Source organism: Rhinatrema bivittatum, chromosome 3 (assembly GCF_901001135.1).
Source record: "Rhinatrema bivittatum chromosome 3, aRhiBiv1.1, whole genome shotgun sequence".
Taxonomy (NCBI): domain Eukaryota; kingdom Metazoa; phylum Chordata; class Amphibia; order Gymnophiona; family Rhinatrematidae; genus Rhinatrema; species Rhinatrema bivittatum.
In genome coordinates this window covers 140,411,939-140,484,027 of record NC_042617.1, presented here as the reverse complement: position 1 = coordinate 140,484,027, position 72,089 = coordinate 140,411,939, and the positions used below count along the sequence as shown (strand labels likewise).

At 45.2% G+C, this 72,089-nt stretch overlaps 1 long non-coding RNA gene across 2 annotated transcripts; it reads left to right on the top strand.

Annotated features, from left to right (window-relative positions):
* Window positions 1-21,092: 21,092 nt before the first annotated feature.
* LOC115087067 lies at window positions 21,093-26,677 on the top strand. 2 transcript variants are annotated; one of them, XR_003855418.1, is made up of 4 exons: window positions 21,093-21,161; window positions 22,166-22,350; window positions 24,791-24,907; window positions 25,223-26,677. It is a non-coding gene; the product is annotated as an uncharacterized LOC115087067 (long non-coding RNA). The 2 variants fall into 2 exon arrangements; XR_003855417.1 differs by lacking the exon at window positions 25,223-26,677 and having other exon boundaries at window positions 24,791-24,938.
* Window positions 26,678-72,089: the final 45,412 nt, after the last annotated feature.

Genomic DNA, 72,089 nt, shown 5'->3' with positions numbered 1-72,089 from the left:
TATTCTTTTTTCTTGAGAGTATATTTATGTATACTTTGTGAAAATTATAATAAAGTGCAAATTAAAAAAAATTGCATCAGCATAAGCCATCAAGGCCCATAGTGAGAGGGGTCAAGATGACCCACAACGCTTGCCAACCAAAGGAAAGACCATATCCAATTGTGAATATTGCGTAAAACCTGTTTTTGAGTCCCCGGGAAACATTTGGCCTCCCTTTCTTCCTTTTCTCCCTCCTCTTCCCTCTGTGGCCCTCTAAGACTGGAAGATATCAATATATTTACAATGTTTAATCTTCTTCCAGAGGGACCTGGGCACATCCTCCCACAGTTCCAAAAAAGTCACTAAAGCGGGAGTTCCCCTATCGCCACCCTTCTCCTTTGCTGCAGTATAGATCGAAGATGAGGCACCCGAGAATTAGATGAGGAAGTAGACGAGAAGAGTCAGACGAACTGGAACTGTTCCTCTTCTGCTTATGTTTAGTCATCACCCATTTCTTACCCAACTCCCCAGATTTGTCTCCAGCAGCGAGAGACACCCCCACACCTGGGGGATGCACAGCCTCTGAGGAAACTCTATTACCCCGCAGGCCGCCAGGGGCACCACAATTATGGGAGCGAGAGTGCGCTCCCTCCTGCCAGACCCACATCTGAAACCCCTTCTCTCAGGGCCCAGTTTCACGGAGGCACCCTCCTCCCCTCTGGAACCCCTCCCCCCCCTTTTCAGGGCCCAGCTGCACGGAGGAATCTTCCTCTCCCTCCCGGACTGTCGGTCAAGACCGTGCGCCAACCGGCGCACTTACCAGGCAAAGGCCCAGACAATCGTTGCCCTCGGAAGGGCTGTCCAACTCTTGATGGCTCCCCGCTGCAGCTGGAAGGAAATTGCTCATCTCCCCACCTTCTTTCACCGCCACAGCCACTTCTTTGGAATCCATCGCAGAACACTGACCACAATCAAGATACCGCAAACTGCCGAAAAACTCGCACCGCCAGGAATACCGCCACAACAGAAAACCTCTGCCTGCACCTCACAGCCCTAAACCCATGACTCCTTCCATTAGCTGGCTGGCAAAACCCTCCAGGAGCCAATCAGTTCCCGGTACCCCATGCAACATTCCTACACTAATAGACTGTAAAAAAAAAAAAGCCACACCAGCTCCCCCAACCCTCCTATCCCTTTTGCTGGTGATTTGCTCATGTAGTGAGCCTGGCATCATATTACCCTGGCACCATATTACCCTGGCATCATATTACCCTGAGCAAGGCCCACCTGCCCTCTCATTAAATTAAAAATTCTTTAAACCATCCATCTATTTTTAAAAGGAACCTCATATATAATAGAAATTTTCAGTTACAATGAACACTGAATGTCCAGTCATTTTATTTTGCATATTTTTAAATGAACTTAAATCATTAAGGGAGAAGATGTAAAAAAAATACTTCCTCTGCTAGAACCTACCTGATGTAAGATGTGAATGAAGTATGGTGAATAGTACCTCTAACCCAGAGCTTTCCAAACTGTGTGTCGCCTGCAGTGTGAAGGTGTGTCGCCCGGTCCACATAGCAGCAGGGCCGGCGGAAGCAGGGAACTACAGCAGGAAGATCAGCGGGGCTGAGGTGGAGTTTAAGGAAAGGGTCACGTTCACTCCTCTTCCTTCCTACCTGCACAGCCCCGGAAGAAAAGCATTGCCAGAGCCACGTGGGCAGGAAGGAGGAGGAGCATCTGCTGTGTACAGAAGAAGAGCAGCGTTAATGGGCTGCTGCATTTCCCACGTTGCGGTGGCCCGAGAAGAGGAGGGCCGCTGTGAGAATGAGAACCTGATTGTGTATTTATTTATTTATTTTTATTTATTTTTAGATTTTTATATACCGGTGTTCCTATATGAAATAAAGATCACATCGGTTTACATTGAAACAGAACATGAAAATTGCCAAAAGGCATTACATAGAACAAGGTTATGAAACTTGGAACAGTGAGGGAAGAAGACAGATGGAGAGAAAAGAAATAGAAAAAAAAAGATCCTGTAAAAGGAATTGGCAAAAAAACAAGAAAGGGAAGGTGGAAAAAAAAGCTTGTGACCAACCGATTAGAAAACTAAGATCAGACAGCAAAGGTAAAAAAAATTACTTTTTAGTGATTGGCACATGTTATCTTTGGAAATGTGCAAGAGTAGCACTTTCTCCATGCCGATCTCGCAATGTACGAGATCGGCATGGAGGAAGTGGAAGCCCGCAAATATTTAATACCGTGGGGCCTGCACAGAGGAGGCAGCAGAACGGGCTTCAGTGCCAGTAGCAGCAATCAGCACCTCCCCAAATATCCACATGGCAGCAGTGACAGCAGTAGCAGAGGAATGAGAGAGGCTCTGAGGTTGCTGGCAAAAGAAAGAGGGGGATCTGCCTTCAGTGTGTTCAAGTGCATGAATAGGAGTCTGCCCTGGGGGTGTATATGTGTGAATGAGTGCCTGCCTGAGGCTGTATCTGTGCATGAGAATGAATGGGTGTCTTCCTGGGGTCTGTCTGTGTGAGAATAGGTGCCTGGCAGCTGTGTTATGGTTATTGGTGTTTGGGTGGATCCTTGGACACTGTGGCAGCTGACCACGCCCACGGGGGGCAGTCCCATGAGGGACCACAGTGTCAGGCTAAACTCCAGACAGACAAACACAGATTTGAATCTTTTATTAAACAGTATATGGAACCACCAGAGGTGGCAGTAGTGAGAAGTGGTTGTAGAGCCCGGCTGGGCGCGTCTCTCACAGGACGCTGGAACAGTAGATCCTCTGTAGGCAGCACTGTAGTGGAAAGAGACTGAGAGTTATGAGCACACAGTAGAATTAGCATTCAGAGTCGCAAGTAGAATAGGAGAGCTCCGAGACAGGGAGAGCAGGCCCTCGAGGATCGAGTACCTGATCCCTTAAAGCAGAGATACTCGGTAGCGTTGTACTCACTAGCAGTAGCAGAGATTCTACCAGACGAGAGGTCTGGCACCAGAGCAGAGAGCAGGCCCTCGAGGAGTGAGTACCTGATTCCGGCGAAGCGGTACTGTAGAGAGAGATGTTTCTGTGCTCACAGATGGTGACTGTAGTTAGTTCTTCCAAGTAGAAGGAAGAAGTTGCAGGCAGCGACACAGGGAACATGGCCCTCGAGTGAGTACCAGTTTCCTGATAGCACCTGAAAGAAGCAGAGAGGCCCCCGAGGAGCGGGTACCCCGTTAGTGACCCCGAAGGGTAGTAAGAGTTCCAGTTAGAGCTGGAGTGGCAGAGTAGCTTAGGAACGGAGAGTGAATCCCATCCTTACGATTCCTGTTGCTAACTCAATGAGCTAGCAAATGCAGTAGGCAGATATACCCTGGAGTCATGACGTCAGAAGAGGGGGACGCCCCTGAGGTTCACGCCAACATGGAAATAAAGATGAGGGTGGTGTGCGCGCGCGCGTCCTAGAGGTACCTTGAAGGAGCATGGCGGGAGGCAGCACCAAAGCCGGTCCGGGGACACCGGAGAGGTCGGCAAACAGATGCCGTGGTGGTCATCAGTCCAAGGTGAGCGGGAGGAGCCGCAAGTAGAGAGAGGTAGGCGGGCAAAGCCGTCGAAGACCGACAGATGCAACAAGCTGCCTGGGGGTCAGTGTGGGTGTTATGTAATCCACAAAAATGTATGTATATATTTAAGGAAACATCCATAAATTGTCGAAATACGTTTTGTTAACCTTTAACCTCTGGTTTGCTAGTAGAGTGAATTACCGTGTCGTGAAATTATGCTTGTCTAAAAAGTATGTCACCAACATGAAAAGTTTGGAACGCTCTGCTCTAACCCATGAAGCAGTGTTAACAAAAAAATTGAAACAGTATCAAAGTGGTTCTGGTGGGGGAAGTATTTTTTTCACATCTTGTAACTTCATGGTTTTAAGTGTACTGGGAAATATATAAAACACAAGTCAGTGTTTCATTTCAACTGAAAAAGTCTGTAACATATGATGTTCCATTTAAACATAGACAATTGCTTTGAAGAATTTTGAATTTGACACTTGGGTATCATATTTTGGGATTTTAGAAACAGAAATGTGATGGCAGAAAAAGACCATGCAGCCTATCTAGTCTGCTCATCTATGCCAACTATTCAGTTTTGCAATCCCTGCCCCTCCTTCAGAGATCCTCTGTGTTTATCCCATGCTTTCTTCAATTTAGATAATGTCCTTGTGTCTACCACCTGCATGGGTGCATCCATTACCTGCTCTGTAAAGTAATATTTCCTTAAATTATGCCTGACTCTATCCCCTTTAACCCTCATCTCATGAGTCCTCATTCTAGAGCCTCCTTTCCTTTGAAAGAGATCTACTTCTTGTGCATGGAAACCTTGGAGGTATTTAAATGTCTCTATAATATCCCGCATTTCTTCAAGGGTATATATTTAAGTCTGTCCCCATATGCTAGAACAAAGACCACTGATCATTTTAGTAGCCATCATCTGGGTTGACTCCAACCGGTTTATATTCTTTTGAAGATGCTGAGGACTCACCTGGATCTTATGCAGAGTTAATATTACCTCTTTTTTTTCTGCTAACCATTCCTCTTCCTTTGCAGCCAAAGATGCATTTGGCTTTGGCAGTCACCTGATCCACCTGGTTGGCCACATTAAGATTATCTGATATGACGACCCCTAGATCCTGCTCTTCTTTTATGCTTACTAGAATTTCACACCCTATACTGATCGCTCTCTTGGGTTTTTGTAGCCCAAATGCATGTCTCTGCATTTTTTAGCATTAAATCATAGCTGCCAGACTCCAGGATTCCTTGAATTTTTCTAGATTCCTCCTCAGGTTTTTCACTTTCCTGTTGCAGATTTTGGCATCATCTGCAAAAAGACAAACCTTTCCTGACAATCCTGTGGTAATGTTGTTCATGAAAATGTTGAAAAGAATCAATCCAAAAACAAATCCCTGCAGCATACCAGTAATAATGCCTCTCTCCTCAGAGTGAACTCCATTTACCATTACCTTTTGTCCCCACCCACTCAATCAGTTTTGAAACCAGTCAGTTACTCTCGGTCCTACACCAAGAGCACTCAGTTTATAAGCTATGTGGAACCATATCAAAGGCCTTATTAAAAATCTAAGTATACTACATCTAGTGGTCTCCCTGATCCAACTCTTTGGTCAGATTCATCTAACTAGACCTACATCTGCTAAAACCATACTTCCTCGGAACGTGTAATGCATTGGATTCCAGAAAATGCACTATCCTCTGCTTTAGCAGTGATTCCATTAATTTACTCACCACAGAGGTCAGACTAACCAGCCTGAAGTTCCACCTGTCTCCTGTCCACCTGAACTACTCTCAACTCTAATGAAGCATTGAAATGGTCAGCCAGAACTTTCCTAAGTTCCCTTAATACCCTTGGATGAATCCTGTCCAGCCCAGCTGCTTTACTTTTAAGTTTAGCTAGCTCCTCACGAACACTCTTTTCTAAAAAAAAAAACCTGAATGTTTACCTCGCTTCCAATTCTGTTTCTGTTTGTTTTATGTGGGTTTTGCTCCTGGCCCTTCCACAGTGAACCCTGAGCAGAAATATTTGTTAAGCAATTTTGCTTTTTCTTTGTCAGCCTTTATCTAATCTTCCCCTTCACCTTTGAGTCTCACCAGTTGTGTACTTTCTCCTGTCTAAAAACTTCTTGTCCTCTCTTTTACCATATTTGTTATTTTTTCTTCTGTTTGCATGTTTGCAGTCATTACTTTCAAAGCTTTTCTTAGCTTCTCCAGATACTGTTGCCTTACTGCCATCTCTTATAGTTTATGAATGCTAATCTTTTTTTTCCTTATCTTTTCATCTACTTCTTTAGAAAACCACAGTGGCCTCTTTTTCCTCCTTCGTTTATTTAACTTTCCTAACAACAAAAAGGCCGATGCAATAGAGTGCGCTCGGCTGAGGTTACAGCTTTACACAGGCTTGGACGCACGTCCAAAATCCTCGGAGCAGGCGTTAATTCTTAAAGAGCCCTTAAAGTTATCAGAAATGCTTTTCTAATAACTTTAGGAGAACACAAAAAACAAAAATCAACTTTAGGAGAATGGGAAAAAAAATTAACTTTAGGAAAATGGGAAAAAAAATGTAAAAAAAAATGACACCAGTGGTCAGGTTAGGAAAATGGGCGTTCAATTAATGAACTTCCATTTTCCTAACCCGTGGCTGTGCACTGATTAGGAAAACGAATGCTCATAACATTGAGCATCCATTTTCCTAACCCACACTGACAGCCACCTCTTCTGGGCGTCCAATGCTGAGAAGAGTGATGACAATGATACAATGGATAGAACCGCTCCCTTATGGAGAAAGGCTAAACAGATTAGAGCTCTTTAGTCTGGAAAAGAGATGACTGAGAGGGGATATGACTGAAATGTATAAAATCAAGAGTGCGGTGATGCAGATAAATAGGGAACAGTTATTTATCCTTAAAACCAAAACTAAGACCAGGGGACACTTCATGAAAATAGAAACCGTAGGTTTAAAACAAATAATAGGAAGTATTTTTTTCACTCATCGTATAATCAAGCTATGGATTCAATTGCCAGAGGGTGTGGTCAAAACAACTAACATAGTGGGGTTCAAAAGAGGATTGGACAAGATCCTGAAGGAAAAGTCCATAAACGATTATTAGCCATTATTGGGAAAGCTGGTGCTTATTGTTAGTGTTTGTGGGTGCGTGGGCCCTTGGGCCGAGGTAAGAGATGGTACCACCCACGGGGAGAAGCCCCGTGAGCCTCACTGTCGGGAGGCAGAGTCTCAGCTGCTGGTGCGAAAGGCAGTTGGAACTGAAGAGAGAGAGAGAGAGTGGCAGTTCCCGTGGAGCGGGGAGTGCAGTAAAGAGTCTCACAGACACAGGGGTGTCATGGGTCTGTGAAGTGGGGAGGACCCAAGGAGGATCCCTCTGTAGAGATACCACAGCAATGGTCCGCAAGGCAGGGTACACCGATGAGGGTCCGCAGTAGAGATGATATGGTAGTGGTCTGCAGCACGGGGTACACCGATGATGGTTCTCAGTAGGGATGATACCGTAGTGGTCCGTAAGCGGAGTACTCATGGTGAAGATGCGATGGTTCCAGAGGAGACCCCGGGGAGCGGGGCAGGCAGCAGTTCAGGCGAAGGCCTTCCGAGACGCGGATAGACGGAGATGGAGAGAGAGCCCCCGAGGAGCGGGTACTCCAGACATCTCATGCTGAACAAGCAAGAGCTGGAATGGAAGTCCATGTAGAAGAAGCGGAATCAGCAATGAGGGAACTCGTTGCCAAGTCTTAGGCAGACAGGGCCAGCCGGCTTAAGTAGTCCATGGAGGATGACGTCATCCGAAGGGGCCGCCCCCGAAGTTCCCGCCATGATGTACATAAGACTGGCCCGGAGGGGTGCGCGGGTGCCTAAGGGACTCCGAGGGCAAGATGGCAGTCGTCAGCGTCCACGCCGTCCAGGGAGGTTCGGGAACAGAAATGAGCAGGCTGGTGATAACTGGCGGAGGCCGCGAGACTACCCCATGCAGTCAGTGTAGCAAAGAAAGAGGTAAGCAACAGCGGTCGCAACACTTATCCCTGAGAGTGAGATTCAAGAAATAGATCATCTTTTGGGGATCTGACAGATACTTGTGACTCAGACTGGCCACTGTCAGAAACAGAATGCTGGGCTCAATGGACCTTGATCTAACCCATCATGGTACTTATTATGTTCTTATATTCTTATGTTAAGTCTTCCATGTCTATTTCTTCTGCTGTGGTGCTGCTGTCTTATTGGTCACAGAGAGGGAAACCTGAAGCTGATGCCAAATGCTGGGAGCTGTAGTTGTGATTGACAGCCATTCAGCTCAGCAATGCTTTTAACTACTCTGCACTATTTAAAAATAATTATGATATTACAGTGCATCCCAGGGCTATCCAATAATAACTTACACTACTACATTTGTTAACAAGACCATCTCAACATGAAGTATTCCTTAAAATGCATTATAAATACTACTTATTTTAAAAATGAAATACTACCTAATAAAGCAATAATAGTAATTGACAGATTATATTGCATCAAATTAATTGCTAATTTAGTGAGGAATGAGCATTATGAAAAATTTTGGTCTGTGCCTGTTATGATTCCTGCCCTCGGAGTTTCCCCCGCGAGCAGGCCTCTTACCTTCTTGCAAGCAGCTGTGTTCCTGATGCGGCCCGGAGGCCGCTGACATCAAAGCCGCGCTACGTGGCAGTCAGGGCCTGACGCTGACGTCGTCCCCTGCAGCCTAGAGGCTGCAGCCGGCTCCTGCCTTGCGCAGGCAGCCTGTGCCGTCTGACGCGTTCTCTTCGCGGCCTAATGCCGCCACTGAATTTTCTCCGCGGATTGGAGCCACAACGCCATTGCTGGGGTCCTCACCGGATGGCAGGAAGCCGTCCCAGCTGTTGCCTGCACCTCCGTCACCATCTGCTTCGCGGCAGTTTGCCGCTGTGAGGTCCTTCTCCTTCGTGCGGCTGGGCGCCGCTATCCAAGGTCCTGCGTTCTCTCTCTGGGCCTTCCTAGGCACTGGCGCGTGGCTCTTCTAAGATATTTAAAGGGCCAGTGGCGGGAAATGCCCACGGCCCTATCGGAAGTCTCTTCAGCTCTACTTCCTGTCTCAGTCCTATAAAAGGGCTTCTCCAGCACTCTTGCTTTGCCTTGCATCGGAGTTCCCTGCTGCTGGAAGTCTTGTCTTCCAGCGCACTGTCAGGTCTTCATTCCTTGTTCTTCATTGGAGCTCCATGTCCTGAGTCTTCGTTGCTCCCTGAGTCTTCGTTGCTCCCTGAGTCTTCGTTGCTTCCTGTGGCTTCCTGTTTATGTTCCGAGGTTCCTAGTCCAGGCTTCCTGATGTTCCAGGCTTCCTGATGTTCCACTTTCTGATTTTCTGAGGTTCTGTTCCTCCTTCGCTTGTTCCGAGCCCTCTTGACCCTCCAGCTCCTTTGGTTCTCCAGATGACACCTTGTTGGGGTAAATCTGTCTCATCGGTTCCTGTTCTTGTCATTGGAGTTTCTTCTCGGCTGGATTCCCTTCCTGCGCTTGTCCCGCTCTCTGCGTGGTCCATGACCAGCCTCTCCAGGTTGTGTAGGGCGTGCAGTGGGACAGGGTGGTCCGTGACCAGCCCATTGGGTCCGCCCATGTCGGTGGGCTGTGTAGAGCGCCCTGAGAGATAGCGCTAATGTCTGAACCTTCCAAGTTCCTTGTCTCGTCCAGAGTCTTCCAAGCTTCTTGTCTCGTCTAGAGTCTTCTATGTCACAAGGCCTTCGTCTGCCCTCATCCTCAGTCTGGCCTGCTGCTTCTTGCCGATACCTAACAGCAGGTCCGAAAGGGCTGGGAACGGTTGGAGGACTGTTCAGTAAACCAACATTGTGTTGTTGGCCTTCCAGAAGCATGCAGGTCCGGTGGAGGGTCAGACCTTCAGTCTTCACCCATGCTTGGACACGTCTCGCCTACCTTGGTGCTGCCCTGGAGTCTTCTGGGGTCATGCCGAGGCCCAAGGGCACACAATGGGACCGCTCTCCTAGCGTTCCTAGAACAGTGCCATTTTAAAAAGTGGCCAGGCAAGTCAGTTTGTTACATAGAGCTCTATTTGAGGGTTTTTTTCTCACATACAAATGCTTAGTGTGGGCCTCTTTATTCAGGGACTGTATTTGAGATCATAGGTTCATTGGTGTACCAAATTTAGCCACAGGAACCTCTAGATTCAGGACTATGTTTCATCATACGATATGTGTATGCAGTTTGTATGGGACTTTGCAATATATGTGTGTGGAGAGCAGTAACTTCTATATTGGGCATGGAAACATATTTGCACCCTCTGCCCCCTTCCTGATCCTCTTTCCTTCCAACCCCTCTACTCTGATTCCACCCTTTTTTGCTCTCTCCCAGCTTGCTTCTCAGTTTCTTTAATAAGAAGAGAGTGACAGTCTTCTTGTCTTTTCATCTGCTGCCTGCCCACCCATGCATTTCAATCATTTTTTCCATCCCCAAAGGGCTATGCAACTTGGGCAACTACCCCTCTCTCCCACCACTAGTTACGGCTCCGTGTCTATGCAAATACTCAGCTAGCAGGTCAGTACTGTTATTATGCTCTTTTTCCAATTTAATAGTCTAATTATAGAGCATGCAATTCATTGGAATCCAGTTTGTCTCTGTTAATCTTGTTTATTTATTTAAAACATTTCTAGACTGCTTATCAACATTGCTAAGTGGTTTCCAATAATGCATTCATAAAATGTAACACAGATTAAAACATAAATAACATAAAATGGATAAAAACAAAAGACAGGAACCATTTAAAAACACATAAAACATGCATTTCCTTCCTGACTCCAAATGCTTGCAAAGTTGGATTAATTATTTTCTTCTGACACTGAGAATGTCATTGAGATTTATTTTTTAACTACAGTTTTAAAAATACAAATATGAAAGGAATCAGTTTATTATAATGCTGCAGATTTATTGGAACATTGATATCAGAATGCAGATCTGAAGACAAAGGTAACTCTGGAATGGATTTTCAGCATTTCAAGGGTTCTGTAGGGACTTCCTGGTTGAGAACACACATATGCATGTGATGTATGTATGTATATTCACACACACACACACACACACATATATATATAAAATCAACTATCATCATTGTGAATGTATCAGGTATCACTGGACTGCTATAGGATTACCCTGTAACCATTAAACTTAACTCAGTATAAATGATGACAGTCATACATTGTCACTTCATAATGACCTAACAACTTGAGACTCTTATATTTTTCTGGGTGTAGAGGGGAAACACTGCCAGAAGGTGGCAGTATATAACCATGAAATCTCTGTCAAACATAATTATTGGGCAAGCTTGCTTTATTTCTTATCCTTTTATGAGTCTAAAGCATCAGCACTCAAGCTGTATCATGGGTATAAGCAACTTCAGCTGTGAGTGGTCAGGAGAGCACAAGCACAAATTAATACAGATGGCAACATGAAGTGACCTGTACTTCAGAGAGTGTGAAAAGAAAATTGCACAATGTTGAGAAAAATACTGTGTTTTCACAAGCGCTCTCAGGTTCTAATTTTGGTAACACCTACATCTCATGTGCTTATAGATTAGAAATCCTTTGACTTGTCAAGGAAATAAACAGTTTTGCTTTTTCTTAATTACCCAACACACCTGTTTACTTAAGGTAAATGTTTCCTTTAGGTGAAGGCTAGAGACACCCCTGATTTTTGATTCACTTGGTATCAAAACCTGTCCACTCTATCCTGGATTTTAATTCTTACTCATTCCTGGCCTTTAGGCTCATAGACATCCTTTTCCCAGTTCCAAATTTGCCAGTGACATCACTATGAAAGAAATGTACCATGATGCTGGAAGGGAAGACAGTTTTAGGCAACCTATAGATTAGGGCTTTACAAAGCTATTCTGGGGACCCCATTGTCAGCTGAGTTTTCAGGATATCTATAATGGATATGCATGAGGTGAATTTGTATGTGCTGGGTCTCCAATGCATGCAGATTTATCTCATGCATATTCATTGTGGATATCCTGAAAACCCTCACCTGGCTGTGGCGAACCCAGGATAAGTCTGGGAAGCTCTTTAAGTAACCCTTCTGGAACCATAGATTAATGCTCTGGAAATCAGAGCTATGAGCCAGGCCCCAGCGCTGTCCAGCAGCTCAGGAGTAGAATCTGAAGCAAGAATCATGGAATAGCATGGCCAAGATTTTACAATTCCAAAACAATTCTGCATGTTGTCCACAGCATATATTATGGCCAGATAATGTGTTAGGGAATGTCAGTTTAGTGGACCCTTGGGCCGACCGCAGGAGACTGGGAAAGGTATTCAAAAGTCTCTAGTATACCACAGGCTGGGAGGCAGATGTTCAGGCTGGACGTGGAGGTGCCCTTCACCCTGGAAGCTGGTACTCCCCCGGGAGGAACCCGTAGGAGCCCAACCGCTGGGACTTAGGTGGCTTCACCCTTGGAAGCCGAAGCCCCCCCCCCCCCCCCCCCGGGAGGAGCCCGTAGGGGCCCGGCTGCTGGGACTTAGGCGGTAGTGGATCAGGACTGGGAACTGGATCCAGACTAGGACAGTAGGTCAGTACTGAAACAGAGCTCGGGTTCTGGAACCAGGCAGGAACTGTAGCAAGACTCGGGTACTGGAACTAGGCAGGTACTGTAGCAGGCAGGCAGGAACCAAGCAGGTACTGCAGCTGGCAAGCAGGAACCAAGCAGGCACTGTAGCTGGCAAGCAGGAACCAAGGAACCTACTGTAGCAGGTAAGCAGGAGCGGAGCGAGTTCCAAAGGCAGCTCACTCCAGGGCACGGAACAACAGGGAACCGGATGATAGGCCCGTTGCAAGGCAAAGACTGGGTGGCCGCGGCTGGCTTATCGAGGCCACGGTGTCTGATGTCAGGAATTGGGCGGAGTCACCAATGGCGGGAAATGGCCTAGAAAAGCACCCAAGTGGTGCGCGCGTGCGCACGCGCACACGCCTAGAAACAGGGTGTCCATGGAAGGCTTCCCAGCAGCGCGGCCCTCGCCTGTATACCGCCGAACAGGACAGGAACTAGGCCAGTGAAAGTGGGAACAGGTCCAGAAACACGGAGGTAAGGGTCTGGTTGCAGCACTCGCGGCCAGAACTGCAACAGTACCTCCCCTCTTACTCCCCCTCTTAGCCGGTGAGGTTTACTCAGGTGGTCCAGATGGAACTGCCGTAATAAGTCCTTGTCAAGGATGTTACGGGCCGGTTCCCAAGAATTATCCTCGGGTCCGCAACCCTCCCAGGCAAGCAGGTACTCCCATCGGTGTTGGTGAAATGGGACATCCAAGACCTCACGTACTTGATACGTAACCTCGTCTGGTACTGAAGGGTCCGAAGGTTCAGGAGCCCGGGAGTGGTACCTGGATAAAACAAGAGGCTTCAGCAATGACACATGGAACACGTCGTGTATGATCATGGAGGAGGGTAGGCGTAGTCGGTACGAGACTGCTCCCACTCGTTTGGCGACTTGAAAAGGCCCACAGAATCTTGGAGCTAGTCTTCAAGACGGAATACGTAGCTGTAGATTTTTGGTACTTAGCCAGACACGGTCTCCTGGGAGGAAGATAGGTGCTGGCTGACGATGCCTATCCGCCCATTTCTTGGAGGACTGGGTGGCTTTACGGATCTTTCCCTGGATAGACGTCCACAAGGAAAGAAGCTGGCGGGCTGAAAGTTGCACTGCCGGGAGTGCACTAGGTTCAGGTGAAGGCAAGGGCGGTCGAAGTTGCTTCCTGATGAGTGGCTTCTGCACGGCGCAGGTCGGGCACGAGCTCACAAAAGCTCGGAAGTCCTGTCTCACCATCGGCCACCAGTAGAATCTGTTCAACAAGTCTAAGATCCCTTTACAGCCAGCATGACCCCCCATGAGGGAGTCATGGGCCCAAGTGAGAACTGCTCTCCTGGAGCGACGTGGAACGACGGTCTTCCCTTAGGAGGACACCAAGGTTGTTGCTAGACTACTTTCACAGGATCCAAAATAAACTGAGGCGTGTCAGGGGTCTCTTCGACCTCAGAAGAGCGCGAGAGCGCATCGGCTCGAACATTCTTAGAGCCGGGTCGATAGCGTAAGGTAAAGTTGAACCGGTCAAAAAACAGCGACCACCGGGCTTGTCTTGGGTTCAGGCATTGGGTTTGCTTCAAGAATGCTAGGTTTTTGTGATCGGTGTAAATCGTAACCGGATGGTTGGCTCCTTCCAACCACTGTCTCCATTCCTCCAGGGCAAGTCTCACGGCTAGCAACTCTTTATCTCCAATACAGTAGTTGTTCGCTGCCGGAGAGAATTTCTTCGAGAAATATGAACAGGGTAGCAATTGTCCAGAATATGAGTACTGGCTCAGCACGGCCCCCACGGCCACATTGGAGGCATCCACTTCCACCACAAAGGGCCGGCTGGGATCCGGATGACGAAGGCAGGTGTCTAACAAGAAGGCTTCCTTAAGGGCCTCGAAGGCTTGGCAGGTGGGAACAGGCCAATCCACCACGTTGGCCCCCTTTCGGGTGAGGGCAATCAGCGGGGCCACAATACGAGAGTAGTTAGGAATAAAAAGTGACGGTAGAAATTGGAAAAACCAAGGAAGCATTGCAACACTTTAAGGCCCTTAGGCCGGGGCCAATTCTTAATTGCCGCCACTTTCTCAGGATCCATTTGAAAGCCGGTTACAGATACTATGTAGCCCAGGAATGGCAGGGACGTCTTCTCAAAGCTACATTTTTCAAGTTTTGCATACAGGCCATGCTCCCTAAGTATTTGGAGCACCTGACGGACATGCTGACGGTGGGAAGGCAGGTCCTGGGAGTAGCTTAACACATCGTTGAGGTAAACAATTACGCAAGTATTCAGAAGATCCCGAAACACCTCACTCGCAAGGTGCTGGGACTCCGCCGGAACATTACGTAAGTCCAACCTTGTGAAAATCTTCGCTCCCTGGAGCCTATCGAGGAGCTCCAGGATTAACGGGAGCAGGTATCGGTCTCGCTTAGCAAAGAAATTTAGGCCTCGATAGTCTAAGCATGGTCTCAGCGAGCCGTCCTGCTCGCTAACATAGAAGGAGCCTGCCCTGCAGGTGACTTGGATGGGCGAGACTGCGGAAGGGTCTCAACCTGGGTATTGGAAAATATGTCCGTAAAGTCCTCATAAGGTGCAGGAGGACCCAAGGCAGAGTGCATCAACAGAAGTGCTGGAATCTTAAGCACTTTCATACAATTAGCTAAGCAAAAAGGACTCCACTCGACAATCTGTGACGTATCCCACTGAATCGTGGGCGAGTGTTTCTGTAACCACGGCAACCCTAGCACCACAGGGTGGACAGCCTTATCCAACACTAGGAAGGCTATCTCCTCCGAATGGATCGCCCTGGTGCGGACAGTAACGGGTGCCATGGACATCAGGACAGGGCCTGGAAGGAGCGTCCCCTGGATAGAGGTAATTCGTGATGGGACCTCCCGTCTTTGCGTAGGGATACGCAACTGAGAGACTAGGTCCTGCAGGATGAAATTACCTCTGGCTCCCGAATCCAGGAACGCCATCATCTCAAACGATCCTCCAGGATATTCCAGGGTGACAGGGACGGTACATTGAGGAGCTGTAGCACAGCCTAGGAGGAGCTCCTCCCGACCTCCTAGGCTTTGGCATTTTCCACACGCTCCTGGCAGCGTGCCAAGAAGTGGCCCTTCTGACCACAATATAAACACAACTTCAATGAATGGCGACGTTGCCTTTCTAAAGCAGAAAGCGGGGCCTGTCCCAGCTGCATAGGTTCGCAGGTGGGAGCATCTGGATGAGAAATATTGGGAGAGGATACAGGTCTCGCTGGCCCACGGGCAGGGCTATGGCGAGAGGAGCGCTGCTCCTTGGCCCGTTGTTGTAGGCGGCGGTCAATGCGAGCAGCCATCTCTGTCAAGGCATTGAGGTCCTCTGGCAGATCTTGAGCGGCAATCTCATCCTTTATGCGTCTGGACATACCTTCCAAGAAAATGGCCTTAAGACTACCATCCTGCCAACCTACTTCTTGGGCTAAAGTCTGAAACTCCATAGCATAATCTGTCAAGGAGCAAGCCCCCTGTCGGAGTTGCAGCAGATCAGATGTAGCTGTGGCTACTCGGGCGGGCTCATCAAAGGCCTGACAAAAGTTTGAGATGAACTGTTGTAAGTTCATTAGCGAAGGATCATTGTTTTCCCAAAGGGGAGAAGCCCATATTAAGGCTTTCCCATCAAGCAGGGACAGGATGTACGCCACTTTCACCGCATCCGAAGGGAACTGCCAAGGCAGCAGAGAGAACCGTACAAAACATTGGTTCAGAAAGCCGTGGCAGTTCCTTAAATCTCCAGCGTAGCGGGAGGGTGCCGGTAGCTGAGTCACAGAAGAGCTGTGTCCCTTAGGGACCCTGCCAGGAGGAGGCAGGGACTCCAGGCGCGAGGATAGCCGTTCCACTGTGGCTGCCAGTGTATCAATGCAGCTCTGGTGCTGTAGCATCTGCCGGGCCATCCCGGGCAGGTCCGAGGGGGCGGACACATCCGCCGAGTCCATGGCCTTGCAATCTGTTAGGGAATGTCAGTTTAGTGGCCCCTTGGGCCGACCTGCAGGAGACTGGGAAAGGTATTCAAAAGTCTCTAGTATACCACAGGCCGGCAGGCAGATGTTCAGGCTGGACGTGGAGGTGCTCTTCACTCTGGAAGCTGGTACTCCCCCGGGAGGAGCCCGTAGGAGCCTAACTGCTGGGACTTAGGTGGCTTCACCCTTGGAAGCCGAAGCCCCCCCCGGGAGGAGCCCGTAGGGGCCCAGCTGCTGGGACTTAGGCGGTAGTGGATCAGGACTGGGAACTGGATCTAGACTAGGACAGTAGGTCAGTACTGAAATGGAGCTTGGGTTCTGGAACCAGGCAGGAACTGTAGCAAGACTCGGGTACTGGAACCAGGCAGGAACTGTAGCAGGACTCGGGTACTGGGATCAGGCAGGAACTGTAGCAGGACTCGGGTACTGGAACCAGGCAGGAACTGTAGAAGGCAGGCAGGAACCAAGCAGGTACTGCAGCTGGCAAGCAGGAACCAAACAGGCACTATAGCTGGCAAGCAGGAACCAAGCAGGTACTGTAGCAGATAAGCAGGAGCGGAGCGAGTTCCAAAGGCAGCTCACTCCGAGGCACGGAGCAACAGGGAACTGGATGATAGGCCCGATGCAAGGCAAAGACTGGGGGCTGCAGCCGGCTTATCAAGGCCGCGGCGTCTGACGTCAGGAACTAGGCGGAGTCACCACTGGCGGGAAACGGCCTAGAAAAGCGCCCAAGTGGCACGCGCGCGCACCTAGAGACAGGGCATCCTTGGAAGGCTTCCCGGCGGCGCGGCCCTCGCCGGTATGCCACCGAACAGGACAGGAACTAGGCCAGTGAAAGTGGGAACAGGTCCAGAAACACGGAGGTAAGGGTCTGGTTGCGGCACTCGCAGCCAGAACCGCAACATAATGCTCATTAAAGAGTAAAATACTTGTTGAGATATAAAGGAAAAATGTTTCTTTTACTAATTAGATATTATAAGCCATATTATTGTAGGTACTTAGCTATTTGTTGGTACTATAATGTGATCAAATTTTATTAGATCACTTTTAAATGCTATCACAGTGTTATTGGTTGGGGAGGGGGTTATGGTTACTTAATATATAATTTAAATGCAAATCCTGAATAAAGGCAGGCTGCCTTCATCTGTTCATAGTCATTCAGTTTTAAGTTTCTGTGCTGATGCTGGTCTTATAAAACAGTTGATTTTAGATCCTGTTTTCCAATCACCTGCTTCCTCTCAGGCATTTAAATGAAATAATGCTCACAGTTACTTGTTTCAGACAAGACAAGATGATCATTTTGAACCTTGTTGTGGTGACATACCTTCTCTGCTTGCCCAGGATGTTAATATTTAGCTCTCAGGCAACCTTGAAGAATGGCAAGTTTGTGTAGGAGAAGGCATGCAACATTAGACTATTTTCTGTCAATTTCTTTTAATTTTTTTACTTGATGAAGAAAATTTTTGTTAGTAGATGTTAAAAGGAGGCTTTCTGTGTCAGTAAGCAGATTCTGTAATAAATTATGCATCCTTCAAACTGCAGAAAACTAGGCGCCTTAACTATAATGCTGGAGGCAGTAGTGAGCTCTGTTCTGCTTGTTCTCCCATTCACATCTTTGTAGTATTCTGTGATGAATCTGTGGCTAGGAGGACAGAAACTGGCAACTTCTGGCTCCAAATGCAAATCAGCAGTTCTGCCCTCTTTATATCCTCCCCTTCTTGCCATCTTCCTCCTCCCATATATAGCAAATCTTGATTATAACACATGAAAGAGAAGCCTTGTTTCCCTAAGTATATTTTTGCTCATTATTAGTTATACACAAACACATATCGCACACATGGTAACAACAAACACACAAAAAGGGGCTGAGTTAGCACAAGCTGGCAACTTTATGAGCAATAGCACCAATTGTGAACGCTTAACCCTTCTGTCCAGTTACAGTAGTCAAATTCTGCTATGCCAAACAAATTTACCAGATCTGAGCAGTTAAGCTTCTCTCAACTAGAGGGCGCTCTTCACAATGTTCTTCTTGCTTAGCATTTTCCCTCTGAGCAGATGTTGGATGTGAACTGGGCACAAGCACAGGACCTATGAGCTGTGCTGACACTAGGATAGATAAAGTGCACTGTGTAAACCTTTAGTATCTGAAAACCTTAATCTTGGAACAGATGCTGTAGATATAGTGAGATAGGTCAGGGTCTGGCTAAGTAAGAACTTAGCACATCTGCGTTTAGTTGAAATTATAATTAGCCCCCTCCCTAATGACTAAACATTTAGTTCAGAGATCAGTACTATTACTGCTAGTTGACACAGGCTCAAGAATTAGCTTCTGCTTTGGGACAAAGAAGCACCATGGTTCATTACAACAGATACTCACATTATACTCTCTCTCTATCTAAAGCAGTGGAAGGCTGTATGCCATTTATTCTTGTTATGTTGGATGAGAGAGAGAGAAAAAATAGTTCACCCCCTATTAGTTGATGAAGAAAATATAGTTGGAACTATGTACTCAAGTCACAAGGTTTCCTACTGGTTTGTGCCCTTGTGAAAAGCTCTGCATGGAGCAGACTCCATGTCAGTGAGCCTTTGCCAGTGGGGCTGCAAATACTCCACACTCTGCTGGGGCCCAAAGGAAAGCTTCAGTAGTGCCCAAACATTTAAAGAACATTAATCCGTGAAAACTTTAAAAAGTCTAATCCTAGGGGGCTAAGACAAGAGATGCTCCAGCTCTTGTTGCAAGGTAAACCAGTTTGTTCTTTTTCGACCCATTCCTTGATGCCCTGGGCAGAGGCTTGCTATTGCCGTCTGGAGCCCGTGGTGCCTGAGCCTCCGTGATCCCTCCCCTCAAATCAGGTGCAAGCCCGGTCTGCTGCCGCTTAGCGTTGGAGTTACCACGTTCAGGCTGTGCTAGGCTGCTGCTGCTGCTAGCTGAGAGTTATAATTTGCTGTGGCTTAGCCATGGGTGCAGCCACCGTAGAAAAAAAAGGCCAAAGTGTTTTTATTCATTGTTTATTTCTATTTAGTTCTCACCTCTCTGCATAGCTAAAGGTGAGGTGCAAGATAAAAGATCATTTCAACGAGGAAACAAATTCAAAACCCGGGGCTGCTATTTCTGGAAAATTGAAATGAATACCTATTTTGGAAAGACTGCGGCGTATGTATCAGTGACCTTCAGAGATGAAAAGGTGTCTCACAAAAAGGGCCTTGGATTATGCAGAAATTTCAAGCAGTAGAAGTACTAGAAATCACCAAATGAATGAAGACATTAATGCAGTTGGGCAGGGGAATGAAGGATATGCGATTAAAATAGGTAAAGTTAAGCTGCAGGTACACATCTTAAAATAGCAGTGCTAGTTGGATTCCTCTAATTAGCAGCTTCCCATTCCTTGGCATTGTTATTGGATCTTTGGGTCTTATTTTCCACGTTTCTTTTCTTTCTTCTCCTAACGTATTTGACTTTTCAAGCTTTTATTGCAAATAAGTATATGAATGCAGTCCTGCACTTTTAAAAAAATCTCCTTTCGTCTTCTGCTCCTTATGCTTTATTCATGCTTTGCATGTATTTATACCTGGATGAAGTTCTGATGAGGATCAGCAGAGCAGTGCCCTACTCAGGGCCAGATTTAAGATTTTGGCACCCATGGGCTGAGCACCACAGTGGCATCCCAGCCCAGCCCTAAAGCAAGTGGAAGCAGGGTTTGCGTTGGCCTGGATATTTGGCCCCTTCGAATTTTGATGCCCTAGGTATTTTCCTTTCTTATCTACACTTAAATCCTGGCCTGACCCAAATTGATTTCGATTTATAACAGCAGACTTATTAAATAGGGGGAGCTTTTGCAAATGAAATATCAATTAGAATGGGAATGGGGGCCCAGGTTCCCTCCTTTTCCCTCTTTTAAACCCCCTCACCCCAGACAGCATGCCCGGGCAGTGCTGGGACCCCTTGTTGGTCCTTAAGTCTTGCAGGATATCTTCTCTAAGGCTGTCCCTCAGTGCCGTTCTTTATAACCGACAGGGGCTGCCACAGTGGGCTCAGCTGCCTTCCTTTCTTTCCTGGCATCAACACTATTGCCTTCTTGGTGCCCCTGACGCCATCCTACCTCGATGGACTCATATCCCCTATGACTAAATGTGTTTCTTTTAGGTTTGCTAGTACTACTAAACTAAAAGTAACCAAGCATGTATAAATAGCACTTAAAAAGCTGATTGGGCACTGTCATCCTAATTCATGCTTATTCTGGATAATCAAGCAAATAAATTATGAAAAATATTCAGGATAAAAAAATGATTTGGTTAAATGTCTTTTGTAATAATTTGTTAAGCTCCTGAAACAATGGATTTTATTTGCTAGATTTTCAAATCTGCATAGAAATAAAGCAATGCATTTTTTTTTAGAGCTCTGAGGTGAATCTGGTGCATTTATAAATGTGGAATAAGCAGACGCAGAATGTGAAGAGCCAGTCTGAAACTTTCAATTCACTAGATATGCCCTGGTGGATGGGGCAAGGGTGGATGGTAGCTTAGAACTTAATACAGATGTAAAAAATTCTGATTTTGCTGAACCTACAAAATATTTTGCAGATTCATTGGATTGCTTCAACAAACAATTTATTTATTTATTTATTTATTTTTTTAAAGAAAATCCACATTTGCAGGAAAATCTGTTTGGATCTCTAAGAAAGAATGGGCAGGCCCACTTTAGATTTTTCAGACCTGCTTTCAATTTGCATCCAGTTTTGCTGAGTAAAATCAAAAGCATTTCCCCAGCAGATAGGGAAAAAATGTTAAATTTTCATTGAATCAAAACCAGGCAGAGATGGTCTTGCTTCAAATTCATCTTCCAGTTGGTTCGGTGAGTATCCTCGGACTCCAGTAGGTGGCATGTGAAAGTCATGAGAAGCTTAATACCCATTTACCTTACAAGGACAGTTCTCCATTTCAGCTGTGACCTTTAGACTGGGGATAAGACCTCCCAGCAGCCTTTGTGAAGAGAGCTGATCAGCCACAAGTGCAGGCTAAACCACTTTCAGTGCTGCTTTTGGCTCTGTTAAACATGGTAAGTGCCATTCTGCTTTTCGGTTTCTTTTACTCTTTCTCTGAAGTACACTTTCTCTTGTTACACACATACACACACACACATTCTCTCTCTGTGTCCTGAAGGATCTTAGCGCGCGCATACACACACACTCTCTCTCTCTCATCTCCCTCTCTCTCTCTTACTCTCTCGCTCTCTCGCCTGAAGGATCTTAGATTTCAGGCCCACATGATTGGTGACTTACAAGCAGCAGGTCTGGGCTTGTATGACAAATATACCATGGTCAGGGTCTTCTTTACATGGCTGTGTTGCGTTATTATGAATGGAACCCTATGTTTACCATTCTGGCCAACTGTACTTCTGCAGAAATAATTAAAAGTAACAACAACCAGACAATTCAATTAAGAAAATGTGACCATCTCTAGCAATCTGCAGAACTGAAAGTGTGGCTGCTTATCCCATGCAATGCAAGGATTAAGTGAGTTACTGGATTTCAGTGCTGCAAAGTTGTCAGTGAACGTTTACATCAGATTCTGGGTTAATCTGGTTCATTGTAGGACAAATTTTACTTGAATTTAAAATTTAGGCCGGGCATGTACAGAATCATCATTTATACCTTTTAGAATAAATTGTAGCAATTTTTTCTTACATACCAACTTTGTGTGTCCACAAAATATAATTTTTACATTTGCAAGAAATGGCAGGAACTCAAAGCTATGATTACTAACCCTGGCAACTTTACATATGCAACTAATTATACGCCCCATCAATAAAAACAATAGTACTCCCCTCCTGTTCCATAAATTTCACGCTGCGCATGCCTCTCCCACACAGAGTGTAACATTGTTTGCACAACTTGAGCATACAAGAATTTTGTATGTAATCTTTGTGCACATGTGCGTGCTTCTGTGCACAGCAATGGACTGCACAACTTGCGTGTACAAGAAATTTGTAAGTGCATTTTGCATGCATATACGGTATGTGTGTTTCTTCTACGCCAATGTCATGACGTCCCCCTTATGTAGCCATGCCATGGAGCGGAAAACCCAACTTTACAGAAGGAGACATGGCTTTGCTGGCCCAGCTTATTGTGCAGAAAGGAAGGAAGGTTGTTCCCTCAATGAGGGAGGAAGAGGAACCAACAGAGGTCAGAGGATGCATGGAAGCTTGTTCACTGGCATTTTAATGCCCAGGCCTCCTACCCTGAGAGGTAAGCACGGGATTCCAGATCAGTTGAAGTGGCTACTGCCACCCAGGGCAGGACTGGGGAGAGGAGGGAAGAGGAGGGAAGAGAACATAAGAACATAAGAACATAAGAAATTGCCATGCTGGGTCAGATCAAGGGTCCATCAAGCCCAGCATCCTGTTTCCAACAGAGGCCAAACCAGGCCACAAGAACCTGGCAATTACCTAAACACCTTGAAGATCCCATGCTACTGATGCAATTAATAGCAGTGGCTATTCCCTAAGTAAACTTGATTAATAGCAGTTAATGGAATTCTCTTCCAAGAACTTATCCAAACCTTTTTTGAACCCAGCTACACTAACTACACTAACCACATCCTCTGGCAACAAATTCCAGAGCTGTATTGTGCGTTGAGTGAAAAAGAATTTTCTCCGATTAGTCTTAAATGTGCTACTTGCTAACTTCATGGAATGCCCCCTAGTCCTTCTATTATTCAAAAGTGTAAATAACCGATTCAAATCTACTCGTTCAAGACCTCTCATGATCTTAAAGACCTCTATTATATCCCCCCTCAGCCGTCTCTTCTCCAAGCTGAAAAGCCCTAACCTCTTCAGCCTTTCCTCACAGGGGAGCTGTTCCATCCCCTTTATCATTTTGGTTGCCCTTCTCTGTACCTTCTCCATTGCAACTATATCTTTTTTGAGATACGGCGACCAGAATTGTACACAGTATTCAAGGTGTGGTCTCACCATGGAGCGATATAGAGGCATTATGACATTTTCCGTTTTATTAACCATTCCCTTCCTAATAATTCCTAACATTCTATTTGCTTTTTTGACTGCCGCAGCACACTGAGCCGACGATTTCAATGTATTATCTACTATGATGCCTAGATCTCTTTCTTGGGTGGTAGCTCCTAATATGGAACTTAACATCGTGTAACTACAGCAACGGTTATTTTTCCCTATATGCAACACCTTGCACTTGTCCACATTAAATTTCATCTGCCATTTGGATGCCCAATCTTCCAATCTTGCAAGGTCCTCCTGTAATGTATCACAGTCTGCTTGTGATTTAACTACTCTGAATAATTTTGTATCATCCGCAAATTTGATAACGTCATTCATCGTTAGAGATGTGAATCGTGTCCTCGATCGTCTTAACGATCGATTTCGGCTGGGAGGGGGAGGGAATCGTATTGTTGCCGTTTGGGGGGGTAAAATATCGTGAAAAATCATTAAATCGTGAGCCGGCACATTAAAACCTCCTAAAACCCACCCCCGACCCTTTAAATTAAATCTCCCACCCTCCCGAACCCCCCCCCAAATGACTTAAATAACCTGGGTGTCCAGCGGCGGTCCGGAACGGCAGCGGTCCGGAACGGGCTCCTGCTATTGAATCTTGTTGTCTTCAGCCGGCGCCATTTTCCAAAATGGCGCCGAAAAATGGCGGCGGCCATAGAACAACACGATTCCACGGCAGGAGGTCCTTCCGGACCCCCGCTGGACTTTTGGCAAGTCTTGTGGGGGTCAGGAGGCCCCCCCCCCCAAGCTGGCCAAAAGTTCCTGGAGGTCCAGCGGGGGTCAGGGAACGATTTCCCGCCGCGAATCGTTTTCCGTACGGAAAATGGCGCCGGCAGGAGATCGACTGCAGGAGGTCGTTCAGCGAGGCGCCGGAACCCTCGCTGAACGACCTCCTGCAGTCGATCTCCTGCCGGCGCCATTTTCCGTACGGAAAACGATTCGTGGCGGGAAATCGCTCCCTGACCCCCGCTGGACCTCCAGGAACTTTTGGCCAGCTTGGGGGGGGGGCCTCCTGACCCCCACAAGACTTGCCAAAAGTCCAGCGGGGGTCCGGAAGGACCTCCTGCCGTGGAATCGTGTTGTTCTATGGCCGCCGCCATTTTTCGGCGCCATTTTGGAAAATGGCGCCGGCTGAAGACACAAGATTCAATAGCAGGAGCCCGTTCCGGACCGCTGCCGTTCCGGACCGCCGCTGGACACCCAGGTTATTTAAGTCATTTGGGGGGGGGTTCGGGAGGGTGGGAGATTTAATTTAAAGGGTCGGGGTGGGTTTTAGGGGGTTTTAGTGTGCCGGCTCACGATTCTAACGATTTATAACGATAAATCGTTAGAATCTCTATTGTATTGTGTTCCATAACGGTTTAAGACGATATTAAAATTATCGGACGATAATTTTAATCGTCGAAAAACGATTCACATCCCTATTCATCGTATTCCTTTCCAAATCATTGATATATATATTGAAAAGCACCGGTCCAAGTACAGATCCCTGAGGCACTCCACTGTTTACCCTTTTCCACTGTGAAAATTGACCATTTAGTCCATTTAGGATTTTGTTGGGGGTGGGGGAGAAGCAGCTCTATCAAGGTATTCAGGCCCGACTGCATGGTCTTTGGTTTTGTCTCTGAATATGGTTTTTTTTCATTTTTCATGCTTTCCAGATAGAGGATTTAAAGAAGAGGGTGAGGTAGCTATACCAGTGGAAGAGAGAGTGGCTCTACCAGTTGTGCCGAGAGCAAGAGGAGCAGGAAGCTGAGTACATCACTCTACTTGGGCAGGTTCTTTCCAACTCTTTGCAGCCCCAATAAAGTGTACATGTGTTAGTTTTGTCTTTGGGGAAGGTCCCGTTCTGTCATTGCATGGGCCCGTTATAGCTGTGCTAGCTGCTTGTTGGAATATCCTGCAGTGGCGGAGATAGGGTCCCAGGAGGCGTAAAGGCACCCACTTTGCTCTCAGTCAGCTTGGTACCTCAAAACAAGAAAACACAAGTGGTGTGCCTGCCTTATCCCATGTGCTTTCTTTGCTATCCGTTGGCACCACAGCCCTTCCAGGCAGCTCTGCTTAATCTCAGGATTTCTTCTCTCTCCTTGCAGATAGCACCACCACATCATCATCTTCCTCCTCCTAAGATGAGGCCCCACCAGATGTTCTCTTCGACAAAGACCGTCACCAGTGTTGCAGGGGCAGGGACCACCACCATCACCACCATCTAATGCCCCATGGTGCAGTGATTGCCACTGCCACCACCATAACCAAAACCTAGTGCCCCAGTACTACAGAGATTGCAACCACCACCACCACAAACCCTGGGCATCCAGGGATCGGCTGGCATTCCCCCCTGAGGAGCAAACCCTGGCTCCATGTTCTCACCCCCCCCCCCCCATAGGGGAACTCTCTTTTGAGGGCAATCCCTGGCCATCACCTGAGAGATGAGGATGAAGGCCCAAGTTGTAGTTCTAATATTGGAGGAAATACCCTCAGCTGACAGGTCAGCTTAGGCTCTTCTCACTCTGGAGCAGCCCGCTGCAGCAAAGAATGGGTCTCAGGGGAGTGATGTTTCCTCCTGTTGAGCCCATCTCCAGAGCAGTGCTGGCAGCTTTGGGACAACAGCAGCAGATACTCGCCGACTTTTATGGGGACCTAAGGGGGGGAGGGGGGTTGTAAACTTGGAGTAGTTGGTGTCTGGCCAGGAGAGCTGATAGAGATACTGAAGGGCTTGTAGTGCTGGCTCACCTGCCACTCCATCAGCTACCAACCCCCTAGCAGGCCGCCTTTTCCCCTCAACTTTCTGGGGGCCTTCCTTTTTGGATTACATTATTTTTTTTTCTCCCTAGTGCCCCACCTCACTAATAATTCATGAATAAATGTAAATAACCAATGTTTGATTTCATGGTAGTTGTACGTGTGAAGGGGGATAAAGAGATGAAAAGAAGTTTAAGAGGGATATGTTTGAGGGTGTGATTTGGCTACATAAAGGAACAGATCCAACAGATGACTGCTCATACATCAAATACAACCATTATCTTCAGAAAATGAAATCTCATAATGAAGGCTTTTCCCTTTATGAAATTGTATTCTTTTCCAAATAGCTTGCCATTGAGTCCATTTGGTCCCCTAGTCCATCACACTTCCTAAATTTTGTGGGATGCACATGGCTTTGGGTTTGGATGGAAACAAATACCTCCCTACTCCCTTTGCTGTTTATTTACTTGTATGGGGCAGAAAGTCTATATGATGGAACTTGCTGTCAGACGTGGGGAACCAGATTGTAGAGGAGTTTTGATAGAAAAGCAACATTTCTCGAGCTGCACGATTTAGGGGCTCACACCCTAAACAACAAGAACAATAAAGGATGAGATTACCACTTACACAATAAAGTGCAATTTATTTATTTAACTGCCAAGGAAATCATGCAACATTTTATAAATGTTTAGAATTCCTTTCACCCTAAAAATTCTCTGCCTCGCAATGAAAATGTCCCCCAAAATCCAAGTGCATAAAACCATGACAAACAAATGTAACTTGAATGCCTATGGCCTATGATAAAGTGAAAAAGTACTACAATAAAATATTCAGCACTGTCAGATCAAAACACAGTTGATCTACTTCACTACTGGGAAAAAGGCATCAACAGCCCAACATGGAGGAGCGCTGGAGCAGAGGACGGGCTGCGCTGGAGTGAGGAAGAACAAGTTGAATGCAAGACCAAGAACATATGAGGGATGGCGGAGAAGGAGGGGAAAAAAGATTCCACAAGGAGGCACCGGGAAAGCACTAACCAGGAAACAGCACGGAGGAGCACTGGAGTGGAGGACCGTCAACTTCGGAGTGATGGAGAACCTGTTGAATGAAAGAACATATGAGTGGTGGTGGAGCAGGAGGGAGAGAAGATACCATGAGGCAGCACTGGGAAAGCACTTGTTGGGAAAGTAACATGGAGGAATGCTGGTGCAGAGAACAGGTAGCGCCGGAGTGGATAGTCAATTTGAATACCGCGCTCTGGTGGTACTTTCAGTGACTGTAGTTAATGCCAATATTGTGCTGCTAAGGTTGGTCAGCAGAGAGGGCATGTTTTGCCTGAGTCTGTCTATGGCAGTTACAGTCTCTTGCCATATCTCTTGCAGTTTCCTCTGCACCCCACATCCAGGGCCGGTGCAAGGGTATTAGGCACCCTAGGCAAATCCTCTGCCTTGGGCCCCCTCCCCCCCCCCCCCCTTGTCCAGGCCTCAGCTCCAACCTCATTCACTCAGACAGGCCCCCTCTCTTATACACACTTAGGTTCCTTGTCTCATTCACACTGCACCCTTACACAGGCTCCATCCATCTCTGTCACTAACACCATTGCTCTCTCGTACACACACACACACACACACACACACACTCACACACACACACACACAAACAGAGGCTCTGCTCATAGTCCACCGAGACTCTGCTTCTCTTGGCTGCGAGCAGGATGGGTGCTGCTCTTGGCCCGCTGAGTGTCTGCTTTTCTCGGTCGCGTGCAGGATGGGTGCTGCTCTCGGCCTGCCGAGTCTCTACTCCTCTGGACTGTTAGTAGGATGGGCTCCATTCGTGGCCCACATGGCTGCTCTTTTCCTAATGGCTGGTGCCCTAGGCGGCTGCCTATTTCGCCTATTGGGACACACCGTCCCTGCCCACATCATCCCTCAGCCACAGAGTTGTCATGCAGCTCTTGCCTGGACAGCATTTCTATTGCCAGCTGATCACCAAGATCTTCCAGGCAGAGAGCCGATGGAATAGCTGGCTGTCCTTGTACAGGCCCATGCCTGAAACATCTTCAATGGGTTCATGTGACTTGCGATTGTGGCTCCTCCTCCAGTGTAATGATGAGATTGACTAGCTGGCTCTCCCCTGCTTTTCATGGGCTCAACAAGGGAAGCAGCTGACCAGCAGAGGGAAGAGTGAAATCGTGCATGGAAGGAGTTTGTTCATTTTTTTTTTTTCTTGCTTTCAGGAACTGTTTCCGTGGCAATCTCCTCATGATCATCTTCCTGCCAGCGCACATCACTCAAGTTTCAGCTCCTCAATTCCTAGTCATCTCTTTGTTGCCCACCCCCCAAGCAAACATCAAACATGAAGCCATTTTTTGGCAGGTACCTAAGGTCCCCTAAGGCCAAACTGCTGCTAGTACCAGCTCCTCCAAGGGGGTCAGCTAAAAGGTGCATGGCGGACCACCCCAAGTCTTTCACTGTGCCATTTGTATTTTGGCTGCCTTCTCCTTTGCCTGTTTTTGCATATTGTGCCAATGATGCTGTACCAGCTTTACAATCCGGGTCTTGACTGCCAGGTTGCTGACATCAGTGGCTATCGAGGCCCAAATCTTCCCCTTGGTCGCTGATGGAGTCTTTGACCCATACATCACAGCATAATTTTCACTCACACTCCAGCAAAACTTGTCCTTCTCAGCCTCTGAGAAGTGCACCTATCTGATCCTTACCACTGGGCCCGGCCAGCTCATCTCGCCCATCCTGCACCCCTTCTTTCTGCTCTGCCACTTCCACCTCCAGCCTCCTCCTTTTCCCTCCACCTCTGTGGCCCTGCTAGGCTGCTCCTTTATCCTCCACCTCACCATTTCTTTTCTCTCACCTACACCAACCCATCTCTGAACTGCTTTTGCACCAGTCACTGGGCAGTCACGCTCACACTCTCCTTGAACCACCACCTTAACCACATACTCCATTGAATCATGTGCACACAACACCCTTTTATGAACCTAAAAAAAAAAAAAGTAAAGGTTAAAGGTTAAGGATAAAGTTAATAAAATACAGAACTGCAGGTAAGACCCCAAAGAACAAGGGAAAAGGCTAATTACCAAAGACAAAGGGACCAGGAAATCTCCATTCAGAAAAGAAAAATGAATTTAAAAAACACAGGAAAGAAGACAGAAAGATGTGATGTCAGCAATAAAAAAAATACCTTAAAACTAACAAGAGAGCAACAAAATAGCAGAAAGCCAACAAGCAGCAGCAGCACTGGCCTATGTACTGAGCACGACTCACCACGGTGTGAAAATGGACTCTGTCTCCTGACTTCCCTTTATATTACCTGCAGGCTTGTACAGCTCCTGCTTCTAAATCTCACGACACTTGCAGCACTTTATGGCACCTTGCGGAGCTGACGGCATGCTTTTCAATATTTTTTCCTGCATAGAAAAAGGAGAATCCACACAGTTTTTATATATTTGCACTCTATAAAGAGTAAACATGCTTTTTTCTTGTATTGAGAATAAACACACAACGCCTGATATAGAAAACTTCTGCATACTAAACGCACATTTTTGCCTATGTGCACTTTTTTTTTTTTTTTTACTACCACATGGATTTAAAACTCAAACATGGATTTAAAACTCAAAACGTGGCTTTTCCACCAAGCCTTTTCTGACCCCCCAGACACACACTAGCTTGCCCTTATTCTATACCTGAACGATGGTCTTTCTCCTCCTGAATGACGGACTCTGGCACTTCGAAGCACATTATGATTTAACCTATCTTCGCTATTGTATTATATTTATTTCACTGCCTGCTTTAACCTCTCTTTCCAGCTGATTAAGCTTCCAAGTTCTTCTCCCTGTTGAATGTAACTTTTCTTCTTCCACTTCTATTGTTATTTACTTAGTTGTCGTTTCAGTTTTTTTACCCTCGTTCGATGTAAACCGATCCGATATGGTTATTACTATGAAGGTCGGTATAGAAAAGTGTTAAATAAATAAATAAATAAATAAATAAATAAAAAACATAAATTTACATTACATTAGTTTACTGCATTGGGTTGTGTGGGGATTTGGCAGCACTGAATTTCAGTGCACTGTTTTAAGGCTCAGCTTTTTGCATCAGGCCCTATACTTGTTAAGAGGCAGCAAAGATCTTTATCTAGATCGCTTATCTGCTGCGAATCCAAGTCCTGCAAGTCTGAGTTATGAGCCAAGGGTAGTCTGCTCTTGGCTTTTTGACTGAGAATCTGTACAGTTACATATTTGCATATCCACATATGAAAAAACATTTTAAATGAATGTGGAAAGCAGAGGTGTTGCCGGACAAATTGAAAATTTGAGTTCTAAGATCCATGGTTGGGGGAGAAGTCCCCTAAAGAAGTACCTGATGGGCCATAATGCTCAGCCATGCAATCAGCTAAGTGGCAGCGTCCTGTCTGACTTACCCCCTTAAAGCTGTAGGGGCTCATGGGCCAACGACATTCAAGGCACTAATCAAATAAATTTGGAACAATAACAAATAAGAAATTAATATTATTTCAAGATTAGCGTCCTGAATAGGATCGAGTGGCAGGTCATTAACCTATATTTTTGTGTTTATATTAGGTTTTTCTCAGCTTTATTTCCGTTTGCTCCCCCCCCCATCATCACAGCCTAGGGCAAGTAACAGTTCATTTTTAATTTAACTGTTGCCCACCACCAGGCATCACTGTGTTTGAGAAAACCCACACTGAAAAAATGTTAAATACATCTGCTCCCGGGCCATGAGTATTTGTGAAAGGGAAGAAGAGGGAAAGGCAAGACATTAGTCCTGAACATCATGGACTGCATCTCAGAAAAGCTGTGGAGTTATGTCTTTCTATATTTTAATTGCCTGATGTCCAAAATTTGATAAACGCACCAAGTATTCAAAACGACCCCTGAAATAAAAGTCAAATTCAATACCAACTTTCAACCCCCTTAAAGTGTTCCTGTTTATTCTGGCCTTTAAGGATTGTTCTTAGTTGAGTCTCAGCAGGGAGGCACAATGCTGCTTCCCAGTTCTTCTCTCTGACAAGCCTGCAGGTGTCTCCAGTGGAGCACCATTTAGTTCAGCCCTTTCCCAGGGAACTGTTAGTGGAATAGTCACCCACACTGAAAGCTCAGGAGGAGTTATTTGCCTGAGAGATGGATTAAATCTGGGCATCCCAATGGACAAAGTAACAAAAAGCTAATAACTGGATTTATTGGGTTGGCTCAAAGGTAGTTTTAAGCATTGCTCCTTTTGCTGAATATTGTGCTGTGCGGATTAGCATTTTGTTTTAGAGGCTCTGTTCTATAAGTGACAGCTTGGAACCTTTTTTGACTACTGCCCATCTCTCACATAGAGAGGATTTAGGCCCTCCCTGAAAAAGTCAGAACAGGGATATCCGATCAGCTCATGTAGCGTTTTCTAGTGCATAAACATCTCATGTGTGGGATAAATACCAGCTAGAAAAGTTTGAACTACATCCCATTATTATTTCAGTTTTACACATTACCAACAGTGTACTCAGCACTGTACAAAGAATACATAAAATAGTAAAGGAGGAAAAGTAAATGATCAGTAAAAGACAAACAGATATAACAGGTAGGAGGGAGGGCCAGGCCCCCAAAGGGCTTGAATTCTACTTGTGTATATAGGGGAGACCGGATCAGCATGTATAATGACTTGGGGGAAGTTAGTATGTTTCACTGGATGGAAGTGGATAGACAGACCAGGTATGTTGCATAGGTAGGAGTCTGATTTGGAAAGGGGAAGGAGACCTACTGACTATCTCCTTGAGAATGATGATATTCCAGCAGACCCTGGAAAGTAGGGATAAGGAAGATCTGAGTGCTGTGAAAAGGAGTGAGTTACAGAAGTTAGTGAGTAGCATGAAAAGGTGACAGGAAGCAGAAGAGACAAATAGGGAAGGCTTATGCATAAATACACAAAGACAGGACATATTCTGCTGCTGTCCTCTCAGGGCCTCACACTGAAGCCCTCAACTGCTGGATGAATTTTCCTGGCAGAGTGGAAGAGCTGCCAGAGCTGAATGACTCAAGGTTAGTAAAATGGGCTTTGCAGGAATGGAGAAAAAGTCAGGGTTGGTGCCCTAGTCTACCTTCAGCCTTGGCCCCAGTCCCACCCCCTCACCCCCGGCCACCCACACAATTAATTTTCAAAGATCAATATTGTGCATTAGTATGAATAAAAATTATGCATTTGTACCAACAGGAAAATATGATAACTGGATAGTTTAAAACATAGCATACAAATAAAGAGACATTTGAAGAACAGTCTTTTGAGATAAAACTGTCACTTATTGTGATGTGTATATTAATTTACATGCACTGCTATGGTGCCAACAAGAGCAACTACTAAAAACCTTGCAAAAAAACACTCAAAACCTTGTTATATCAAAACAGCATTAATGCCCAGGACTCAAACAGCAAAAACACAACTTAGGAAAATGCAGCACTGAAAATATTACAATGGGTCCTAGAGCAGAAATATATCCCCTGTTGGGAAACCAGAACAAGACAGAGTGCTATAGATCCCCATTCTGAAATTGCAGGCAAACAGAAGACCTAATCTTGGTCATATGTGTAAAACACACATAGACCCTCACCATACACAGAATAAGGGATCACAAATTAGGAACAGATGTGCAGACAAAAGCTGAAATGGAATCTCCAAGAAAGCAGACTCAGTGCTGGTGTTTCCACAAGGCAAAAACTAAGCAGTTGCCTAGAATGCTAAACCTTGGGGTGGCAGAATCCCAATGGCTGCTGGCAAAGCTCATCCTGCCAATGGCAAACTAAAAGAGAGAGGCCCAAGCCTGCCAGCAAAGCTCTGCTGATGGCAGAAGTGGGAAGAGGCCTGGCTTTAGGAGAGGAGAGAAGGGTAATGGACGGCTGGGGGTGGGGGATAGAGAGAGAGAGAGAGAGTATGCTGGAGAATGGGTTAGCAAGAGTGTATACTGAGCAGGTAGGGGATGGAGAGAGCATGTAGAGTAGGAGGCAGGGCAGAAAAAGCAAGAGAAGATGCTGAGCAATTGGCAGGGTGTAGAGAGAGAATGCTGGCACTGTGGAAAGAAGACAAAAAAGATTGGGATGATGGTTATTCTAGGTGTGGAGGGGAGAGAGGAGAGATGCTGGGTAGGAAGAGAGAGAATGGATACTGGGCACTAGGGATGTTCAGAGGACAAAAATTTGTTTTGGTTCATTAATTTGTTTTGTGGACACCTCAATTTGTTTCATTAGTTTCAAAACAAAACTAAAATATCTGTTTCTTTGTTTTATTTGTTTGTTCCTTTGTCATTAAAGTCATTGGGGGAAGGACAGCAGCCTATTTTAGGCTCAAGAACTGGGGTTTTCTCATTAATTCTAATGCAACTTGTGGGATGATCTCATTAGAAGGGGAAAAGGCACCTAGACTGTGGAAAAGTGGCACCAAAAGTAGATTGAATAGCCTAAGGCTCCATAAAGGGGCAAAGGGGTACCAGAAGTAGAAGGAATTCTTCAAGGCATCGTCAGACAAGCAAAGAAGTAGCAAGAGGGGGAAGAACACCCAAAGGCTTCAAAAGAGGGCACCATCAACAGTGGCATAAACTTTCGAAGGCAGCATGATAGGCAAAGTAGCACCATGGAAAGGGAATAAAGCAGGAAAGGTAGCAGAAAAAACCCCAAGGCACTGATAAAGTAACAAAGCAGCACAAAATGTGGCATCAAAAGTCCAAGGCACCATGAGAGGTACAAAGTAGCCTGCCACAATGCCAAGAATATCCCAAGATGTAGAGTCTGGTGTAGGGCAGCAAGGCAGAGTGGCAGAAAGAACCCCAAGATCTAAAGTCTGGGTGGAATTTTGGGTTTCTTGTGAAATGTGCTTTCCAATTGCAACTTTAGTCACAATTAAAATATGAATATGGTCCCTCCACAGTGTGGCTTTATGAATTTCTGAGGTTTGCTTTATTAAGAAAGCTTTTCCAATATTCTGTCTCTTCTATTTCTTGATTTTCTGGCATGGCTTTAGTTCCCTCATCCTTCTTAAATGTTACCACATTCAGAATATGTGAAAGGTCTCTCCTCTGCATGTCTGTTTTCTGTTCTGTCTATATTCTTCCCTCCTGTCTGAGGGTTTTTGTAGACAAAACACCCCAGTATAACTAAAAAACAAATAGGGTGGGAGAACCAGCTGGGATTGTGGAGGGATGGAACAAAATGAAGAATCATAAAACAGGTGGATTGGGAGGAGAAACCTGTATTTTTTTTTTTCATTTTTCAAAATTTTTCTTGGGATAAAATACCCTGGTATAACCAACAAAGAAGCAAGTTGGAGTGGGAAGAAACACCCCAAGACTTCAAAAAAGTGCATCAACAACAGTGGAATGAACCCTCCAAGCCTGTATGAGAGGGGCAAAATGGAACCAGGTGTTTTGTGAAGAGCTCAAGACACAATGAAAGTGAAACAAAGCACCAGAAGAGGCAGAAAATCCCCCAAAGCAGTGATAGAGTGTGAAAGTAACTGAAAGAGTGGTATGAAGACCCCAAAGCATCATGAGAACACACTAAGGCTTAAAAAGGCATGAACCAAATTGGTAGAAAGCCCTAGGCAGGGAGAAGCCATAGGAAATCCCTGGAGGAAGCCTGATGCCATTTCCAAAGGAGTAGGCTGTTCAGGCTTGGAGTTGGTCTTCACTGGAGGCTAAGATGCTACTGACTAGAGGCACCAAATGCTCTTTAGTTACTAGGAGGTCTAAGTTCAGACACATAGCAAAGTTAGCCAGATAAACCTCTCCGGCTAATTTTGGAGCATATTCAGTAGTGCAGCCACACTATTGAATATAACTGGCTATCTTAAGTAGTTAGCTGCCATTAGCCAGCTTAGTTTAGGACAGCTCTTTGACCCGACCAGACTTAGCCAGTTAAGTTAACTGGCTAACTCTGAATACACTGGTAAACAAAGTTTTTGTTTCCTTCAGGCTTTTTGGTGTTCCAAATAGATTTTTTGATGCTGATCACAGATATTACTTCAAAATTTGTTCATCTTATAAGGTTTTTGAGACATGGCCAATTTTGTGTTACAATAATTGTGAAATTTTAAAACATAATCTCACGTACATACATTTTCTTGCTGGACAGTAGTTTTTATGATTTTTAAAATTCATGTCGTATTTTTGACAGCTATAAGCAATGTAACATATAACAGACTAACTTTTTTTTTAAATACACCAATAAACTCTGCCTGATCATGCCAGAACTTGCTTGGGCAAGCCCCAACTCAGCTGCAAGATTCCAACTTGTTTCCATGAAGACAGATAAAAGAAATGTTTTTGTTGGCCCACAGATCTGAGCTGGATGAAGGACTGCCACTTTGATGGTCTTCTGCAAGGTATAGAAAATGTTGCATGGACAGCCTTCAAGAATAGCCTTCATTTGTAACTTTCTAGGCAACTATAAGGCAGCAGACTATGTTGAACATGTTGAAAGTCTGCTTCAAGCATACAACTTGATGAAGTGCAACATGTCATTGAAGATACATTTTCTTCATTCCCACTTGGACTTCTTCCCAGACAACCTTGGCGCTGTGAATGACGAACATGGTAAAATGTTTCATCAAGACATTGCCAAAATGGAGAAACGGTATCAAGGCAAGTGGAACCCCTCCATGCTGGGTGACTATTGTTGAACTCTCATCCACGAAGCGTTGGATAGTGATTACAAATGAAAATCTGCAGCAAAACATTTTTAGTTTTGTTTTCTGGTGCCAACATTGCTATTATGGCTTACCCCGCTACAGACATGTAACAATGCTTAATGTATATCGCACTTTTCTGGCAAATGGTACGTGATACAGACATAATAAATGCATGGTTTATGGTTTTATTAATTTTATATACCATCGTATCGGACTAGCCTTCACAACGGTTTACAATCGTTATAAGTAAGAAAATACATTGGATACAATAAATAGTAATAACAGCTAAAAACTATAAAAGAAGAAGAGAGTCCTTAATATAGTTGTTTAAATTATCTAAAACTATAAAAGAAAAACATCCTAATGTAAAAGCGTACAAAATATAAACACATAAATCATCAGATTACAATATTAACCTAATATGTTAAAAGCTAGAAAGATAAAAAGATAGACAAGCTTGCAGGTGACAGTCATTCATTCTCTGAATATGTGTGTTTAAAAAGCCCTTGTTTTAAGTACTGCTTTGAATTTCTTTTTGTCCTCTTGTAACCGTATTTGCGTATGAAGGTATTCCAAAGCTTGATGCCCGCAATCGAAATTGCTCACTCTCTTACTTGGCTGAGTCACGTGGATTCTATAGTTGGAATCGATAACAACCCCTTATTCGCTGACCTCAAGCATATTTGTGTTCAGCTTGTTAAAATGTACTTGTTTCACCGAAGATTGTGGAGGAAACAAAATATTCCCAGAAATTTGTTCACCAGTGATATTGGAGTTAGCCGGTTAACTTAGTTGGCTAATTTAACTCCTCCTAGTTATGCCCCTGACTTATTTGGCTAAATTCTAGCTGCCTATCTTGTTAGCTGGCTAAAGTCTGAATATAGCCAGGTAAGCCTTTTAGATGGATAACTTTTCAGTTATCTGTCTAAATGGCTCTTGAATATTGACCTCTAGCTGTTTAATATTCTGTGATTCAGGGAATCCAGAACATGATTTTTCTTCTGAATCAGTATTTGTAAATACTGCCTCCATTACCTCAGAAGCAGTACTCATGGAGGCTTGCAGTCTTGGCCTTTTGCTGTGATATAATCCATTGAAGACTTAATACTGGATGAGACCAAAAGTTGCAAGGGAATGGAGTAAGAAGAAGAGAGCATGTACCTGTTAAATATAACTAGGTAGGCAAGGCCTATATAAGGCAACAGATGACCAGGGCAAGAGCAAGAGTCAGCAAGTACAACAGGGGAAGGAGACTTGGAGGGAACCTTGTAGACATCTAGAGCAACAGAGGAAGCACCCTAAGGTTCCAAGACTGGCTTGGAGAGGTGAAGGCAGCCATGGTGCTGGCGATAATAAAACCAAAATAGTAGAAGCAGAGTAACACAGCAAGAAGAGGTGTACCTTGAGGGCTGAGGTGGAGGAAGAATGGTATCAAAAGCCCACTGAGTAGAAAAGGCAGGTAGGCAAAGCAATAGATGGCCAGGGCATGAGCAAGAATCGCCACATATCATGGGGGAAGGAGATTTGGACAGAAGCTACAGCTGAAGTGGGGACTGCCTGTCTCAGTCAGAGGTATGGCTACCTTGTTGAGCCTACCATCAGCATATGCTTCTATCAAACAGTTAAGATTGAGTGGCACATGGATTGGCATGAAGGGTACGAAGAGTGGTGCAGCAGGTATGTAAAGCAATGGATGGTAAGGGCAAGAGAAAGAGTTGCCATGTACTATAAGAGAACGAAATTTGGAAAGAAGCTCCAAAACAGCTGGAGTGGGGAATGCCTGTCCTAGCAGGAGGAATATGATTGATCCTACCAGTAGGGGAATTCTGTAAAAAGATTACAAATTTTGCACACAATATTTATAATTCTGCAAAATTCTGTAGACATTATGAGGCAAATATTCAGTAGGTGGTTTAGTGGAAAATGTATCTGGCTAAAGTTGTCCAGATAGCTAAACAGCCCACTGAATATACTATCTAAAGTTATCTGGCTACATGTTGCCAGATAACTTAAAAACCTGACTGGCTGTATTTGAATATATGGTAATAAGCACAGGAGACTCTTATCCACCCTTATACTAATTAATCCTAATATCAATACATAAGGGTAGCATATTTAATAATGTAAATTATAATGCATATCACATCACAATCCTTTATTTCATAAATTATTAAAATGATGTTACAAGTTTCAATATATCAGCATGTTAACATATATCCTTTTAATACATATAAATATTTGTCTTCATATCATTTGGGTACCCACTATGTGCACACACCCTCCCTATTGCACTAATGTTAATTACCCCCTAAAAATACCTCCACATTCATCCTTCCCATTCATTCATCTACAGTCACCTACTTGTCCCTTCACAAGGCACTGTTAAAATTAACACCCTCCCCCTAATACTATTATCTGCACATCCCTCCTAGATTTTATACATACTTCACAACTAAATTGTATACATGTATTAACAACCAGAACGTTTTTTGCATATATCGGCGTAATCACAACCCTACAAGGACCCTTGTTTCGCCATATATGGCTTCTTCAGGGGTTCTCTTCTTCATTCTTCCTACAAACTCAATTCCAAACTCAAATCATTGTGCACGGGTACCCCAAATATCCTATAATACATATGAAAAATGTTTTACTAATATCTCATAAAAATACAAATCACACAATTATGATCTAAATCTTATTATTCACTCTTTCTACACCTCCGATATCACTTAACTCAATTTATACCGATATCACTCATTCACTGTATTCCAATCCTCATCTGCAGGAAGTACTATCTACAAAATAATTTATCATATATATTATCTCTCAAAAATGCATTTAATCTAATATCTTAATACCACATATCCATATACTTACTCATAATGTCACCGTTATTCCACTATTCCTCACTGCTTCATGATATCATCAGGTAATACACCATAAACCTACAACACGTACAAATACTGTGTCACACCGCTACGCCCCATTCTTACAACCATATATCCCATATTACAATAATCACTCCTAGTACTTGCATAAGTCGTGTGTCTCCAATAATGTTCAAAACCTCTATAATCGCCGTCTCACCACAACGAAGAGCAACGAGGACTAAATTCTCTTTCCAGTGTATGAAGATTGAAGAAGAGAACCACTGAAGAAGCCATATATGGCGAAACTAGGGTCCTTATAGGGTTGTGATTACGCCGATATTTGCAAAAAACGTTCTGGTTGTTAATACATATATAAAATTTAGTTGTGAAGTATGTATAAAATCTAGGAGGGATGTGCAGATAATAGTATCAGGGGGAGGGTTTTAATTTTAACGGTGCCTTGTGAAGGGACAAGTAGGTGAATGTAGATGAATGAATGGGAAGGATGAATGTGGAGGTATTTTTAGGGGGTAATTAACATTAGTGCAATAGGGAGGGTGTGTGCACATAGTGGGTGCCCAAATGATATGAAGGCAAATATTTATATGTATTAAAAGGATATATGTTAACATGTTGAGGGAGGAGGAATAGCCTAGTGGTTAGAGCACTGGACTATGAACCAGGAGACCAAGGTTCAAGTCCTGCTGTCACTCCTTGTGACCTTGGGCAAGTCACTTTACCCTCCATTGCCTCAGGTACAAAAAACTTAGATTGTAAGCCCTCTGGGGATAGAGAAATACCTACAGTACCTGAATGTAAACCAGTGTGATATCTCAATTGAGATGAATGTCGGTATATATAAATAATAATAATGTTGATCTATTGAAACTTGTAACATCATTTTAATAATTTATGAAATAAAGGATTATGATGTGATATGTATTATAATTTACATTATTAAATATACTGCCCTTATGTATTGATATTTGTATTTGAATATAGCCATATCAGTTTTTAAGTTAGCCAGCCTTGTGTGGCTGGATAATGTGCTAATAGAGGCAGCAGTAGAAGTGTAATACTTATGTTCAAGCTTTTGTCCCCTGCATCACATTACTTGATCTTCCAGAGAAGGAGATGATTACAAGGTATTGCTTGAGATCTCAGGCTATAATGGAATTATATGAAGACCTCAAAGCAGACCTTGATCTGGTCACTGAGAGATCCCTTGCCAGACCAGGCCTTGTGAAACTTTTGAGCTCCCTCCATTTCATGGCTTTGGACTCCTTCCAAACAATTGTTGGTGTTACAAGGTACATGTCACAAGAATCTTTTTTCCAGTGTTTGCACCATGTACCGCAAGCCATATGCAGCCGCATTCATACTTATTTAACCCCTGGTCTGGTAGTTCCAGATATAAGGTCCCAGAGGCCATATCTCAATATTTACTCCATATCTCCCTTTAGCATTAAAGATCTGAGTGGTCAAGATTCTATGAGTGGGAGAAAAGAGTCTTTGTCAGACTGGCTAGATGGTGCTGAGGAGAAGGAGTCAAAGGAAGCCCTAGACTTGCAGTACCACCATTGATGGCAAAAGTTCTCTATGAGTATTCCTGTCAGGCAGGAACCAAAGAAAAAAGAAAGGGTAGAATGTCAGGATCACTATTGGCTCATAAGAAGAACCTGGTAATCTCTATACAGCAAGGACAAACAAAGAATATATAAATAGTATTACGGGCCCTGGCACACAGGAAACCCACCTGGGGTGTGGCATGGAACTGCAGGGCAGGGCAGGACTCGGGACAAGACAAGGGCTAGTCTTCTGCCTAGCCAGACCCCTCCCCACAGGTTGAACCCTTGGTTCCTGGGGACCAGCAGATCTCGGTAGAACTAGCAGTACATCATAGTGGAGAGTCTACATAGGTAGGAACACAAGTAGGCACAGCAAGGGTAGACAGGCAAGGTTGAAGACAAGGCAGGTTTGGCAGATAGAATAAGGCAGACTGGCAAGGCAGACAGGTCAAAGCAGGCAGGCAGGATAAGGCAGGCTGGCAAGGTAGGCAGGACAAAGCAGGCAGGCTTGGCTGGCAGGACAAGGCAAGGCTGGATCCTAAGCAGGACCTGGAACTAGACAAGATAAGGGTAAGACAAGGCAAAGACAGGACTCTGGTACAGGCAGGATTGGAAACTGGGACAGACAAGACCAACAAGGCAGACTAGGGCAAGACTTAGTCAAGACAGTAAGGGGAAACATCAAAGAAAGAGCACAGAATTTCGAAGGCAGTAAGACTTGGAACAGACAGAATAGGCCTGAAGGCCTCAAGGAAAGATTCTCAAGAGATTATACCAAACGGCCTCAAGACAGGAAACAAGGCAGGATAGGTCCGAAGGCATCAAGGCAAGGCAGAAGGCCTGTAGGCCACAAGACAAGGCAAGAACAAGGGTCAGGTCATAGAGCCAGAAGTGACACCACAAGAAGACATAGAGAAACAGGCAAGGATGATTTACATGGGACTCAGAGTTGGGCATATGAAGGGCAGTGAGGAGGAACTTGACAAGGCTAGTGATGAGGCATACTGAGGGCCTCTGCTGATAGGAAGGAGTTATGAAGGTAGGATAAGGCTGAGTGGACTGAGCAGATGTTGTCATTACAAAACTTTGTAGCATTTTCATTATATGATGGCATTACTATGGTATTAAAATACACTGTCTGCACATTTTGTGTAATGCCAGACATGCTGCCATAAATAAGGTTGTGTAACTTTTATAAAAACTAGCAATAACAAGTGTATTGTTATTAAATATTAAATGTCTACTACAACATTCTTCTGACATGTAATACATAGCTGGCCTTTTATTCTTGTTTCTTTGAATGATGTCAATGGATTTTATCATTAGTATTTTCATTGCTATGGTCAAGCAAAGCTACAGGTCTAGTTCTAACTGGGTTCAGACTGGATATTGGTAGGCTGGTGAATGTCAAACCTCAGATGTCAGTGTGATCCATGCAAACTCTCTGTGGCACAGGTGATGCTGGATATGGCTGCTATGCATGGCTTCTCACCGCAGTTGCTCTTCCTACCACACCAGCAGATAGGAGGTGCAATGAGGCACTATATTTACTTATTTAGTCTTCGAACATCTCTTTGGTGTGCTGAAAAGTTGTTTTCTCTATTTAGACAAAATGGGAGGAGCTTTTCAGTATGACCCTCACACAGTAGCTAAGACAGTGCTGGTCTGCTGTATGTTTCATAATATAGTTATCTGGTATGGCATCTCAACTGATGTGATCTGGGATCCTGAGAGGGATCCAGTGTGTCCCCCTGAACATCCTGGGGAAAGCACAATGAGCAGCAGCCAGATTCATCACAGAATCACAGAGCACTACTTTGCCTGTAAGTACAAGTCATGGACTTCTTGTATTATAGACTAGATCATTGCTGAGTGGGTATTCCATTGTAGCTCTCCATCTCTCAGTTCTTGCCTTGTTTTGGATTTTGTAGGAGTCCCTGGCTTTATATGTAAATATGGGAGCAATGCCTATATAACCAGGTGATCCTCAGGGAAATTAAGGGGCAATGAGATGAGTATGAATTGGCAATAAACTGTATGTTAGGCAGTGCTACGTTTTGGGCCCTAAGACATACATTGCATCTCGTTGGTAAAGTCCAAATATTAAGGATGTGCCAGCTTTATCTTAAACACTAAAGAAGCACTTTCACTTTTCATGGTAGTACTTCACACAGTTGTCCAATAATGTACAGCATGCACACTTGTCAAAACATCCATACGTATGCCTTCACATTCAAAACCCTGTACTGCATTCGGGTACAGTTCGTAAGAGAATGGGTGCATATTGGTTAGAATCTTTGATGCCCCCCTCTTTGTCACAAAGCTGGCTTTTGTCCTCTGGCATGTATGCACAGGTGCTCTCAGATGTTTGTATTCTAAACTTTTTAGGCCATAATACCTAGTATTTGTAATTCATTCTTAGCTGTGCCCACCCCCATTCCAGCCCTTAGCCAGATATTCCATAGCTAGAAAGTGCCATAACCTGTTCCATAATGTAGACTTTTTGTTTCCTTCACAGTTTGCTTCTGGATGCCTGGCAGTATGTCACCTCTGGAGTATGGGCTATAACAAGGGAGGCCAACTTTAGTCCTCAAGAGCCACAAATAGGCCATGTTTTCAGGATATCCACAATGAATATGCATGAGATAGATTTGCATGCACTGCCTCTATTGTATGCAGGTCTATCTCATGCATATTCATTGTGGATATCCTGAAAACACAGCCCGTTTGGAGCTCTTGACAACAAAGTTGGCCACCCCTGGGATATGATTATATCCTTTATTAAGTGAATGTAGTCAGATATGTATAAATGTCCCTCAGTCCTAATAATGTGAACACACATCCACACAGAAGCTGAATTACAGCTGTATGTTCATTACTCCCTTCGGTGGGTGCCAGACAGCATAAGTACAGGTTACGATGCTCACACGGCATGTGTCAGGCATTAGTGTGTACGTGTGAGCTATGTTTTTTTATTTTCTGTCTGATTTCACCTTTTTCCTTGTGATTACATTGAAGAGGGCAGGAGTACTGAATGGTACAAAACTGCTGCAGATAATAAACCTGGAATCAGCTTTAATATGCCTATACATTATAGGCTAAGATGTGCAACTTAGCATTGCTGCTAAGTAGAAAGGGGCAGCACATGTCAGATGCAAATGTGACAGGATATATGAATGCCATAGCACATTGTTGCTTATATAAGCAGTTGGAATCTGAGGGATGATATGCCCCTACCTAAAGGAATTTCCTGCCAACACAGGTAGAGGGTTTCATAACAGTCAATGCTGAGTTTTTGTTAGTGAGGCAGAAACTCACAGCAGCACGTTGCCTTTGCATCAACGCATAACTGTGATGATGAATATAGTATAAACCAGGGGTCAGCAAACTATATTACGTAAGCCATCACTGGCACATAAGGCTATTTTTAGTTACATGGTAGTGGTGATGGCTGGAAATTCTGGCCACTACCACCACTGGTACAAACCTGCAGCTGGCTTGCCATGGGGTTGCAATACCCCTCACCCTCATGTTGGCTCAGGAGTCACGTTTAACTGAACATCATCTCTTGCTACTGCAAGGCCAATCTTGCAGCTTTTATTGCAAGACCAGCCCTGCGGCAGCAGGAGATGATGTTTGGTTAAACTCAACTCTGGCTGTGTCCACCTCACAATCTGGTAGGCTACTGCGAAGCTGGAGAAAGAGAGACAGAGAGGACCTGGTAGTCGTCATGGGACCTCATCTCACTGACAGCTGAAGACTGAGTGAGACCCGACAGGCTGTTTTGGAGTCTATCCTGTGGTGGCCAAAGAGAGAGAGGGAGGACCCGGCGACCGTCAATGGACCACATACTGCTGGAAAATAAAGAAGAGACCTAGGCCCTAAGAGTGTGTATATGAACCTGTGGGTATGGGTGAGAGCCTGTGTGGGTAGGTGAGCGCCTGTGTATGGGTGTCTGCCTCTGTGTGAGTATGAGAGAGCTTCTGTGTGTATATACATGATTGCATATGGGAGAGAGAATGTATGTGTGTGATTGGATGTGGGAGAGAGAGAGAGAGCATGTGTGTGATTGCATGTGGGAGAGAGAGATAGCATGTGTGATTGCAGGTGGGAGAGAGAGCAATTGAATTGTGTATGATTCCATTTGGGAGAGAGAGAGCATGTATGTTATGCATGTAGGAGAGAGAGCAAGCATGTGTGTGTGACTCTATGTGGGAGATTGTGTGTGTGTGTTACGACTGTCGCTGCCTGACGTCTCCACTCCACCCTCCTTACCTCTCTGGCAATTCCTCCTGCGGTTGACGGACGTTTGGCTACCGCAGCGTCTGCCTGCCATCCCCTCTGGCGTCCCCGGTCTGGCTTGGGCGCTGTCTCCCGCCATGATGTCCAGTTGCCTTAGGGCGTGCGCGCCGCACGGCCCTGCTTCAAGTACCTTCTTTGGCGTGAACCTCAGGGGCGTCCCCCTGTGATGACGTCACGCATCCCGGATACAAATAGCCTACGCGATTGCTAGCCGTCGAGTTAGCAAAGGTTTCCTAACAGATGGGATTCGCTCTCCATATCTAGCTACTCTGCCTCCACTATTGGACTACTCTATTTGGGGTACCCGCTCCTCGGGGAACTCTCTCTCTTCTCTTTCAGGTTGCTGTCTGGAACTGGTACTCGCTCCTCGAGGGCCCATGGTCGTGGTCAGCAGCCACAGAGTCCAGGGGTCCACCCAAATTCTTACAAACAATAACAGTGTGATTGTATTTGGAAGAGAGTGTGTGTGTAATTGCATATGGGAAAGAGAGAAGAGAGGGAGAGAGAGTGTGTGTTTGTAGACTGGAAGAGGAACAGTGTGCAAATCCAAGGCTCTCTTGCTAAACTTTCAAAAGGGAAACTTTGATAAAATGAGAAAAATTGTTAGAAAAAAAACTGAAAGGAGCAGCTACAAAAATAAAAAATGTCCAAGAGGAGTGGTCATTGTTAAAAAATACCATTCTAGAAGCACAGTCTAAATGTATTCCACACATTAAGAAAGGTGGAAAGAAGGCAAAACGATTACCGGCATGGTTAAAGGGGAGGTGAAAGAAGCTATTTTAGCCAAAAGATCTTCATTCAAAAATTGGAAGAAGGATCCAACAGAAGAAAATAGGATAAAGCATAAACGTTGGCAAGTTAAATGTAAGACATTGATAAGACAGGCTAAGAGAGAATTTGAAAAGAAGTTGGCTGTAGAGGCAAAAACAGTAAAAACCTTTTAAAATATATCCGAAGCAGAAAGCCTGTGAGGGAGTCAGTTGGACTGTTAGATGATCGAGGGGTTAAAGGGGCACTTAGAGAAGATAAGGCCATCGCGGAAAGATTAAATGATTTCTTTGCTTCGGTGTTTACTGAAGAGGATGTTGGGGAGGTACCCGTAATGGAGAAGGTTTTCATGGGTAATGATTCAGATGGACTGAATCAAATCACGGTGAACCTAGAAGATGTGGTAGGCCTGATTGACAAACTGAAGAGTAGTAAATCACCTGGACCGGATGGTATAAACCCCCGAGTTCTGAAGGAACTAAAAAATGAAATTTCAGACCTATTAGTAAAAATTTGTAACCTATCATTAAAATCATCCATTGTACCTGAAGACTGGAGGATAGCAAATGTAACCCCAATATTTAAAAAGGGCTCCAGGGGTGATCCGGGAAACTACAGACCGGTTAGCCTGACTTCAGTGCCAGGAAAAATAGTGGAAAGTGTTCTAAACATCAAAATCACAGAACATATAGAAAGACATGGTTTAATGGAACAAAGTCAGCATGGCTTTACCCAGGGCATGTCTTGCCTCACAAATCTGCTTCACTTTTTTGAAGGAGTTAATAAACATGTGGATAAAGGTGAACTGGTAGATGTAGTATACTTGGATTTTCAGAAGGCATTTGAGAAAGTTCCTCATGAGAGGCTTCTAGGAAAAGTAAAAAGTCATGGGATAGGTGGCGATGTCCTTTCGTGGATTGCAAACTGGCTAAAAGACAGGAAACAGAGAGTAGGATTAAATGGACAATTTTCTCAGTGGAAGGGAGTGGACAGTGGAGTGCCTCAGGGATCTGTATTGGGACCCTTACTTTTCAATATATTTATAAATGATCTGGAAAGAAATACGACGTGTGAGATAATCAAATTTGCAGATGACACAAAATTGTTCAGAGTAGTTAAATCACAAGCAGATTGTGATAAATTGCAGGAAGGCCTTGTGAGACTGGAAACTGGGCATCCAAATGGCAGATGAAATTTAATGTGGATAAGTGCAAGGTGATGCATATAGGGAAAAATAACCCATGCTATAATTACACAATGTTATGTTCCATATTAGGTGCTACAACCCAAGAAAGAGATCTAGGCGTCATAGTGGATAACACATTGAAATCGTCGGTTCAGTGTGCTGTGGCAGTCAAAAAAGCAAACAGAATGTTGGGAATTATTAGAAAGGGAATGGTGAATAAAACGTAAAATGTCTTAATGCCTCTGTATCGCTCCATGGTGAGACCGCACCTTGAATACTGTGTACAATTCTGGTCGCCGCATTTCAAAAAAGATATAATTGCGATGGAGAAGGTACAGAGAAGGGCTACCAAAATGATAAGGGGAATGGAACAGCTCCCCTATGAGGAAAGACTAAAGAGATTAGGACTTTTCAGCTTGGAGAAGAGACGGCTGAGGGGGGATATGATAGAGATGTTTAAAATCATGAGAGGTCTAGAACAGGTAGATGTGAATCGGTTATTTACTCTTTTGGATAGTAGAAAGACTAGGGGGCACTCCATGAAGTTAGGATGGGGCACATTTAAAACTAATCGGAGAAAGTTCTTTTTTACTCAACACGCAATTAAACTCTGGAATTTGTTGCCAGAGGATGTGGTTAGTGCAGTTAGTATAGCTGTGTTTAAAAAAGGATTGGATAAGTTCTTGGAGGAGAAGTCCATTACCTGCTATTAAGTTCACTTAGAGAATAGCCACTGCCATTAACATTGGTAACATGGAATAAACAGTTTTTGGGTACTTGCCAGGTTCTTATGGCCTGGATTGGCCACTGTTGAAAACAGGATGCTGGGCTTGATGGACCCTTGGTCTGACCCAGTATGGCATTTTCTTATGTTCTTATGTTCTTATTGCATGTGGGGGGAAACAGGGAGAGTGTGATCATTTGTTTGTGATTGCATGTTGTGGGGAGACAGAGAGAGTGTGTGTGTGTGTTGTTTGAATGTGTGTTTGTGAGATAGAGAGAGAGGAGAAAGTTTGTGTTCACCTTCCCCATCCCAACTAATTTATGTGAATCTCAGGGGAACTAGAAATAAAATGTTCCCAAGTATGAAGAACAATTTTTTTATCCTTAGAATTTTTAATTATTTGGTGTTATTTGATGTGGCTGCCATTTTGAAATATTTTATTGGTGTTTGGAAAATTTTGAAAAATTTGTGTATGAGTTTTTAATTATTGGATGTTATTCTATTTGTCAACTGTTTTGAAATATTTATTATTTTTATTGGTATGGCTTTACTATTATGATATTTTATATTTCTTAATTCTGTTGTTTGATGTTTTATGAGTCATGGAAATGTTTCTGTTTTTCCATTGTTGCACTGCATACAGAGTTTGGCTTGTTGCAGTTTCCAATTCAGTTTTGGTGTGCAAGTTTCTATTTATACTTTGATATGGTCACTTTACTCTGTATTTGTTGAGGTTCAGCATGTGTGACTGAGGTGAAGTATTCAGGTAACTAGCATGTAGGTTCTGTGTAGGGATTTATAGCAGCCTGGCCTGTTCTGTTTTCCTAATAGGAGTTGTATTGGTGAGGAGAGGGGAGGGAGTGAGAAACATTTTTCTCTTCTCCTTTTTATAATTTGAAAATTTTAACTGAAAATGAATGTCAATTACCGTAAAATGAATATTGAAGATTTGTGTAAAAGGAATCTGGCAGGCCAGGGTGCTGACTGGCTTGTGGCATTAGAAGGCCAGAGTTATCTACCCCCAATTTAAATCTTGGCACACCATTTCAAAAAGGTTGCCTACCCCAAGTGTAGACCAAAAAAGGTGGCTAGTATAGAAAGAAGTACTGCACCAAAGAGTACTGAAATAACTGCTACATTTACACCTTCAAGGACACATAACAACATGGACAGCACTTTAGTGTACCTGCAGAACTCTTTTGTGCCAGGCCTGTTTTCTTTTCTGACCTGGGCCCTGTAAATATCATCTTTATATGGTACTGATACTGTCACAGTGATTGCACACTGGATTAAATATTTTTATCTCTGTGTTTGGTTTGGGGTAAGGGAGAATGATGCTATGTCTCTCTCAGCATTTGAAAGTAGTGTGGCAGTTAAATTATTAGACAAAGGCATGCGCTGTATGCAGTTTTTGACATAAGAAAAAATTCTGCGCTGTAGAATTCCAGATACTATATATTTTGCTGGGGTTTTTACTTTGGCTTTCTGCAACATCTTTTACACTCAGCATAGTTGGGATTTTAAGTGTATTTAGACTGAGTGTGCCCTGTGTTGGGATATGTGACAGAGGTTACAGATTCTGCCTGCTGGTTTATATATAATGTCTGGATGTGCTACATATCCAGGCACAATATATAAAACCAGCAAGCAGAATCTGTAATCTTTGTCACAAATGCCAACACAGATACCTACTTTCACTCCCAATGTGGGCAAACGTAGGTGCCTTGATGAATCATTTATATAGTTGCCTTTCAGCCTTAGTGTTGTTGATCTTTTAGTTGATATAGTTTGAAGAAGTGTTAGTTTGGTGACTTGGGTTCACGTTTCTAGCCTTAGTGTTACTTTGCATATTGCATGGTAGAGGAGGGAGTTTGTGTGTAGTGATGGAGCTCATGCCATTTTCATAAAGGGGAACTCTATACACTGTGTATCAAGAGAAATGGTCCTAAATAACATCTCCCCCCACCCCTCCCCAGACACACACATTTAAAGAGGGTTCTTGTAGTGGACACCTACAGTCTGTAGGCACTACATGCTGTATTTCAGCTATGGATATCTTTATATTTACTTTCCTATTATGGAGAGACCGCTGACGTCACTCCCATCAAACTGCACTACTTAAATGATGCTATCACAAAATACTACTATTACTACTTAGCATTTCTATAGCTCTATACAACATATGCAGCGCTGTACAAATCAAATTACACTTGGCATTGTTGAGCTTCACATAATTATAATCATCTTTGTTGTTCTCTGGGCTATTTGTGCCTTAGCATGTGGTCTTTATAAGAACATTTTAAACATATCTGATGCACGCATTATCACATCTTGGTATGTAGCGTGTAGGCTATGCTTGGCCTCTTCTTTATACAGGAATTCTTTTCATAGCTTGGGAAGATCTAGTGGCCTTCCAAGGTGCCAGCCTTTATATCATTAGTCACAGTAATCAAATAGGGCTCATGATGTTATGTTGCTGTGTAACACGTAATAGAGCTCTGCAGCACCTTACGAGTGGGTAGAACCATTAACCCAGTACTTGACATATAGTGAACATTATACAGCTAGGTCCTGTAGTGTAAGGTCTGTTATATGAAAATATGTATATTCAATAACATCTTGAAGAGGGTGGCATTCTTGTTAAATCCATGTTGTTCTTCTTGCTACATTGTGAATCTGCTTGCCTGCATATTGTCTATGTATTCTTTACAGTAGATTTTTTTCATACAGTATGTTGATGAATATCAATCAGTTTCTCTGCCCACTACTCCAGAGAGAAGCTAGTTAAGGATCATGACTGTAAGATGTAAAGTCTGCCTGTAACAGAGATAGAGAACCAGGCCAGGCTGTGTGACCTGTGTAAACTTGATCTTGTGTCCAATACAGGGGCAGTTTGGCCTATTGGGGCATCAGGCAATGCCCTTGTGGCCCAATCTGGCCAATCACGTGGCTTGATGTTGGCCAGAGCAGACCCATGCTGCTGCAACCAACACCAGCTACACAGTAGCACTTTTTGAGAGCTGCAAACTTCCCCTATGCTTGCTGTTGTCTGTTTTTGTTATGCCTGTCAGCCGAGGAGGCTGACTCAACTTACCCTCTCCGCCCACGATCTGACGTGTTGCTGATTCACGGAGGCTGCCGCGAGGTCAAGGGGCTTGAGACCATGTTTGAGACGAGGCGGAAACAAAGGCTCTGCCCTCAATGTCCTCTAGACGCATGCAGCAAAACCAGCCCTGATTTAAAGAGGAACTACTCAGGAAGGGCGGCCCTTACCAGTGACACCGCCCCTTCCTGGGAGTATATTAGTTTCCTTCACTGCGGACTGAATTGAGTTAGCAAGGACTCGCTTGGTCTTAGCTTCTCTGCCGCTCCCTCTGTTACTGGAGGTTCTCTCCACCCTCCGGGGTTTTTTTTCCTTGGGTACCCGCTCCTCGGGGGCCCTATGCTTTCTTTACCTACTTTGTTTATTTCAGGTACCTACTCTCTGTCCAGGTACTTGCTCCTCGAAGGCCTGAGTGCATATCTTGGTATCTGCTTCATCTACCATCTGCTGGAACACCATCCTCACGGCTATAAGAAGAGTGAGTAATTACCACCATCTTGCAGTACCTTACCTTCAGCCTTTCTGGCTATCTGTATTGGAACTGCTTTTCCTCCATTGTGGAACAGGACTCCTCAGCACTGCTGTAGATTCTACTCACTGCTGCCCTCTGTGGTTGCCTGTTCTGCTAGCCTTCAGCTTCACTACTGCCACCTCTGGCGAACATTAGAACTGTTAATAAAATCTTTTTTTCTATGTGTGTGTCTCCAACGCTGAGCCTGACCTGTGGCTCCTCCCGGGACTTACCCCCATGGGCGTGGTCATCTGCCACTGGTCCAAGGATCCACCCACAACCTTTACAGTTTATAACAGATTGCTAACTCCATGGATCCAGCTCAGCTCAATGCATTGGAGGCCATTCCAGGTCTGGCCCAGAAAAGCCAAGAACAGCAAAGGTTCTTGGAGATGCTATCAAATGCTGTAGACCATCTGAATACTCGACTGGATGCTCAAGCTGGAGAATTGAAGATGCTCCAGTCTCTACCAGGCCTTATTTCAAAGGTACAGAGTCTCCAGAATTCTTTGGAGATAGTGCTGATGGACGTTCAGCGTTTAGCTACTCGTCAAGATCTCCTGAAGCAATATGAGGCTTCGCCGTCTTCAACCAATACTTCTGATACCTTCGCATTTAATCAGGCTGTGATTCCCCTGTCCAAACCTCCTCGCTATTCCGGAGATCCAAAAGGCTGCCGAGGGTTCTTAAACCAATGCCATATGCATTTTACTCTTCAGCCCACTTTGTTTCCGAATGACGTAGTAAAAACTACTTTCATCCTTTCTCTTTTGGATGGAAGGGCTTTGGCATGGGCTTCTCCACTGTGGGAACATTCGGGCCCTTTATTATCAAATCTAAACCTGTTCGTCGCTGCTTTTAAAGAGGTTTTTGAAGAAGCCGGCAGGATAACTATGATAGGATCTGATCTGATCCACCTTTGGCAAGGGTCTCGTTCCCTGGGCGAATACGCTATAGAGTTCCGCACACTGGCTACTGAACTCAATTGGCAAGGGAATTGTGTTAATGCCTTGTTTCCGGAAGGATTATCTCCACAAATCAAAGACGAACTGGCAGCCCAGGAACTCCCCACCTCTCTTGAGGCTCTTATAAACCTTACGGGCAAGATTGATCGGAGACTCCAGGAATGAGCCTGAGAAAACCATGCTAGACGAAGGGGCTGTTTCCCCAACTCTCCTCTTCTGGTTAAAGATTCTGTCCCTTCTGGGGATTAACTTATGCAGTTAGGATGAGGCCAGGTTTCGGCAGCCGTAACTACTCCTCATCAGCCGCCGGAGGATATCAGTGACCCCGGATTCTCCGCCTTTACTCTTTCGGAGCAAAAAGGGTGTCTTCAGACTGCGAAGGGTGTCAACCGTGATCCTATAGCGGCTTCACCTTTATTTTTGTTACCTGCCTTTTTGGAGTTGTCTACGTCCAATAACCTTATACAGGCCTTGGTGGATTCAGGCGCTGGAGCTAATTTCATTCAACAAGATATTGTAGAATATTATCAGATTCACACCTCACCAGTGAATCCTCCTATAGTTCTTTCATCAGTGCATGGAGACCCTCTTCCGGGAAAAGTCAGTCGCATTACGCAATTACTACCCTTGAGGATTGGAACTAATCATTTTGAATATCTTTCCTTCTTCGTTCTACCTGAAGTATTGAGCCCTATAATTTTGGGATTACCCTGGTTACAAAGACATCAGCCTCAGTTTGCTTGGTCTTCCCCTGATCAGATACAATGGGGTCCATCCTGTTCAACGTCTTGCTTAAAGACATTCGGACCACCCAGGGCCACGTCTGATTCTAAGAGATGATCTGTGTCATTCTTCAACCAGAGGATGTCTTCGTCATCTGAGAAATCTGTTGCGCAAGACAAATTTGCACACAAGGATGAACAATTTTATTTCAAGGAATTGAGGAATGAAGAAGTTGATGAAACCTCAGGATCTAACCACACAAGGTCTTCCAGCTGTACTGGAATACAAGGAACGTGAGATTCTGCACCTGCATGCTCTTTTACAACACCAGATGCATCCTCCTTTACTGATACCCAAGTACAGGAGACGGATGAGGAGGGCTGGACTACAGAGGAGAAAGAGGAGATTGATGAACCATCTGGAGGGGCCCTTTAAGAGGGGGGTACTGTTATGCCTGTCAGCCGAGGAGACTGACTCAACTTACCCTCTCCGCCCACGATTTGATGCGTTGCCAATTCACGGGGGCTGCCACGAGGTCAAGGGGCTTGCGACCACGTTTGAGACATGGCGGAAACAAAGGCTCTGCCCCCAACATCCTGTAGACGCATGCAGCAAAGCCAGCCCTGGTTTTAAAGAGGAACTATTCAGGAAGGGCGGCCCTTACCAGTGACTCCACCCCTTCCTGGGAGTATATTAGTTTGCTTCACTGTGGACTGAATTGAGTTAGCAAGGACTCGCTTGGTCTTAGCTTCTCAGCCGCTCCCGCTGTTACTGGAGGTTCTCTCCACTCTCCGGGGGTTTTTTCCTTGGGTACCTGCTCCTCGGGGGCCCTATGCTTTCTTTACCTACTTTGTTTATTTCAGGTACCTACTCTCTGTCCAGGTACTCGTTCCTCGAGGGCCTGAGTGCATATCTTGGTATCTGCTTCATCTACCATCTGCTGGAACACCATCCTCACAGCTATAAGAAGAGTGAGTAATTACCACCATCTTGCAGTACCTTACCTTCAGCCTTTCTGGCTATCTGCATTGGAACTGCTTTTCCTCCATTGTGGAACAGGACTCCTCAGCACTGCTGTAGATTCTACTCACTGCTGCCCTCTGTGGGTGCCTGTTCTGCTAGCCTTCAGCTCCATGTATTGCTCACTACTGCCACCTCTGGCGAACATTAGAACTGTTAATAAAATATTTTTTCTGGGTGTGTGTCTCCAACGCTGAGCCTGACCTGTGGCCCCTCTCGGGACTTCTCCCCATGGGTGTGGTCATCTGCCATTGGTCCAAGGATCCACCCACAACCTTTACAGTTTATAACAGTTTTTCATTTTCGTGGCAGCGCCAGCATGGAATTATCTGCTTCCCGTTCTTCTTCCTAACAGGCATCGCAGCCACATGAGGCTGGGTCCTGCTCCCTATTCTCCTCAGGTGCCCCTCCCCCTGCTTCACCATAGCAGTGGGAAGTACCACCACAGCTTCCTCATGCTTCTCTGCTGTTGTCTTTTCTTCTGCCAGTGGGAGGCAGCCACCAAATCTCCTGCTCTGCTGCCTCACTGCCAACTGAAGGTCTTGCACTGCTGTCTGCTCCTAGGCCCCCATTAAGCTTAGTCACAGCAAAAAAATAACCCTTACCCCCAACCCCTCCTCCTCTCCTTCTCCCTCCCAGGATTGAGGCCTTTCAGCCTACCCAATGGGCCATTTCCAAGACGATCAACAGGCAACCCAGCATGGATCCCCCCCTGATCAGTGTAAGTAAAAGCATTTTCTTTTTAATTCAGAAGCCCAGGGGATAAAAAGTGAGTGCATATGAGCATGTGAGAGAAAGTATGAGCATGTGTGTGAGCATGAAAGAGTTCATGTGAGCAGGGCCAGAGGAACCACTAGGTGAGCTAGGCCTGTACCTAGGGTGCCGAGACTTAGGGGCACTGTGGCAGGCGACAGAATTTTGAAAGGGCAAAAAGTGCCCTTTCAAAATTCTGCCAGCTCCCGACTCACCCTGCCTCCCCCTCCAGTGCCACCCTCCTGACGCCCCCCTGGTGGTCCAGCGGAGGGCCCGGGAGCGATCTGCCACTCCTGGGGCCTCGGCTGCCACTAACCAAAATGGCGCCGGTGACCTTTAGCCCCTACCATGTGACAGGGGCCAACCAATGGCACTGGTAGCCCCTGTCACATGGTAGGGGCTGAAGGCCACCGGCGCCAGGGGCGGACTAGCCTATCAGGGGATTGGGCTTTCCGCGGTGGGCCGGTCTAGCTGATCATGTGGCCGAAGTCTCCGGCTGCGCCGATCTTATTTCTGTGTGTGCAGGGGCGGATTGACCTATTGGGGGATCGGGCTTCCCCCGGTGGGCTGGTCTAGCTGATCACGTGGCTGAAGTCTCCGGCTGCGCTGATCTTCTTTCTGTGTGTGTGTGTGTTTCTGTGTGGGTGTATGTGTTGTGTATCCGATGTGAGAAAGGAATGGAGCTTCTGTGTGTGTGTGGTGTGTAAGTGAGACAGGAATGGAGCTTCTGTATGTGTGTGTGTGTGTATGTATGTAAGAAAGGAATGGAGCTTCTGTGTATGTGAGAAAGGAATCTGCCAGTTTAAAAAAAATGAAATGTGATAATACATATACCTCAACTTTTGTGCTGGTAGCACAACTTTTGAAAAGTTGGATGAAAGATGAAATTACTGAATTTTAAGCATCCCTCTTCTGGAAAATAAAATTTAACTTAAAGTGGGTAGAGACAAATATTAAAGCAAAAAAAAAAAAATTAAAGTATTTAAAATGTTCATCTCAGCAGAATCACAAATTTAAGATACTGATGCCAGGTGGGGTTTGGTTTTTTTTAAAGCATAATTTAAGCATGAAGACTAGAATAGTTCCAGTCTGAAACGGTTTTGCTTTTTTTGTTTTTTAAGCCTTTAGAAAATGTATATTTTTAAATGACTAAGACTGGAAGCTTCCCATTTAAAAGGGAAGCTGACTAAGGATGTCTTTCTGTTCCATATTTCCCACATTAATAATCATACGACTGATAGTTTGAAGAAAGACACTTGCTTTATTGCCTGAAAGCGTAAAACAAGAGAAGCTGTACGGTGTGGGTGGCTGTCCCTTGGGAGGACAGAACCTGAAGGAAGGGTGTCATTTTGCCTTCTAATAGGAATGTGGTTTTCTTATTTAAGGGTTGGGAACATCACTTTCACTTTTAGTAAAATTGAAAAATCATGCAAGTCTGAAAGCAAGGTGCTTCTGTGAGAGTGTAATGTGTATGTGAGACAGGGAGGGTGCTTCATGTATGTGAGACAGGGAGAGTGCTTCTGTATGTGTGTGGTGTATATGTGAGTCAGGAAGGGTGCTTGTGTGTGTCAATGTGTGTGTGCGAGAGAGATGGAGCATGTTTTTGGCTGGCTTGTGGCTGTGAGAGAGGGCATGTGTGTGATTGAGCCTGTTTGTAAGTGAGATAGAACATGTGTGTGATTGAGAGCTTGTGTGTAAGTGAAATAGAGAGAGCATGTGTATGATTGAAAGCCTGTGTGTAAGAGAGAGCGAGAGCATTGTGTGATTGAGAGAGACTGGCCAGAGAGGTGACATGTGTATGTGTGAGAAAGACTGATCAGGGAGATGACTGGTATGTGTGTGCTTGTGTGTGTGTGAGAGAGAGACTGGTTGGGGAGATGATTGGTGTGTGAGAGACAGAAACTGGTCCTGAGGGTGTGACTGGTGTGTGTGTGTGTGAGAGTGAGAAGAGACTGGTTGTGGTCCCTAAGGAAGAGGACTGTGAGGACAGCTTCAGCAGCTACTGCTGCTTCTGGTATGGCTTGCAAGGGAAAGGAGTAGGAGAACTGCTGGAAAGCTTTAACAAACACCAATAAAATATTTCAAACAGCAGACACATCACATACTACCCAATAATTAAAATGGTAGACAATCAAGAAAAATGAACTTGATTGACTACCATTTTAATTATTGGGTAGTATGTGATGTGTCTGCTGTTTGAAATATTTTATTGGTGTTTGGTAAAGCTTTCAAAATTTGCATGAGTCTTTAATTATTGGATATTCTATTCATCAGCTGTTTTGAATTTATTTTATTTGTATGATTTTATAATTATGATGAATGATTTATATATCTTGATTTTATTGATTTGCTTCACAAGGATTGGTGAAATTTTTGTTTTTCCATTGTTACACTGTATAGAGTCTGGTGTGATGCATTTTACGGTTCAGTTTTTGTCTGCACATTTCTATTTATACTTTATGTGGCTTTATTCTGTATTTGGTGAGGGTTTGTGTTCTGCATGCAAAGACTGAGATGAAGCATTCTTTTAGCATGTGGTTTCTCTATAGGGATCTGTAGTAGCTTTGCCTGTTCTGTTTTCCTGATAGGAGGTGTATTGATATTTTAGATTCTGGTGTAATATTTGTGGTATTCTTTTTCATAGGTGGGGTTGTTATTCTTTGAGCGTTGGCAAATAGTACTGTGTTGATACGGGAGGACCGTATGAATTCCAACATGCAAAGTTTTCTTGTTGGCATCATAACAGTGCATGAAATTATCACAATAACTTGTATATTAATTTTACCTCAGAATGTAATTTTTCATGTAAAATATGTTATAAATGCATAATTTAAAATTGTGTATGGGGAGGAGGCACCAGACCATAAGGTTTGCCTAGGGTGCTTAATACCCTTGCACCGGCCAGCATTCATATGTATGAGTATGCGAGAGTGTGAACCAGTATGCAGGTGTGTGAGCATTATAAAGTGCACGAGAGCCAGTGTGTATGTGTGAGAGCGTGTGTTGGCATCTCAGAGATCATGTGTCTGGGAGCGTGCATGTGTGGGAGCTTGAGAAAGTATTATGTGTCAGAAAGCATACATGTGTGGGAGCATGAAAGTGTGTGTTTATAAGTGTGTGAGAGCCCGTGAGCAATTGTGTATGAAATTGAGCGTGAAAGAGCCAGCATGAATGTGTCTGTGTGTGTGGGTTTGTGTGCATCAGTGTTTGTGAGTGAGCACATGAGAGGAAGGAGAAGGTTTGTGTGTCTCCTCCCCCTCCCCGCAACTAACTAATCCACAACAATCTCTTGATGATTAGAATCAAAAGGTCCCAGGTATTGAGATCTGAAGAATTTTTAAAATGCTTATTAGTTTTAATTATTGGTTGTTATTTGATGTTGTAAAATATGTTGCTCTTGCTGAAGTAAAATATTTTATTGGTATTCGGGAAATATTTAACATATTATATATGAGGTTTTTTTTTCTTTTACAGAGAAAGTTTTTAATTGTACTCCAGAGAATAAAAATATCCTGTTCATCAGCTGTTTTGAATTTTTTATTATTAGTATGGATTTAGTATTATTTCTTGATTTTATTTTTTGATGTTTCTGTTTTTCCATTGTTGCACTGTGTATAGAATCTGGCTTGTTGTGGTTTCCAGTTCAGTTTTTGTCTGCACGTTTCTATTTATACAGTTTATGGACTCTTTATTCTGTATTTGGTGAGGGTCTTTCCGTGTTCTACCTGTGTGACTGAGATGAGGTATTCTGCTAGCATGTAGTCTCTACAAGGATGTATAACTGCCTGGCTTGGTTTGTTTTTTTTTTTGTAATAAGAGGTATATTGGTGTTTTAGGGCCTGGTGTAATATTTGCAATATTGCCTTTTTCATAGATTGGGTTGTCGCTGTTTAAGTGCTGGCAGTTAATGCTGTTTTGGTGTGGGAGGTTTACTTTATTGTAACTGTAATTCAGTTTACTCATGGCTTTCTGAGGGTCAAGCGCATACATAACATGCATTGCAATACATCTAATGCCATATGGGTTCCAAGTGTCTTTTTTGCAGGGATTTCTGGTGTGCATCACTGCAGTGCATATAAATATAATATACATGTTGTGATATTTTTACCTCAGAAAACTGTTCCTTGAATGTCCTTTTCCATGTAAAATCTTTTGTTATAAATTCATTACTTTTAATATGTGTGTGTGTGTGTGTGTGTGTGGAGGGGGGGAGGGGTACAAGTCTGCAAGGTTCGCCTAGGGCACTTAATACCCTTCCACCAGCCCAGCTGCACTGGCTCCATGTGGGAAAGCAGGATTCTTTCTGGAGCTGTGCTGCATTGGGTCAGTGACTCCCCCCCTGTCTTGGCCAGGGGTTCATTTTTCACTTTATAAAGCCCTAGAGGAACAGTATGGATTACTTCTTGTCTTCTCTCCACTAGAGTAGGTAGGCAGTACAGAGTCTGGGGAATCATAAAATCAGCAGGCCGTGCAACACGCAATCAATGGGAATGCCCTGGAGTGGTGATGGTGGTGGTGAGGCATGGAGAAGTGGCAAAGGGACGGGGTGAGCTAGAAGAGCCAGTGCAGTGTTGGAGACTTCTGTCTGAGGTGGTTGGGCTGGGCTGTGGAACCAGTGTGTGTTACGATCCTGCTTGTGGGATAGGCCCACAAGCAATCCCTTACCTCTCCGCTGCCTCCCCAATGCTGTCTGCCTGCCTGTTTTGCGGCTGGAGCCTCTGTCTTCAGCCTTGCGGCCTGGAGGCTGCCGTCGGTGTTCCCTCACAGTCCGGAGACCGCCTCCACCATTTTCCGGCATGGCGGGCTGTGCCGCCGTGCTCCCTTGCGGCCAGGAGACCGCCGACGCTGCCTCTTCGCGGTCTGGAGCTGCCGCCATCATCCTGCCTTCACGGCAGGAACCGCCGACGTCTCTCCTCCGCCTTGCAGCCCGGAGGCCACTGACATCCTCCGTTTCTCAGCACAGCATGGAGCCGCCCTCAGCTTCCTCTTCAGCCGCCATCGATCGGGTCCTCTTCCACCGCCTGGAGGCCACTCCGGAGCTCCTCTTCTTGCGGCAGGAAGCCGCCATCATCTTCAGCCTTCCTGTGGCAGAAGCCACCTCCGATGCCCTGGGCCTATTCCTGCTTCAGCTCCTCTTCACAGCATGGCTGCTGTCCCTGGTCCTGCCTCCTTAGGCGCGAGGCCATGCCTCCTCACTTCATTTAAAGGGCCAGCAGTGGGCTGTCTTCCTAGGCTCCTCCGTCCTCTAGGTGTTTCCTCTTCAGCCCTATAAAGAGGGCCTTCCTTCACTCAGTCTTCACCTTCACAAGGAGTTGGTCAAGGAGTCGGACTACTCCTGGATCTTCAGTTCCAGCTCTTCGTCCCAGGAGTCCTTCGTGAGCCTTCTTCACTTCTTCAAGGCATTCTGTTCCTCATTGGTACTCCTCAACTTCGTCCTTGGTTCCTGAACCTTCATCTTGATCTTCGTTCCATGTCCTGGTCTCTCATCGGATCCCGTCTCTGTGTTTCTTGATGCCCATCTCTCCTTGTCTCCAGATGTCCAGACGTCTCCCTCTCTCGGGATGTCCTGAAATCCCCTTGTCTTAGGAAGTCCAGACGTCTCCGTCCTTTGATGTCTTCGTCCATCATGTTCCAGATGTCCCTGTGGTTCTACTCTCTAGAGGTCCCTGATGTCCAGATGCCATAGATGTCCAGATGTCCTGATGTCCTGAGGTACTAGTATCCTTTCGTATCCGATGTCCTACGTTCCAGTCCTGATGCTCCAAGTCCCAAGTTCCAAGTCCTGATCTTGATGTTCCAAGTTCCAAGCATCCTCGTCTCGTCTGAGTTTCAAGTTCCAAGTTCCAAGCATCCTCATCTCATCTAAGTTTCAAGTTCCAAGTTCCAAGCATCCTCGTCTCATCTGAGTTCCAAGTTCCAAGTAACCTCGCCTTGTTCAAGTCTTCAAACCTAGTCCAAGTTCAAGGTCCCATCTTGTTCCTAGTTCCAGTACCATTGCCTGTCCTCGACCTCTGTCCATCCTGCCACATCTGTCGCTCTCTAGTGGCAGGTCCGAAAGGGCTATCGAGTGGCCGGAGAGCTACCCCAGAGACCAGCATTGCGTTGCTGGGTCTCTACCGATGAGTGCAGGTTCGGCAGACGTTACGGCGGTGGTCAGCCTGCTCCTCCTATGCTTGGACACATCTTGCCTGCCACTCCGCTTCCACAGAGCTCCTCTTTGCAGTCGCGGCGTAGTCCAAGGGCACACATCTCCCCGGAATTGGGATTGCTTCCCTGCACTCCTGCAACACAGTGAACCTCCTGGAGAGTGGGGGTGCCAAGAAAGGTTGGAATGGGAAAGGGAGGGGATGCTGCAGGCTAAGGGGGAAGGGCTGGCAGTAAGCAAATATTTTATGTACTGACATAAAAGTGCTGGAGCCGTGATACTCGCTGTTTGAGTACATGAACAGCAGCACAACAGTGGAATTTGCATGCCTGAGAGTCAGATGGATGTGTTTCAGAGAGACCTTCCCACAAACACACACACTTTATGTTGGTGAGAGTGTGTGGATGCGTGGGTGTCTCTGACATAGGTTATATTCTCTTTCTCGCTCTCTCTGTGACACAAAATCACATCTACATACTAAAAGGAAGAATGTGTGTGTGTGTGTGTGTCTCATGTGTGTGTGTGTATATAGGTGTATATCTTTCTGCAGCCTATCCCCATGTAAGATTGAGCACGCCCCCCTCCGAACGCTCGTAAACAGCGAACTGCCTTCTCCATACGGCCCTTCACATCCTGATCCATTCTATTCATGTTCTTTGAACTTTGGCTATGAAAAATTTTTGCAAGGCTTTGTTATGAATTACATTTTGCATTTCCTTTGTGCGTGTTTGGATCCGACCACCATATAGTAATCCACTGGGACATATTTACCATTAGTTGAGTTTCTGGGCCTCTGTCCCTCCTGATGCAGCCTACGTGGTGAAACACGGTCTGTGTCAGGGGACCGAAATTTTTCCAGCACTTCACTAATAAAAGGTAGAAATGCTTGAAAATTCTCTTCATTAATTGATTGATTCACACACCTTTCACAAGGATCCAAGCAATTTTAGCGCTATACCATTTTAAATTGGTATATAATCTGGGCCACATGATTTTGTGGACATGCATGTGTTCTTAAGCCGTTGTCATGTGGTGGATCTTTTTCCTCTAATGCACAGACAAACCCTACGAAGAGCTGTGGTGTGTCTTGTAGATCCAGTGTGACTTTTCGTGGTATATGGGCATGAGTGTTGGACTCATAACTTTCCTGTGGTGCACCAGCTACACCATTTGTAACACTTGGTGTGCCTGGCATCAGCAAGCAATGAGTCTGTACCAGTACAGCAAAAAGGCCTCTATACATAACAAGCAAGCAGAAGCTGAACAGCTTTGGGGAAGTGGATAGCATAAGTGGGAAGTGTAACTTCTCCAGCTCTATAGTGCTAATGTGTCCAGTTTCAGACTGCATGTCCATCTCAAGAAAGTATGTACCCACTCCCTTTCCTCTCCTGACATAGGACCTGGGTAACAGGGCAAGGGGGTGGGAATGAGGGTATATTCTCTGATGTGACCACCACTTATCTGCCTTCCATCCCTCTCATCCAGTTGTCAGCTGTCAAACAGGTTAAGGGGAGATATCTCTGTAGGAATGGCCCAGTTAAAGGAAGCTCTTTGACTGTGATCTCCAAGGGATAAGACATGATGGCAGATAGAAAGTGTGAGTACTGCCCCTATGGTTGCTAATACATCAGAATGGGCACAGCATACTCCTGATGCAGCATGTTGGATAACAGAGACACCTGGAGAACTGTGAATAATGTCAAACTAAAACTGTCTGAGGATCCCCCGCCCTGGGGAGAGAGGAAATTGGGATTCTCTGTGCAGACTGCTTTACCAATTATACCAGCTTTGGGGGGGATTTTCCTGCCCACATAAGGATACCCTGGCCACTTGGGAGCCTCATCTATCCAAGCCCTGGAAGGTAAGAGTTTCCCCTGTCCTTTTAGTAAGAGACCCTTGCAGAGATAGAGGAAGGACCTTGAACAGCAAAGATCAATTGTCATGGTTAAGCAGTGTTTGGGTGGATTCTTGGGTACTGTGGCAGATGACCACGCCCACAGGGAGGAGCCCCGTAAGGCGCCACAGTACTGGGCTAGACTCAGGACGCACAAACACAGAATTAGATCTTTTATTGTACAGCTTGAGGTGTACCACCAGAGGTGGCAGTAGTGAGGTAGTCTGGATGTAGCAGTCTCGGGACCCTCGGCAGAGGGGACCCTTCTCACTCCGTTGGTATAGGGGAATTCTGGTGAAGGTTTCCCAGCAAGGCAATGCTGTGGAGGAGACAGACTGAGTTAGATTACTCACTAGATGGTAGCTGTAGGTATGCGATTCCACCAGGCTGAAGTAGATGGTACTGGCACCAAGGCAGGGAGAGCAGATCCTCAAGGAGCGAGTACCTGATCCCTGAAAGGCACCTGAAATAAAGCAGAGGGCCCCCGAGGAGCAGGTACCCAAGTTAGTCAATACCCCAAAGGGCAGAGAGAAAGCTTCCAGCGGCAGCACGGAAGTTGCAAAGTTTCTTAGACAGGAAGAATCCGAGTCTTTGCTAACTCAGTGAGCTAGTAATTGAATACAGGCTATACCCAGATGGCGTGATGTCACTAGAGGGGGATGCCCCCGAGGTTCACGCCATAGCTGGAATAAAGACGTGGGTGGCACACGCACACGCACCCTAGTAGGCCCTTGGGAGAAGCATGGTGGGAGGCAGCACCATAGCCATTCCGGGGACGCCGGAGAGGGTGGCTTGCAGATGCGACGGTAGCCATTTTCCCAAGGTAAGCGTGAGGAGCCGTGAACAAGGTGAGGCAAACGGGGCAAAGCCGTCTAGGACCGAAGGACGCAACATCAATCTGTGGTGCTAAGAACTGTGTGCCATTTATTTATCTGATTCACCTTCAGTAAAAGTTTACTTTTTGGACACTCCAATCTGAGTATCCTGCGTTGTTAGTGGCAACTTAGCACTTACAGTGGGTAAACGATTTTTACCTCTCCCAGGGAAAGGTGCCACAGTGTCACCCTTGTCACTCTAGGTCTTGAAGGAAAAATTCACTCCCCTATCAGCAAAGAATCTACACCCTGGGGAAAGGGACTTGGGTAAGAGCTAGTGCATGTGGATCCAACTGCCAAGAAATACAAATTATTTTATGTCCCCGTTGGTAGTGAGCAACTATCCAAAAATGGGGTTACATATATCAAATGATGCAAGCATGTTGGAGGATGAAGGTAATGTTTGATATTAGCATGTAGCGAATGTGGAATGTCAGTTTAATGTAGCCTTTCAGGCAGTGCTGGATTTGCACATCCGATACTCATAGGCAGTAGCGGGGACAAGGAGGGAAGTGGGGGCCAGTCCCCCCCTTTTTCTACTCCCAACCCTGAGATGGGGAGGGCCACTCCCAACTGTTTACCAAAAGCAGCAGAGTCCTGAACACATGGTGGCAGCGGCAGCAACTTAAGAAAGGAAATTCAGCACAGGACCTCCAGCCCCCTAGCTACATGCTCAAGGCCCATGCATGGGTTTCCATAGTAATGGGAAGCCCGGGTGGGAGGAGGAGGAGGAGGCAGGGCATTGAGAGTGAGATGGTCAGCTGCAGGTCCCTGAGCTTCATTTTTATTTTTAAATTGCTGGGGTGGGACCTGGACAGTGCCACTTTAGGTAAGCAGCTGGGAGACAGGCCGGGATAGAGGCATAGCAGCAGGTAACACTCCAGCGCCTATAAAAATGCAGTGCTGGAGGCAATTGCCTATGTTATCTATTCCTAAATCTGGGCCTGCTTTCAGGATAATAGTAGGTGTCCTTTGTCTTCTCTTTCAGGAGTTATCTCAGCTGATCAGGATAGGCCCTACTGTGTGCGGGTACACTAACTTGGGATGAGTAATGTAATGTGTGTAGGTTCCCTTTTTCGGGAAGGTGTCTGTCATACATCAGACATTCCATCATTTAGGAAACACTATGTAAAACTGCAGTTCTAGATGATTATCCCAGTACCTGCACTTGGGGAAAGAGAGGGCCTAGCAAGGGAAGGGAAGGGTGGGGAATAACAGCGATGTCCCTTTTGCATACCTTGGACAGATAACTGTTGTATACCATAGTGAAGCATGGTCAGCTATAGGTGATGACTGAATTGTTATCGCCTTTGAAAGTATTACCCTCTATTTCAATGAAGGTAATCTCATAAAACCGGGTAGTATGTATTAGAGTGGCAGCCGACATTAATCAATAACAGCTTAACAAAAAAAAAGGCACACGGTCTTGACTGACTGAACTAGAAGAAAAGCTACTGTCACTGTTAGGGCTAAAAGGTACAAATATACGTTACATCTCAGCTAATCTAAACTTGTTGCTGCACATTATAGGGGTAGGTTTATGCTATTTTATCAGATGTTGACAGTAATGGGTCAGGTTGTAAAGCTGTGACTGTTGATCCTGAATTTGGAGTAGTCATCCATTTGAAGGAGCTCTTCTGGGAGAACTGTACAAAGGGCAGTTGCTGTTACCAAGATGGAGCCATGGTAGGAACCAGTTGGGAACAGTTATTTATTCCATAGGCATTGTAACGGAGTCAGATACCAGGACCCTGGGCCATGCAACATTTCCTCTGGGGCAGACCATTCCAGAAATACTCACTGCTGGCGCTGATCTGCATGTCTTGCAAGACCAATGCGAGCATGCAGAGGTCCATGTGGTTGGACAGGAAGTGAGCACTGTGGCGACCAAAGGAGAAACTGTACACCAAGGTCTAAGATTGCAGACTGGCTGGGGAGGGGGAGGGAAGCTGGATACTGGCTAGGGAGAAGGAGGCTGGCTAGGACTGTAGACTGATTGGCTAGTTGGGTAAAGCTGACAAGCAGGATTCAGGGTTGGTTTATTAGGGAATTAACTGGCTGCCTTATGGGGAGGAAATGGTTGAGGGCAGACTGATTGAGGGACAAGGTGGGGGGAGGCTAGCTGTGTTATGCTCAGGCTTGTGAACCCTTGGACTGACGGGAGGATGGTATACCTGAGGAGGTGGATCCGTAGGTTCTCCTGTCGGGTGGCGAGGAAGAGCAGAAGGTGCGACCAGCTGACCCTTGGCATTGGAGACTGAGGCGACTGTGGAGGCAGACAAAGAGTCGTGACGTCAAGAGGAGGAACTGTGTCTTCGCCACTAGAAGCCCGTGGTCCCCCCAGGAGGAGCCCGTAGGGACCCAGACCACTGGGACTTAGGTGGACCTTTGAGAGGTCAAGGAATTGAGAGATTGGTGCAAGGGCTAACTGGAGCTTCACCCCTGGAAGCCTGCGGTTCCCCCGGGAGGAGCTCGTAGGGACCCGGGCCGCTGGGACTTAGGTGGGTCCTTGGAGACGATGGTCCAGAAGAAGTCCAAGGTCAAGTGCCAGAGGGTCGTCGCTTACCAGTCCGGGGTCACACACCAAGGGATCGCCGCTTGCCAGTCCGAAATCACACACCAGGAATCACCGCTTGCCAATCCGAAGTCAGGAACCAGGAATCACAAAGACGAGACAGGAACTAAGGAGCAAGGGTCTGAAACACAAGAAGACTCACCGAAGCAAGCAGACTCAAACAACGCTGGAAGGACGTTGCCAAGTCAAGGAATGAGCAGAGGAAGTCTCCTTATATACTTCCTCTGCTCTGGATCATTGAGAACAGCTTAATGTAGTTAAAGGGACGAGGTCCCTTTAAATCTAGCAAGGAGGTGCGGCCTCGCGCCTAAGATGGTGGCGGCCATCTTGGCTATCCTCCGCGGAGGAAATGCTGCCTGATACCACGAGGGAGGAGCAGGGACGGCTCCCCAGCTGGCGGTCATCCCGGGGGCCCACGCCGGAGCGACGGGCATGGACTCAGCAGCTTCCCTTGAAGCTGCCGCTGCGGGTCGCCGCCATGGGTGAGGTAGGGGGCTGCGGCCGTTGATGGCCACGGCTGCGGAACACAACAAGTTGTTTGGGAATATTGATTGATGGCGCCAGGCTTGCAAGCTGGATGGTTGCAGGGTAGGGACTGTGTGTGTGAGAGAGAGCATGCAGTATTGGTGGTGAGATAGAAAGAGAGACTAGAGACAGGGTAGGGTTGTGAACAGAAGGACCAGAGTAGGGGTAGGGACAGTTCTCCCTCTGCCCCATTCCAGTTTTTCCCTTTTCTATCCGACTTCCTAATACTCTTCTCTGCCTTCCTAGTTTCCAGACCTCTCTCCTTCTCCTCCTCTGGTTTCCTCCCCATTTCCAGTCCTTGGGTGGAGTTATGGGGGAAGATACTAGGGCTTGTGGCAAGGGGCAAAGGTGCTGTGCACAGAGAAAAGACAGGAAGCCAGTTTCTCAGTTTTGCACTGAATACAGAGTCTCAACTTCTTGAGGTTTGTAATTTCTGTCAACTAATCTATATTGGGTGAAGGTCGCTCTATTCTGCAAGAGTGACTGAGCTGAGGTATTTTGCTAGTGTGTAGAGATCTGTAGAAGTCTTGTCATTGTGTGGTGCCAATAGGAGGTGTATTGTTTGTTCTAGGTCCCAGTATAATATTTACAGTGCTGCCTTCTCACTGATAGCGTGGTTACTTTGGAGTCTTGTGAGCTAGGGCTGCTGTCGTATGGCAGACTTGCAACATGCCAAAATTTTTGTTTTGTCAGGATTGCATAATTCACAATGTGCCAAGCACTGGAGGGAGTTTGTGTTTCTGTTACTTATATGACACCAGATTCTTTCCATATGGTGTGGTATATGGGTATGCTCTTTCCTCTTGTTGGAGGTGTGTGTGTGTGTGTGTGTGTGTGTGTATATGGGAGGGGGAGGGGGGATTAAGTGCATGCAAAGTAAGCATGTAAAGAATTGAAGATACAGGATCAATAATGGGTTTGTCTTACACATACATTAACTAGCTAGGGTACTTGGGTATGATCTCAAGCTCTCAAAAGTACTTCTAGTGATCTTTTTTTTTAAATTTTTTATTTATGCATTTATATAAATTAACAAGCATCAACTTGTGATAGAATATCCTACAATACAGATTTGATAATATTCAGTTATACAAACAAGTATTCATACCACTCCTCTGCTTGTAGAGAAAATACCAGAAAAATTTGGAGCTTCAAAATAGAGCGCGTTTAACAAAGTAAAATATCAGAAATATCAGGTACACCTGAAAGTTACCATCCGCTATATTTCAACTTACACCATTAACAGCATGCCTATGTGGGGCTAGCATGGGAATCTAAGAACACTCTCAGCTGACTAGGTTCAAAAAAGACATATTTTTTCCCCTGATAAGTTAGACAACATTTGCATGGAAATTGCAACTTAAAAGATATTCCTTTCTGTACTGCCTCTCCTCTTAATTCCAAAAAGGATTTTCTTCTTAATTGAGTCTGTTTTATTAAATCTTGGTAGCACCACACCTTTTGACCAAAAAAAGGTATTTGGCTATTTCTAAAGTAGTGCTATTTTTGTCCATAAGAAATGTGAACGTAACAAGCAAAGGTCTACGATAAGATACCACCAAGTCCTGGGATGCCTTGGGTTGCCTTGGCCACAGCCTCTGGCCCTGACAACTGAGGACTACTTCACAATGTTGTTATTGTATGTGATGAGGCTGGGCTTGGGGCCAGACTTGCATAAGAGCTGTGATGATATTGAGTGATGCTGTCATTGTGTTGAAGTTCTGGTAATGGTTTGATCTCATATGATCTATCTGTTCCCTCTGGGCACACTTCAGCCAAATCAGCTCTCCCCAGATTTGTACATGTGAACTGTCTGCCATCTTTCCAGCCTGTCTAGCAATCCATATAGGATTGCTAAATCTGATGCCTACTGTGCTTCATCTTCTAGTGGTATCACCTGGCTCACCACTCCTGATATTCCTTCCATAGGATGGGTTGCAGGAGGCTTCATGGCTGCCTGGGAGGTTTCTCTGGCTTCCACAAGTGCAGAACTTGAACCTTTTGGTGGATCCTGGGTCTCTACATCCCAATGAAGGCCATCTCTTCTATTAATTGGGTTAAATTTAAATTGTCCAGCTGTTGGGGTTCCTTGTCTTCCTTGTACTTTGGCTCCTCCTGAGGTATATTCAGTGGCTGCTCCCATGGTAGGTTCTCTGGCTCTTCTACAGCTTGCTCTTCTACCTCCTCTGGATGCTCCAGTGTTTCAAGCTTCTCCTGTTGGATGCTGGGTCCTGGGGCCTGTCCTTATCTAAAAAATTATGTAACCCTACCTAGGGGCACTAAAGAATTTTGCTAGAGGGTTCCTGCTTTCTAGAGTCATTCAGAGGTTATTGAGCTTTGTGGTGCAGATCTCTTGCAAGCTGCAAGCATCCTCTCTGTTGAGCAGGAGTTGGAGGGGGATTTGGTTAGTGTCATCTAAATTTGAGCGATGGCTTGAGACAGATAAGGCTGGATATAGTAGGAGATTCATTCCCCCAAAAGGGACAGGTTTGGGTAGAGTCTATTTAAGATGTTTACACAGACATCTTAGGGGGAGAGGGTCTTGCAAGTCTTAGAGAGTGAGGGGATTCCTGAGGCATAAGAAATTGCTTAAAGGATTTGCTTAAGATTCCTAGCAGCCATCCAGAGGGAAGAAGCCCTGAAGTTAATGGGTGACTTTCTCTGCTGGGGAAGCTCCAGGAAAGGCCTTGGAACTGAAGCTGATCTGAAAGTGAAGATTTCTGAGTGTGTTATTTTTGGACTTATTCAGAATCTACTTGAAAATTTTGACCTGAAGAATTCTGTCTGTTGTTTTGGAGTTGCAATAAACATAAGTTGGAACCAAGCTCAGGTGTGGACCTTGGACTTTGCTGGATTTTGGTAAGTCTTCCCCTGGCCTCCCAGAGACTGCTCTGGTTCCCACCTCTGCAGCCTCTGAAAGTGACCACAGCGAAAGGTGGTTACAATTAAAAGCACGTATAAGTATCTAGTGTAACTCCTTCAAAATCATCTTTTTCCATAAGATTACTATCAGGGTCTGATTCGGGCAAAAACTCAAAAGGATTGCTTCACCAACAGTTTTAATGAAGAAATAAAGTTTCAAACATTACACAGGTTCCTGACTTATAATATGCAGGAGGGAGAAAACAAAACAGCCAAGCAGGCTTCCCTTATTGGGCAAGTGAAGTGTGAGATCCCAGCAGCTCAATATGTTCCAACACAGACCTTGTCAGACCCAGCCCTACAGGTGAGGAAGTACTTTGTGCCAGCAGAGAATTCTCTGCTGGCTAATATTTAAAATCAAAGGGTGGGTCTACTTCCGGGCCAATGAGCCCCTGACTGGGCACTGCTCAGCCCACCACATCTGAATAATAACTGTACCACTGCTTCCCATCTCTCCACCTTCAGCACAGCTCACCCAGGAGAGCTCCAGCCTTCCAAATCCACAGTTGGCAGTTCCACTGGTGCCTCACAGAATTTCCACCCCCCCTTCAGGGGGATCTCCCAGACTCTTATGTCCCACCCCAAGGTGTGAAGACCAATTTTTGCATAACTATTAGAGCTTTTACTGTAAGACAGGGCCAAAACTGTTGCAAATTTCTGAGTCTAAACTCAACATAAAAAGCAAGAGGAAAGAAATATTAAATAGTGAAAAGTTAGTAAATCATGCCAAAGTCGGGTGTGATGGAGGCCCCACTGCTCGTAAGGTGCAGTTAATATGAGGTGGGACCTAGTCTGATAGTCCCATCTCCGAGCTCGCGTCCATGTACCTCAGGTCTTCATTGCTAAGGCACAGGTCTTTGGAGTCTTGTAAGGACTCCATACTTGAGGCCCTTTTTTTCAATGCTTTCTCTTTTTTTGGTAGTGTCAGGGTTAATTCTCCTTTGTGGGCTCCTTCCTTCTTTAGCGGTGAAGGCCCCTTTAGCGAATACAGGGCCTGGAGGGATTTCACCAATGTCCTGGCTTCTGCTACATCCTTCTCAGACCCTGTAAAGAGCCCCTTTTGTAGTCTTTGGGTCACTGCCCAGAGATCTTTCTACATGCATCAAATGGTTTTGTCCAGTTGGGCTATAGTGGATAGGACTACTGCGTCTAATTTGTCCAGTCTTGAAACCAGAGGCTTCACCACTTCCCCCATTTCCCCCATTTCCATTATGTAGGCTGTCCAGATCTGTTCTACTAATTTGGACTTTTGGAACTGATTCCTTTCCCTGGCTTTTGATACTTGGCAATAGGATTGCTTGACACAGGCAACCTATTTGACCTTGTTCACTGTACTGTTGTTTTTGGGGTATCCTTGATTTTGTATGTCTACAATAGCCTGGGGTCCCTCTCTGGGTGGCATGCTTTTCTATAGGGTAACTTCATTTTAGGGACACCAAGCCATGAGGTGGCCTATGCCTCCACACCACAGGCAGTGAGAGTGGGGTCATGGTAAAAGTCATCGAGTCTTCAACCTGGTACTGGATCCCAAGCCAGGGTAGTGCAGACCTGCATAGGCTCCTGAACATCTTGTTCATCAGCCACCAGGGAAGAATTTTGTAAAGGGAGGTGTGTGACCATCCCAATGCACGTTTTTATTCCCCTTGAGGTTCACCTAGGTGTGTGTCTATCCAGATACAAGTGTTAATCAGGTCTTCCAGCAAGGAAGGAGGTTCAATTTGGGCCAATTCATCTTTAATTTCTTCTCTTAGACCCAGGCAGAATGGATGCTGCAAAGGTTCGTCGCTCCATTCCACGTCCACTTGTAATTGGTGGAAGTGAGCCTCATAAGAGAGGACAGAGCCTGTCTCTTGCCACAGGTCTTAAGCCTCTCTCCACTGTGTATTTTTAATGCGGTTTAGAAAACATTTTTTTTAAAGTCTTGAAGAAATATGTTCCAGATTATACCAGGTTATACCATCCAGGTGGTGGCCCATTTCAGGGCATCCCTGTGAGTAGTGTTAATACCCAGCACTGTTTCTTAACTTCATCATCAAAGTATTACAGATACAACTTGAAATGCAATTTGCACTGGTGCAACCTCCCACTCCCCTCGATAATGCCTCCTGTTTCCATCAAATTGCTTTGAAGGCAAGGGGCTAGGGGTTGGATAATTCTTTGTTATCACAGCCTCTAAAGTGTAGGCACTTCTGTTAGTAGTGTGTGTAGCTTCTGATGCTTCTGTTGCCATAACTGGGTTACCTCCTTATATTTAGTTTGTTGTTCATGCTGCACCAGGAACTGAATCTGTTGTTGCTGATTTTCTAAAGTATGAAAACAAGAGTGGTACACAAAAAGATAAACAGATAATAAAATATATTAATAGATATTTAAAATGTGTGATAAAATATTACAAATTTAATTTCAATAAAAGCATATTTACAATAAAATCAAACAAAATTAGTACAATGATGGATCCAATATACCAGACATGGCCATGTTTTGACAAGATGTTTGCTTTAGGAGTGATTACATAATTGATTGTCCTTATTCTTTCCTAGCTAAGAGGAGAAGAGGCTGACCATTGGACAATAAAAAAACTTAAAAATCAGAAACCTAAAAACTGCTGTAAAAATTCCAAGGCACCCAAGGTATATTGGTTCATTCTATAGTGCAGAGATGCAGACTGTCCATTGTAAGCTGTGATTTATGATTACAAATAAGTAAGGAAGAATATTCATTTTACCATTTCTGGTGCCTCTTAGGGTGCCTTGGATTGCCACTTCTGGAGGAGTGGTCTCCCTTCCTCCTTCACTCTAGCTCCCACTCCCAGCTTTTCCTCCTCATCCCGCACCTTCTCTGTATGCTGGTCTGCCCTCTCTCTTCTGTCTCTGGATCTGACCTGCCTTTCTCCTCCCTCATGACTCTCCTGCCTTCTTTCCTCCATCTCTCTCCTCCCATTACCTGCCCCCTCTTCCCTGACTCTACTCTTCTGCACCTCCTGTGTGCCACCGCTCTCCCTACTAGCACTCCTACCCTCTTCCTCCCTCTGCCTCTCCTGGCCTTCCCTCCTCACCTGATCTGCCTCTCCTTCCTCCTCCCTAACCTCACTCAC